The sequence below is a fragment of the Mastigoproctus giganteus genome, chromosome 14 (genome assembly GCF_048544385.1).
Source record: "Mastigoproctus giganteus isolate SK-2022 chromosome 14, ASM4854438v1, whole genome shotgun sequence".
Classification (NCBI taxonomy): domain Eukaryota; kingdom Metazoa; phylum Arthropoda; class Arachnida; order Uropygi; family Thelyphonidae; genus Mastigoproctus; species Mastigoproctus giganteus.
The window spans coordinates 105,171,483-105,243,571 of NC_143588.1; the positions used below are offsets into that span (position 1 = coordinate 105,171,483).

The 72,089-nt window shown below is 37.2% G+C and overlaps 1 long non-coding RNA gene across 1 annotated transcript; it reads left to right on the forward strand.

Moving 5' to 3' along the window:
* The first annotated feature begins 26,023 nt into the window (after positions 1–26,023).
* On the forward strand, positions 26,024–49,085 carry LOC150075488 (uncharacterized). Its single transcript, XR_016547899.1, has 2 exons — positions 26,024–26,163; positions 48,843–49,085. It is a non-coding gene; the product is annotated as an uncharacterized LOC150075488 (long non-coding RNA).
* Positions 49,086–72,089: the final 23,004 nt, after the last annotated feature.

Consider the following 72,089-nt stretch of genomic DNA (forward strand, 5'->3'; position numbering starts at 1 on the left):
TATTTTTCAGAATAATATGGGAAATGATCATATCTGTAATTTTGAAATAAACCCAGACATTAGTTGCAACTATTAGTAAATTTCCTTTGAACCATAACACCACCCTGGTTAATATTCCAATGGGTTTTTGGAGAAATTGTTATATTGTATTAAGTAAACAATTGCTACGCTTTATTAACACTATATTCAAACTGGGAATTTACCCAGTAAGGTAACTACAATTTGTCCCTTCTTTTTCACCTTTCTTATAGAAGTTGAAAAATTCAAATTTCTATAAGAAAGGCGATAAAGATAATCCTGCCTCTTTTAGTCCTATCCACAAAACTAGCCTAATGACTAAAATTGTGGAACATATTGTTTATAGACAACATAATAAATTACATTTCTCTCATCACGGTTTTATTGAAGCAAGGTCAACGATCACAAATTTACTTACAATGGAACATGACATTGGGGAAGCCCTTGACAAAAACAGACAGCTGGATACCATCTATATAGATCTTCAAAAAGCTTTTGACTTGAGTTTCCATAAAATTTTATGTAATAAACTTGCTGAACTGGGTGTAATAGGACTTGCTCTTACTTGGTTTCAGGACTATTTTCATAATCGGAAAAGTATTATTTGTTATAATGACGTTCATTCGAAGCTCATTAATATACAGAGGGGTTGTTCCCCAGGGTTCCTCTCTTGGCCCTTTACTTTTTAGTATTTTTCTTAACGATATATCTTCTTGTGTACAGAAAGCCAAATTCGGTATTCTTATCTACACTGATGACGTGAAATTGTACAAAGAAATTAATCAATTTTTGGATTGTGAGGAGCTGCAAAAAGGTATTCAATTGATATACCAATGGATTAAAAGTCATGGACTAAATGTGAATTTTGATAAATGTAATGTCATTACCCATTCAGATCCTCATACACAATCTGTCACAATTACACTTTGGAATCTTTGCATATTAAAAGAACTCATGAAATTAAAGATTTAGGGATTTTAAGAACTAGTAATGGCTCTTACACAACTCATTATTAAAGTAACTGCCAGAGCCTCTAAATTACTTGGTTTAATCAAAAGGGCTTGTTTTGACTTTGTTGGCCCTGATATTGCAAAGCTTGCTTATACATTCTGTGGGACCAGCCCATTCAGTTAACACAGTCAATTTTGCTCCTTGTTAGAGTTTGATAAACTTCTGGCATCCCCTTCCCTAAAGAATTGATTCTGCGAATGTAGATGCAAAATACCTATTTGATTTGTCCATAACCTGAGCAGTGTTATCTACAGTTAATCCATAGACGTAAATTGGCACAACGTGATTCAATCCTCTCTTAAGTTCTCAGATCTCTTACTCTTATTATCATTATGGCCAACATGCAAGAGTATCACCTTTTGTGCCCTTAAAAGATGATATCTGCTCTAAAACATCATCTACTTTTGCCCCTGGCAGACATACTCTGGTCCTATTCCACCTATCCTTCTTGCACAACATATTTCCTGTTTCCCTGACAATAGTCACCGAGAATAACTAGCTTCTGTGGGACAAGCCCATTCTGCCTTGCAGATTGCTGCTCTGTTGTCTGATGCACAAGGCTGAGCTCTGGCACTGAGATAAGTTGAGAGATTGGTGGTCAATCCATTTTAATTCCTTTGAGGGCTCCTCAAACTTTCATAAATGCCTGTCAGAATGCTGAGCTGGTGCCTAATTTCTTCACACTTTGCACCTAGCACACACAAAGCCATCCTCTTTGGCTGGATCATGTCTTGTTTTAAAAGGTTTGCAAACATTTCACAAGTTGCACATTTTTTTATGCAAGCTCTGATGTTGGAGAATCATTCCCTTTGGTTTTCCCCTGAGCCACTTCACTCCCACTACTTTGTGTCCATTGCTATCAACTTCCACAACAACAAATGGAAGTCTGTTCCAGCAATCAACCACCTGCCGGCTAAAGGCAAACTTCTGCACATCTATTCTGCAACTGTCTTTCCTCAATTTGAATCTATTCCCCCCCCCAGGTTCTGAACCCCTTCGTAATCTGAGCAAAGAGAATCTCATCAGCATTGAGCCTGCTCGAGCCATTCGAGGCCTTATACACCTCAATCAGATCACTTCACATGTGCCTAGTCTCCAGACGGTGCAACTTGCAGAACTTAAGCCTTTATTCATAAGAGCAACCCTTTTGTTCCTCTCACCAATCTTGTTGCCTTTCTTTGTACTGGTTCTAGCAACTCTACAGCTTCCTAAAATGAGGCCTCCAGACCAGTACGCAGTACTCAAGATGTGGCCTGACCATTGCCTTACACCAGTGGTTTTCAACCTTTTTTTTGATAACGGCACCCCTTAAATAATTTTTTTTTTTTTTATTAATTACAAAAAACAGCAAAAAGCCTTACATTTGTGAAAAACAGTTTGGTAAATAAAATAACATAAATATAAAAGTAAAACATAATCTTCAGTAGAGTTAACAATATAAAGAATTAATACAAAACATGAATGGGCTATAACAAGTGTGTGATATTCATTTTTAACACTGGTTTTATTAATAAAAATATAAATTTTATTTCCATTTAACAATGCAGCTGTTCTGTTGAAAAATTCAATTTAAGAAGGTTTGTCCTAAATTTGGAAATGAAATGTAAAATGATTTTATGTTCCCTCAAAGGTGCACAATTGAAGTTAATACTTGACAGTAGCAATGGAGCATCTATTTTTTCTTGAAGAATCGAATGTAGAAGGATGCAATCAAATATATTCCTTCTATCTCTTAACATGGGAAGGTTAAAAATTTTACACCAATCTTTATATTTATGCATAAAATAGTCTAAATCTGATTTATAAACTAAGAATGTGAGGAGAGATTTTTGAACTCTTTCGAGTGTATTAATATTATTTATACCAAAAGGGATCCACACTTGCATTGCATATTCCAGAATTGAACGAACAAACTGAAAGGAAAGTGGAGAAGAAATTACTTAGATTACAAAACAATAATGTAGCTGGTGTAGATGTTTGAATCAAATCCATACTTTTAATTAGTTTTAGTAGTGGTCAATCTTAATTCAGAAGAGTACTTATACCAACATGAAGCTTAGTTTAACATGTTTCATGTGAAAAACATCTGAAAAATAAGTAAATAATAAATTTAGTGTATTTTGTTTCCCAAATGAAAAAAACTTAAAAAGAAGTGGCCTGTCAAAATTGACCACAAGAATTATACTGTCACAAAATATTCATGTGTGTATTCATTTCACAAAAGAGTAATCAGAGAAGATAGTTTTGTAGATGATACAGGGAAGTTAATAATTGTTAAAAGAGATAGGGCAAAATTCAGCACTCTTGGATATTCAATAATAATAGGAGAAATTGCACCGCATTTAAGACGAGTTTACAAAAAGGCACAAATCGGCAAAAACAGGAAGAACGGCAGCTAGCTAGTGCCATTTACTTATGTTGAAAATTTCGACGCCTCAAAAATAGTTTCTCTTGTTAATATTGTATACTATCTAAAACAAAGTTATTTTTCTTTGTCACATTGTAGATAATAATGATTTAATCATAAAAATAATTAATAAAGAATATCCAAAAAATTTAACAAGATTTTCCTCCGAAAATTATCTTTTTGCTTTTAAAATGCACTTGTCATCATCCTCAACATATAAAGCAATTACAGAAACTTCACAAATGGGGATCAAATGTGATGAGTAATTACAGATTTACTAGCTTAATGTCTCTTCCTGAAAAATAATGGAGTCACTGGTTAAAAAAGTAATGCAGGACCATCCTGGCAGGAAAGCAACTATACTGCATTCAGAGCTTGGATTTGTTAAGGGGCAATCTTGTCTAGTGTGTGTGTGTGTGTGTGTTGGCGCATAAGCTACACTGGCTATAGTGCACCTCTTGTCTAACCTATCTGATTGGTTACTATGGTGCAGTGACCAAGGAACTAGGTGCAAAACAGAATTTTGATTTCATATACTGGGATTTCTGTACAGTGATATACAGGAAGCTTTTGATACTATTGAACATAATAGACTGCTCTACAAAGTGAAGCAAGGTGGCATTAAGCACAAGTTACTGCTATGGATAAAGGGATGGTTAAGTGGAAGAAAACAGGAGCAGTTGACTATGGGCACTGCTCTTCATGGACTATTGTTATTAGTGCAGTTTCCCAGGATTCAGTGCTGGATCCATTGTTGTTTTCAATATTTATCAATGATATTGATGAAGGCATATCATGTTTAATGTCTTAAGTCTGGATTATACAAAGTTTGGCAGTGTGCTTAATGACAGTTGTCAGGATGAGCTACCAAAACAGTTTCCAGGAAAACTCAATTGATGGGCTGAGAAATGGCAGGCGAAGTTTAACATTGAAACTTCGGTAACACGTGGGCAGCAGTAACCCCAGAGTACTTATCAACAGTTCTGTAGTAATCCATTCGAGGTAGTGGAAAATGAAGAAGACCTGGGATAATTGTGAAGCTAGTGCTGATGGGACAGCTCACGCAGTTTTGTCAGTGATATACAGAAACTCTGCTAGCAGGGTTAAGAAGGTGATTATCTCTTTGTATAATGCCATGGTTAGGCTGCACCTTGAGTACTGTATACAGGTACTCAAGATGCACATGTACACTATACAGGATGTACCGTATTTCCCCATGTATAAGACACCTTAATTTTGGGGCCCGAAATTTGAAAAAAAAATGTATTACATAAAGTTATTGAACTCAAGTTTTATTCATCATAAAATTCATACAACTCCCCATCACTGTCAAAACTCCCATCCATTAGCTTGTCCTCATCTGTGTCTGATTACGAATCACTGTCTTCATATGTTGCCTCGTCCTCAGTTCCATCTATGGCATTTAAAATGCCATACTTCTTAAATGACTTGACAACAATCTCAGTCTTGATATTATTCCAGGATCTTTTTACCCAGGTACAAACTTCTCCTATAGTTGGTTTCTTCACTCTTCCTGCTGGTGTCAAATTGTCCCCAGAAGACTTCATCCATTGGTTCCATTCGTCTAATGGCAGCTTTGAAGGGTTTGTTAATGCTGACATCAAGTGTTTGGAGCTGGGATGTCAAGCCTCCAGGTATGACGGCAAGTTTTGTTTTTTGCTCTGCAGCAATCTGTGTTTTTTGTTATGTGTGCCCTGAACTGATCAAGCACCAATAGGGCAGGTTTGCGTAAGAGCCCACCTGGTCTCCTGCTCCAAACTTTCTCAAACCAGATCTTCATCCCATCCAACCCTTGTCATGAACGTGGACAATCACTTCTCGAGGAATGTCTTCTTTTGGCATTGTTTTGCGTTTGAAAATCAGCATAGGAGGCAACTTGGTTCCGTCGGCACAACAAGCTAGTAAATTTATAGTTATTCTCTGAGAGAACAAGCCATTATACAGTTGTTCTCTGAGAGAATCACTGTCTTCATATGTTGCCTCGTCCTCAGTTCCATCTATGGCATTTAAAATGCCATACTTCTTAAATGACTTGTCTTCACAGTTACAGTTTTCACCCCCTTCTTATCAACAGTTCTGTTACTTGGGACATCAGATTGAAGGGGGACTTCGTCCATATTTGCAATCTGTCCCAACTCAAACTGATGTGTCTTTCGACATTGAATGACAAAACGATGAAATTCAAGGACCTTCTGCTCAAATCTTTCAGGCATCTTTTGGGCAAGTCTGGTGGGTGTATGCATGCTTAGTCCATTTCATGAACCTGAAGCACCAATTGTGTCCTTTGAAATCAGTAACTTCTTTTTCATCAGCAATTCTTCTTGCCTCATGCTGAACCATCTTTGTGGACACAGGAATTTCAATTGCCCTTTGCTCTTCAATCCCCGCCTCCGTAGCCAGGTGGGCAGGAGCAGCAGTGCGTAGCACACGCTTCTTGATTAGACCGGGATTCGAGCCCGTGACCACCAAATACGGAGAATATGGAAAGGTCAGGGAACGACCACCGCATATCCCCGGAGCAATATGGCCTTAGTTGCTAGTGCTCCTAAAAACCAAATAACAAACAAACCATACTTCAGTTCCCTCTCTAAATCAGGCCATTTTGCTGACTTGCCTCTCGTGGCCTTCTGCTGTGGCATTTTCAGTAGGGTTTCTTCTTCCCGTTGCCAGTCTCGGATTGTTTTCTCAGTTGGGGGGGCCAAACGTACGTTCAGCAGCACGATTTCCATTCACTTTTGCAAACTGGATCACTTTTAACTTGAATTCAGCACTGTACGAAAATTTTTTCTGTGCCATTTCTGGACAGAACGTGGCAAAATGTAACCTAATATACCGGTAACAAGTGCGAAACAATGAGCGCAAAGACAACAAGTGGGAAATGCAAGTAAAAAAATCAACCTCTATAAGAAGCACCCAGTTTTTAGACCCCAAATTTTTTGAAAAAAGGTGCGTCTTATACATAGGGAAATACAGTAGAACTGCTGTAATGGGTGCAGAGAAGGAAAACCAGATTCGCAAGAGAACAAAAGGGTGCCCTTACCTATAAAGCCTTCGGTTCCACAAATTGCAGCATATCAAGACCAGGCACCCGCAGGGAGATATGATTGAGGTGTTTAAAGCCTTGAGTGGATCAAGTAAGATTTCTCTTACATCACAAAATTACTCTGCAGCTGCAGAATTGGCATTGGTGACTTCACTGCATACTTTAATGTTTTGGAAACCAGTGCGATGCTTGAACCTATTAAACCACCCGTTGCTTGCCACAAACTTAGCTTGGGGTTCGCTGTACTTATCCTTAATATCTTCATAAATCTTGCTTTTGCTTGAATGGTCATTGGACTCAGGGGCACTTGCTTCTGAATCTTATTTCCAATCCTCATTATTAATAGCTTTTCCATCTGAAAGCTGTTTTGTGATCACTGTTGATCTTAATTGTGTTTATCCTTTCGCATGTTCTTTTATACGTGCACTATCCTTTAAAATAGTATTCACTATTGAAGCAGTGAGACCTAATTCCCTTGCAGATGACAAACTTTGTCATCAAGAACTTTGTCAAAAAATCAAATTTCATTTCTAAATCAATTTTGTTTCGTTTCCTAGCATTGCCAGCACTTGCACTTTCTGTTGGTTCCTTTCCCTTCATCATTGTAATACGTAAATAGGAATGAAGAGAAGTTTCTGAAAATTTGGTTTTTATATAATTGAAGATTTCAGTGAAGGGGAACTCATTTCACCATAATACTGTAACGTAAAAACCCACTGAATTCCAGTTATCGGTATTATTGCAAATTATTATTTATTATTATTATTAGCCATATGGTGCAAGTAAGCCTGAGGCTTATGCTGCACTAGCCAAAAAAAAAAAAAAAAAAAAAAAAAAAAATTGAATTACCCTGAGAGACAGAGAGAGACAGAGAAAAGTAGAAGGGAATCACCAAGAAAGAGAAGAATGATGATATTCAGCTCAGGACCCTGGGTGTGCCAAGCCCATACTCACCAGATGTGAGCCCCTGGGGGTAAATGAAATAAGATCGAGTTTACTACCCATTTATAATAGATTGTGCAAACAGAAAAGCCGAAGAATAAACCGGAAAGTGCAATTTGTTTTTTTTTTTTTTTTTTGGTTGTGACCTCCAGAAACGTGCTTAAGAAAAATATCAGAAAGGCGTTCAAAATTGATTCTTAAAATGGGAACATGATAATGATGAAGTGCAGTGCAATTTCCATTATAAATATGACCTTTTAGAGAGATAAATAACTTAGTAATATAACAAAATTTTCAATTTCCAAGGACTTGGAACGAATTACAAAAAAAAAAAAAAAAAAAACTTATTGGGTTCACATTACGATATTTTCACGATACCTCCCTTTATCCCTATAGATGAATAACACGCTTCCATATTTTTTTCAGTTTGCACCGGCCAGCAAAAACTTACATAAAGTCTAGTATTACCTAAGTTGCAGAGTTCCTGTACTGTTCTGTCTGAGAGGACAACATGACATCTGCAACGTAGAGTTACTCGAAAACTAGGAATTTATTTGATTGTGTATGCAGTGTTATGAATGTAAATAGATCTCTGGTTATTCTGCATGTTTTTATGAAAAAAAAAGGATTTTCTGGAAGAGGATCTTGTTCTCGACGACGGACTGATGAACTCAGGCAGGGAGGAAAAATAGCCATTATAAGTCCCTTGCATCATTGACAGGATTCATTAAACTATGAAAGAAAAATCTGGATGAAAGACATCTGCACTGATGACCTTGGATGATTGGAGATGGGTCTCCTGGTCCAATGATTCCAGTTATTTGGAACGGACGGGAGGGTGCGTATCTGCTGGAAACTGCACAAATCTATGTAGCCATCATGTCAACAAGGAACTGTTGAGGCAGGTGGACGTTTAGTAAAGTTCGGGTGTAATCAACTGGCACACTGGACCTCTAGGTTTAAATGAATCTCTGAACAGCCCAGTTATGGGTCTAACCCTGCAGAATATCTGCATCCCTTCATGGTCAGCGTGCACCCACAGGGCAATGGACTTCCAGCAGGACAATGCACTTCCCCACAGAGGTGCAGGACAATGGTTACGCATTGTCAGTGGTTACTAGAACATGGTTTGAAGAGCATTCCGCAGATTTTACCACCATGGAATGGCCTCCCCGTTCACCAAATATGAACCCTGTAGAGCATCTTTGGGATGCTGTGGAAAGGTCTGTTCAAGCGTTGGATCCACCACCCAAGGTCAAGGTGTATTTGTTTAATTGCGGTCTCCAGGGTTTCCCCTATATACTGCTGTAGCTTCTGAAATTCAAAATGCCAAGGCTGGCAAGTGTATATGTGCTGTGTTGAGTGCCGGCACCTGGCGACTGCAGCCAAGGGACACCAGGTTCCCCGACTCCCAACCTTGGCCCCGAGGAGGCGTGCCAGGGTCCACTATCAACCAGAGACTTACTGGGGCTATCAGGCAAGCCTGGGAGCTCCGAGTTTTCAACTGAAAGGTCCTCCACCCAAGAATGCGATGGAACTATAGACAGTGGTGCAGCAAGCTTGGATGGAAATACTGTAACGCGTTTGTGAACTAGACTTTGCCTCACCGTGCTACTGCCATTATCCCAGCGAAAGGTTGGCCTACCCATTACTAGGTTGGTATCACACGATTTCTGTCCACTCAGTGTATTTCAGGAAAACATTTATAATACCTTCCATGGAACCAAAGAAAGTGAATTTTAGGCCCGTCGTGGAAATTTCAAAACCGTACTAGAAGATGTTCATAAAAGGTTTCGATTATTTACTTATCAAGTTCAAGTGTTGCAGCAGTTATTAAAAACGAACTGAATAAGACAGTTTCTTACATAAAGCATGCTTTTTTGATGAAGCGACTTTTCATGTTTCTGTTCAAGTAAATGGACACTGCTTATGGAGTGGGAAAAACTTGCATTTTACAAAAAAATGAATGAGAATCGTTATGATCAGATTTAGTGGCCATTTTTTTTTTTTTTTAATTTGAAAAGTCAATTAATTGGACAATTTATCTTGACCTTTCAAAGAATTGTGTGCTTCCACAATGGCAGAATATCAGCCGAATGTGTTTTTTCTCTTCTTAACAGGACATGGCTCGTAGTTTTGGTATTCTGCTTTATGTAACACTGATGATGCCCTCATGAGTGAATCTCGACTGAGATTCACTCTCAACTTTCACTATAGAGAAATTGAGAGCCGTTTCTAAGCAAATTAACATTTCCAAAGCTCTGGGAATCGATTTAGTAGAGAATATCGCTGTTCTTAAAGTGATTGAACTTTATCCTAACATCTTGTTAAACTTATATAATAAATGCTTACTTCAAGGTACCTTTCCTGGGAGCTGGAAAATTGGTTTGATTAAGCTGTTAGTTAAGTCGGGTAAAAAATCGAATTTTTGAAAAATTGTTATATTTAAGACTGAACCAAGTCATGGATAAAATTGATTTGACCCTGCCTTATCAGTATAGTTTCAAGAGAGGGCATTCTACAGAGGATGCCATTAATGGTCACATGAATTTCACCAACCAGGCAGAGGATAAGTATGTGTTAGCCATCTTTATAGATTTTACTGGAGCTTTTTACATGGTGTGGCATGAGAGTATTCTGTCTGCATTAAGGGGTATGCAATATCCAGACTTATTGTATAGAACGATACAGAGTTATGTTTAGTAGGAAAATTATGCTTAAAGCTAAGCATCTACAGTTTAATAGGAATCTTTCGAGAGGTTATCCTCAAGGGTCTGTATTGGGCCCACTTTTTTGGAACTTAGTACTTAATTTATGGCTAGAACAATCAGCTGAAAATCTGCATAAGATTGCTTATGCAGATGATTTGGTTTTATGTGTTAATGGTCTGTGCTTGAAATAACAGTGGCTCAGGTGTTAGAGAGTCTAGTGTTATGGGTTGATCTGCATAAGCTATTGATATCTACAACTAAAACTGTTATGATGTTGCTTAAGGGGAAAATGAATTATGCGCGACCGCCAAAAGCTTTAATTAAGGGGAGGCAGATTCCCCTAGTATCTGAGGTGACATATCTAGGTATAATAATTGATGATAGATTATAGTTTTATCCATATTAAAATTGCTTACACAAAAAAGTTAAAAAATTTAGTGTGGCAATAATTCGATTAACTAGGTCAGATTGGGGGTTTAAAAGGAGGGTTTTAAATTTATACTACAAGGCAGTCTTCTTACCCATTGTTGCGTACGGAGCATCAGCGTGGTACTTCAGTGTTACTAAAGTTAAATTTAAACAGAAATTGTTATCGATTCAGCGCCCAATGCTTTATGTTATTTCTCGTTTGTGCAGAACAGTCTCAACGAATGCTATGCAGGGTTTGGCCGGGCATTTGCCTCTAGACTTGTATATCGTGTATCGGGCCTTTTGTTATTACATAAGAAAAAGGCATAGTTGTTTCTTTCGTGAATATTACATCTGATGTCACTATAGAGATATCTAAAGCTAAGGAAAATGTTCTAACACGATTGGTATATGGCAACAGAGATGGGATCTTAGTGTAACTGGGGAGATGACTAGATTGTTCATTTCAACATTTCCTTATGATAGTAACAACAAATGGTTTTTTTCCTTCTGTGGTAACGTCGTTTATTTTAACTGGCCATGGGTCATTGATTTTAGACTACATTACTTTGGTCTGGTCAGCTCTCTTTTATGTGCATACGGTCAACCTGAGACTTGGAGTCATTTATTATATGAGTGTAGTTTGTATGTTAAACATAAAGAAAGGCTAAAAGTGCAGATTGGTAATTTAGTTAGAGGCTGTGATAATGATCTTATTGCTAATCAGGCTAAATTTCAAGCACTACAATAGTTTTGAGTAACTGTTTTTCAACAGAGAAGACATTGGAATAATTTAATGCTTATTAAATAAGATTTTGTTGTATACACTTTGATTATCTATGGTTTTTTTTTTGCTGGCTCTCGGGTGTTGGCGGCCTGGGAGCGGGATCGCTGGCACCCACCGGTATTGCACTACTTCCTGTGGATGTGCTATTTAGGGAGAAGCTGTCCGTATGCCGGCTGCTCCCTGGTGGTGTAGAGGCCTGCCATCCAGGCTTGTTTCGCAGAGGTTCTGCACAAATTCAGTTTATCAGGTGAAGACAGACGTAAGTCTAGGTGCCACCTTAGACATAATAATAATAATAAAAAAAAATTGTACTTTTCACCTTTATGTTATTGACCATCATTTTTGAAACACCCTGTATATTATGTCTATCGAGCTCCTATTTTCAGAACGCCAAACTCGAGTTTCCAAAAGAAAAAGCCAAGACACTCGCCTGAGACCAACCAACGACGTTGTGAAAGAAGTCCATAAAAATTCCTAGTGTCATTGATGGAATTCGAACTAGGACTTATTCATCCGGTCTGTGAAGAAGGTTCTGGTAATCACTGTGCAACCTATGAGGGTTTCAAAAATAAAAAGAGATTTTTTATGAGTGTTGTGTATTGATTTTAAGGATATACAGGATGATTCTAAATTATTGTCAGGGTTTCCGTGGCCGAAAATTTTCAAACCGGAAACAATAAAATAAAACTGCTTACGGAATATTAAAGTGTAACTCAAAAAAGTTTTATTTGGCTTTGTTTGTTTTAGTTAGCGCATCGGCTTCTATGGCCATGATGCACCTCCCAAGTTTTTTGCAGTACTCTGATCCAAGCCCGAGGCGGGATTCGAATCCGCGACCTTTGGGTTGCCAGACAGGCAGTTTACCCACACGGCTAACGCGGTTGGCTTTTATTTGGCAACGCCGCATTGACGGCATTACTTCAAAATGGCGACTGTTCAAGAGAAGGCAATGTGCGCACTTTGGTTTTTCGAAACAAAGTCCGTTATCACAATGCAACGTCGTTACAGAAAATATGGAAATGATCCACCTTCAGATAATGCTATCCGACATTGGTTAAAGCAATTTCAAGATACGAGTAGTGTTTTGCACCGAAAAGGAGCGGAAAGACCGAGCACTTCTCAGAAAGATGTTGATCGAATCCACGAAGCGTTTTCTCGAAGCCCACAAAAATCAACTAGACGAGCTTCTTAGCAGGTATGTTCGTGTCAGATAGCACCTGGGATTTCTCCAATCTGTGCATTCTTTGTGAATATGGGAGAAATTTGCGGAGCTTCTTTGCAGTTAGGTATAGTACAAACGACTGTTCATAACCACTTTTGCCTCCATACTGCAGATTGTGCAGTATGGAGCCGAACGATAAACCCCGCCGTTCCCAATTTGTCCAAGACTTCGAATGTCGAAACTGATGAAAATTACCTTTGGAGATTAGTGATGAAGCAACGTTTTACGTATCGGTGAGGATAAATCGTTATAGCTGCAGAATATGGGGATCAGAAAACCCTCATGCCATTCGAGAATTCGAAAGAGATAGTCCAAAGGTCAATGTCTGGTGTGCTTTGTTATTTTCGGAAGTTTTAGGGCCCTTTTTCTTTGCCGAAAAACAGTGACAGCGGTGACCTAACTGGACATGCTACAGCTGTATCTGTTACCCCAGTTGGAAAATCATCAGCCAAATGTGGTGTTCCAGCAAGATGGTGCACCGCCACATTGGGCCCTTATTGTCCAAGAATTTTTTGACATGAATTTTCCTGGACTCTGGGTTGGGCATGGTGAACCGATTCCGTGGCCTTCGGATTCGCCCGATCTTACGCCGCTTGATTTCTTCCTGTGGTGATAAGGGAAGAAATCAAGCGATTGTTGCTGCGATCAAAATATTTACACCGCGAATGCTGGAGAACACTTGGAGGGAAATTGAATATCACTTGGACATCTTACGTGCCACGAAAGGCGCGCATGTTGAAGTTGTTTTCATTCTGCAGTATTGATTCTATAGGTAAAACGTTTTGAGTTACACTTTCATATTCCATAAGCAGTTTTATTTTGTTCTTTCCGGTTTGAAAACTATAGGCCACAAAAACCCCGACAATAATTTAGAATCACCCTATACAGGGTGTTTCAGTTAAACGTTTCAGAACTTCTAAGAGGGGTAGGGTACATCCTGACAACTCGAAATCATATAGCAATGTGGGGTCGGAAATGCTTTCCTGAAGCGGTGTTGTACACAGAAGCACCATAAAGAAAAGAGACCGTAAGTGAGAAATCGTTTTAATGATACATGAAAAGAAGCAAATGGTACATGGATTAAAGTAAGTGTTCGAAGTTTCTTCAACCTCGTATTGCTTTCGCACAGTGGTACCTTGGAAAATGTGCTACAAATCCCCTTTTTCCTGCTGAAGTGTTGTTTTCCGATGAGGCATCCTTCACAAGGGAGGGAATTTTCAACACGCATAACGACCATATCTGGGCGGTCGAGAACCTGCATGCAATACGACGTCGTGCAGCACAGATTCGATTTTCGGTCAATGTATGGGCCGGTATTATGGGAGATCACCTCATCGGACCTTACCTGTTACCGTGTCGTCTAACCGGACCTATCTACTTGATCTTTCTGCAGCAAGTATTGCCACAACTTTTGAGAGATGAACAGATTTCTGCATCGACGCAACAGACAATGTGGTTCCAACACGATGGAGCCCCTGCCCATTATAGCGGAGATGTTCGTAACTACCTGGATGTCACATTTGGTCAACAGTGGATCGGACGTGGTGGTCCCGTGCGTTGGCCTGCTCGGTCACCCGACCTATCATGTCTTGATTTTTATTTCTGGGGTCATATGAAATCACTAGTTTATGACACCCCTGTTGACAATGCTGAGGAGCTGGTTGCAAGAATCGCAGTAGCTGCCGAAGAAATTCGCCTGGAGTATTCCAGAATGTTCGGATGTCCATGCGTCGGAGATATGAGGCGTGCATTGTAGTCCGTGGAAGAAACTTCGAACACTTACTTTAATCCATGTACCTTTTGCTTCTTTTCATGTATTATTAAAACGATTTCTCACTTACGGTCTCTTTTCTTTATGGTGCTTCTGTGTACAACACCGCTTCAGGAAAGCATTTCCGACCCCACATTGCTATATGATTTCGAGTTGTCAGGATGTACCCTACCCCTCTTAGAAGTTCTGAAACGTTTAACTGAAACACCCTGTATATTCTTAGCAGTTTATAGAAATAACACAATTGCACTGAATTAATTTCAACTTTATGTCTTTTACATTTATTCTGTTTTCTAATATCAATAATAATTATGTACAGTATTTTCCTTACCATTATTGAAAATAATAAGACAGCTGCATTTTATATAGCTTTGTAGATAATATTTTCCCTCTTCCATTGTGGTTTTTAAATGTGAATCGCATTTTTGTTGCCAGCCAGAAGGATGTACAGTGTGCCAATTAAATAATGAGACTGACGCTACTACAAAAAAAATAATAATAAAAAAAAAAATAATAACACTAACGGAAAAGTAAGGTTATATATTTTCGAAGTAATTACCTCCGATGTGTACACACTGTTTACATCTTTTATACAAGTTTTGAAAACACTTCTGGTACCGCTTCCAGTTGGTCGGTCTCTCCAGCCTGGACGCCCTCTCTTGTCCCATATCGCGTTCCTTTCATGCTGTTTTGATTTTGGAGAACAAAAAGTAATCTGCGGGAGCGAAATCCGAGTAATGGGGGGGGGGGGGGTTCGATAACTGGAATCGATTTTTTTTTGCCAAAAGTTGCTTGATGTTGACGGCAGAATGTGCGGATGCATTGTCATGGCCAGGTCGGGAATCATCCTCGAACGACTTACGTCCTTTACGAAAATGAGAAAACCATTCAAACTCTTGGTCGAGACACACATTCATCAGCATAAACTTTTTATAAATCGTCAAAAGTTTCCGTAGCGCTTTTTCCCAATTTACAATAAAATTTGATAACTGCTCTTTTCTCCATTTTCAATTTTCTGACGACATGCACAAAACTACTATTACTCTTTCCATCACAAATCGCTAACTACTGACCGGACAAGTTTCAACCTGCACTCGTTGGAAAAAGCATACTCTAGCGAATATAATCATGTACTGTTTTGGTCTCTTACGTTAATACTAAATGCAGAGCGCACGCAGTCTCGTTAATTAATTGGCGCACTGTGTATACCGGCTGTTGGTTGGTTATTTGGTTTTTAGGAGCATTAGCAACTAAGGCCATATTGCTCCGGGGATAGGTGGTGGTCGTTCCCTGACCTTTCCACATCCTCCGTGTTTGGTGGTCAAGGGTTCGAACCCCGGTCTAATCAAGAAGCGTGTGCTACGCACTGCTGCTCCTGCCCACGGAGGAGCCAGGTGTATACCGGCTTATCGTATATACCAGGACACTGGTATATGGGAATTACTGGGTTTGCGTACTGTTCCTTTAGTGCCCCTGTTATCACTAAGAAAACCTGGAAACATTCCTATCTCACAGAACTTTCCAGGAACCGATAACAATGAAGTACATCTTGGGAAATGAAGCAAAAGTAGATCAATTTTTCTCCATTCTAAGAAGATAAGGATGTTCTCTCACTTCTAAAAGCTTACAAAGCTTGAAACTACAGTATTATATTAATAATTTGAAAGGCACAATATGGCTGCTGTAGCTCATGTGCCAAAATCTTCAACACACAACAACTACAACAACAGCAGCATCACCGCTGCGTTTCTCTGTGATGATTGAAAGATCTGAAAAGGGTCGGAAATGTGTTAATTGTAACATGTTTGTATTAATACATTGTATTTTGAAAATGAGTTCCATCCATTTTGTCCTCAGACGATCAAGAGGAAATCTGCTATGTGGCCTCGAAACAACTGAAATTGGGCGTTTGTGCTTTTTCCTGAGGTGGCGCTATAAGCATTAGATCAACTATAACGCGAAGCGCGAAAGTGGACAGGGGTATTGGATGCCATTTTTGATGAATTATTATTTCTTTAATTCATATTAAATGTACCTTTTTCAGACTGAACTTAACTGCTCACCCCAGGTAAGTCTTGGGGATACTTGCATTATACGGGGTATATCAATGGGCCTGATGTCATTCGCGCCAATCTATGTTTAGTGTATCGTGTCACTTATTCATAGATTGAGAAAACACTTCCGCAGTAAATCTGTTTCGGATTTAATAAAACCGCATATGAGGGGAACCGTTGTACAGTACTGTATTATGCTTGGAATCATAAAATGAAATAAAATAATAATAATAAAAAAAACTTGTATTATTCTAGTAAAAGTAAAATTGGTAAAGATTTAGTACTCGGTGCACCCTTCAAAATGGCGGCGAGGAGAAGAGGGGGGAAAGCAGTGATTGACGGATTGTGACTCCGCCCACTCACTGCGTTCCCGCTATTCTCCTCGGCAAACGGTACTAGGTGACACGCGGGTGGCACAGCAACAAATACGGCGGCTGAAAACAGGATAAATCCAATAATTTCAAAAGTTCAAGTTACAAAAATACGGTTTTCGTGGATCACAAAATATCACGTGACATTTGAATAAGTCGGATACAACCGAAAAGAAAAAAAAAGGGTGGGGAAAGGTAATTTTCGCGAAAGAAAAGGAACGGCAAATGAACAATTATTAAAAATAAAACAAACAAAAATGCACGTTTTTCTTAGCTATATTTTACAAGCATTAACAATGAGATTCGCTGAAAAGGAAAAAAAAAATAATAAAACAGTAATTTTTAAGGAAATTTAAATGGGGGGGATTATTATTTTTAGGGCAATTATTGGCTAAGATTTAGTACTCGGTGCTAAAAAAAACAAGTGTGTGCAAAGTGCACTCGGTGCATGAAAAAAAAACAAGTAATTAGTATTATTTGTAACAAAAATTAACGCCACGTGCAACACTGAAAATTGCTGATGCCCGTCAACAGAAATGCTAAAAGCAAAAAATTAATCACAAGCAATCTAATAATCACTGATCTAAAATCTAAAAAAAAATTAACACCACGTGCAACACTGAAAAAAAAATTAACACTATGGGCAACACTGAAAATTGCTGATGCCCAACAGAAATGCTAAAACGACAGAAAACCACTCACCTCATCAATCGAATTATATTTTCAAAACAACCCAACATTTTGGAACTAATATTTCGCAGGGGAAAAAAAAAAAAAAAATCACCCAATACAACAGACACCCGTCTCAACCATGGGAAACCAAAGAGTAAGTCACTAACAATCGAATACGCAAATAGAGGGGTTTTTTTTTTTTTTTTCTGGGGGGGCTCTGCCCCCCAGACCCCCCGTTTCTGTGTATTATACGTATTATTCAGCGATTATTCAACGATATACGTATTATTCAGCCTCTTCCAAAACAAACAACTTTTCTTTTTTTGCTTTATAATTACGCATCGATAAAATCAAATAATATGCTAATCAAGTATTAACACCACGTGACATTTCTAACAGCGAAATTCATAACACGGGTGACACGCACGGCGTGGCACGCGTGCCTGATGTTTCCATATGTTCAGGAGAACACGTGACACTGGGCGGAGTCAGCACCCGTCAATCACTGCCGTGTCGGCGAGTGTAAAGAGGGTGCACCGAGTACTAAATCTTAGCCGTAAAATTATGAAAATTTAAAAAAAAATAGTTTCTTTCTACTGATCGTTGAGAGTAACATTTGCATTATACGGGACACAGAGTAAGATACAAAGTGGACACTCGTGTAAATACACCATAGATAACTTAAGAAACTACGATGGTAGTGTGGGTGGCATCATTTGCTTTGCATCTCATATTGTGCACTTCCTTCACTACGAGTTTCCATGGTATTGCACTACCTCGAATAAGTAACGCTTCATTAATAGATAAGACTACTGTTACTTATTCTCAGTGAGTACCACCACCCAGACAGCACCATTTCAAAGCTATTGTCCTATCATCGGCGGTTGGGCAGGTACCCTGGTATTGCAGACCTGACAACCCAGTTGTTGAAGATAATCACACAATATGAGAGATGCCAAAAGGTTTATATGATAATATTTAAAAATAACTAAATGCACAAGGCATAATACGTTAAGAGTAAGACTTTAATATCTAAATAATATCTGTGTAGATACACCATTGAATGGAAATGTTAACGTAAGTAGAGATAACGGCAAAGATAACAATGGTTATGATAGCCGTGTGGTAGCGTTAAATGAAACCGTTTTCTCTGTTCAAATCTGCTTTGTTTTTTCCTTCTGCGTTTTCTTTTCCTCCTCTTATTAACCCTTCTTACACTTTAAATTCATTTCTAAAGTATATATATGTTAGTTTATTTTTTTTTCACATATATATAATTCAATAACTATTTTTAAATATTTTGAATGGTTTTAATAACATAATGGCCAGGCATTGACTAGAAGGAGATTTATATGACACTCGTGTACCAGTTCTACTATTATTATTATTATTAGCAGCTGTATGGTGCAAGGAAGCCTGAAGCTTATGCTGCACCAGCCAAAAAAAAAAAATTCCCGAGTTACCCTGAGAGAGAGAGTGAGTGTGTGTGTGTGTGTCAGTCAGAAGTAGAAGGGAAATCACCAAGAAAGAGAAGAATGATGATATCCATCTCTGGACCCTGGGTGTGCCAAGCCGAAACTCACCAGATGTGAGCCCCTGGGGTTCAATAAACATTAATAAATAAAGAATTTTATATACACACTACTGGGTTCAGGTGAGTAATAATAGCAGGTTTCATTACAGTAAGACCAGTGCACCTGTTTCACTGTGCTGAAACCTTTTATTATCATCCACCTGAACCCAGTAGTGTGTATATAAAATTCTTTATTTATTAATGTTTATTGTAACTGGCACAGTACTGTCATATTAATCTCCTTCTAGGCTGCATTTTAGCCAATGTCTGGCCATTATATTTAAATTATTAGTTATTTGGGGGGGGGGGACAGTTTCAGGGTATCGCTGGCAATGGTTTAAAATCTCAAAAGAGGAACACAGTAAAACTCCAATTTATGGGTACACCTCCATACTTCGGCGAGAAAGAAATTAAGAAGGCAGTGATTGGCAACTCCCACTCACTGCTTTCCCCCTCTCCTTGACCGCACGTTACAGGTGGATGGCACGTGACATCGCAATATGTTAGCTGAAATTAAGAAAAAGAAATGGCAATAGGGAGCAAAAAATAGGTGAATACAAATGCAAATTTTTAAAAACAAGTAGCAAAAATTCACACCAGACACAACCACTGATACTTCTTGCCCATACATTACTTACTAAACAATTTTGAGTGCAATAACAATGAGAATTGGTCTTGCATGTATACAAAAAATGCATTTTTTTTTTCTTCTGGGGACTAAAATGTTTTGTTTTTTTTGGTGGGACACCCACACCCAAGCTGCCACACCCAAATCCCCACTTTTGTGGCTGCACATTACTAGATGATTCCATGTGCATTAACAATGACAATTGCTTGTGCAAGTCATTATTATTTGCCATGTGGTGCAAGGAAGCCTGAGGCTTATGCTGCACCAGCCAAAAAAAAAAATTCTGAATTACTCCGAGAGAGAGAGAGGGGGTGGTCAGAAGTTTTTTTTTTTGTAGTTGTTGGCGCATAGGCTTCTGTGGCCATAATGCACCTCCCAAGGTTTTTGCAGTACTTTGATCCAAGCCCGAGGCGGGAATCGAACCTGCGACCTTTGGGTTGCCAGGCAGGCACTTTACCCACCTGGCTAGCCCGGTCGGCTGTGGTCAGAAGTAAAAGGGAATCACCAAGAAAAAGAAGAATGATGATATCCAGCTCAGGACCCTGGGTGTGCCAAGCCCATACTCACCAGATGTGAGCCCCTGCACCATATGGCTAATAATAATAATATATGGTGCAATATGGCCCAAGAAGGGTTAAAGAAGGGTGTAGTATGGCATAAGAAGGGTTAAATCTCTCACTGAACAAAAACAGATTTAGGCAGGTGGCCTGAGAAGTGTCAAATGAAGTTTAACGTTGACTGATGCACTGTGTGGTACCACACTGAGGGTAGTAGAGAATGAAAATGATCTAGGGATAATTGTGTAATCAGATATGAAGTTCTGAGCAGTGCAATGGGTTGCTAATTCAGCTCATCAGGTTTTGTCAGTGATATGCATGAATTTTGCCAGCAGGGATAAGGAGGTGATTATCCCATTGTATAAGGCACTAGGCCTCATCTTGAGTACTGCATGCCGGTCTGGAAGCTTCATTTTTGGAGGGGTGTGGATCTGTTAGAACAGGTGTAGAGAAGAGCAACTAGATTGGTGAGATGAACAAAGAAGTGCTTTTACCAAGAAAAGCATCAGTTCTGCAAACTGTAGCATTTGGAGATTAGCCATTGCAAGATGTGAATGAGGTGTTTTAGTCTTTGAATGGATTGAGTAAATTTAATGCTGTTAGCATCCTTGCTTTTGATTAAATTGAACATGGAGGGGATATAAATTCAAGTTTAAGTATCATTGCAGGATAGTTTTGTGGAAATTTGCCCTCAGGTAGTTGATCATTGGAACAAACTTCCATGTGGTGTTACACAAGTGGATAGTTTTAGTAAATTCAAGGAAGTAGATAAACAGTTAGAGCAGATGGTCAGGTGATATGGTAAGTTTTTTTTTTGCTGCTGTGGTTGTGTATGGGTGCTTTCTTGCATTCTTTGCATCTGCTAATACTAAATAATCTTGAAATTGTATCCTGGAAGAACAGGGGTTCCATGAATTTGATGGCATCTGTTGAATGCTTCCTCAAAGTCTTGTGCTGTATATGCAACTTGTCCGTCCTTAAAGAATAAAAAGTAAACTTTTCAAATTGGCTTTTACTTAGAGAAAGCAACGATGAAAGTCCCACACATCACTTGTATGAATTTGGTTTTGGTTTTCACAAACTTCTCTGTAGTGGAAAAGGTACTTAAAGTGCTTACTGTGTTGTACTGTTTAGTGTTTTGACTTTGACTTACGTATTGGTGAATGTTGTCTTGGATATGAATGTGAAACTGTAAGGTCTGAAAGCAACTTCTTAGAACAAAAGAAAACTATGTTATTATTATTAGCCACACGGTACAAGGAAGCCCGAGGCTTATGCTGCACCAGCCAAAAAAAAAAAATTCCCGAGTTACCCTGAGAGAGAGAGAGAGAGAGAGAGAGAGAAGTAGAAAGGAATCACCAAGAAAGAGAAGAATGATGATATCCAGCTCAGGACCCTGGGTTTGCCAAGCCCGTACTCACCAGATGTGAGCCCCCGGTGTGAAAGTGATGTGCTCTTTGTAACAGCATTTGTCCAGAGAATAGAACATAACACTGCTACAAGAAGGGAAAAAGCCCTTTTTGCTTTTTTCCTTCCGAGCATTGCTTGAAGCTCTTTAAAAGACATAGAAATATCAAAAAAATAAAAATAAATAAATAAAAATTTGCTGACATTAGCTTTCTTAGAATATTACAAGATTAGGGGAGGAACATTTATCACAGTAATAGATAGTGTGAAGTTTTGGGCAGAAGTCGATTAATACAGAGATTCAGTATATTGATTCTATCTCACTCAAAAGCTGATGTGACGGGGGTATTTAGTCAAGTAAATATGATGAAAACTACACTTAGGAATAGAATAACATTTTGAAACTGAACACTGAAATTTGTTTGGGTTAAAGAGGAAAGAAAAATGCTGCTTATACCTATGAAATGCTAAAAGAAGTTGTGAAAAAAATTGGATCATTGAACATTCAGTCATTCAACACGTATGACTGAAAAAGAATGAGAACAAAAGTGCAAAATTCAATTTTGCACTGCTGCTATAAAAACTTTTGCTGTCATGGATTATGTCCAGTTCATAAAAATCACAGCTGCAATTTGCAGGACTAGGCTCAGTAATGCACTAGTGTTTCTATGTAAGACAGTGAAATCATTAACTCACTAAAATCTGCATTAACATGCAGATTTTAGTGAGAATCATAGGAATTATTAAATTAGAAGTGTTGACTTTAATAAGCACCTCAAATAAAGGATAAATTTAAATTTGCATATAATGAATTATTACCCTACCATGAAAAGAAATGGTGTTGTTTTAAGTGTATGGTTCTTTGCTTATTGTGTTTTTCATTTAAAAAAATATGGTGACATTTGGTGGTTTTATTATTATTTTTTTTAACTTTTGTCTGGCACCAGGTCATGGTTATGAGGTGGCAGCCCAAAATTATGCATGTCTGACAACAAATAGCCATTGGTTTAAAACTATTGGAGAGTGAAAAATTATTTAGAAAATTAGCAAAAATATCTGCAAAAATGAAAAAGATCAAACAAGTTAAGCAGAGTAATCATCCTTTCTTTTGTCCTCATGGAATAGTTTGTTCCTAGTTTAGTAATAACAGGCATATATTTCAGTTTTCCACTAATAGCACAATAAGTACAATACTCCACATTTAACTGTTAAATAAATATGAGGAAGCATAAATAGATTTAATGCTATTATTATTGCAATTATTGTTGACAGCATTGAAAAGGAACAGTAAAGTATATTATAAAGTATAGTCGGTCTTGATTAGCTGTCAATCTGAAACCGTAAAGATTATGATGAAAAGAAACCTGTGTTTAACACTCAATCCAAATGATGCTTGAGTGAAAAATATGTGCTTAGGAATTAAGATTAATGTAAAAGATTTGTATTTGAATCAGACTGTGTATATTTGTGAAGTGAATGGGAAAGTTTTTAGGAGGTTTAGATCTTTTTGCAGATAAGTTTCTTCTGTTAGTTTGGATATTCATGATGCATTCAGTAGATAATTTAAAAGTAGGGAGGGAGATGTGACAGTGTTCTCCCCAGGACCTATCAAATGGGTGCACTGCCCAGTGACTTTTATTGACCGCTCGGCTAAAATTTAAGCGATTTTCGCAGTACTGTATTGTACTACTCATTGATCTCAATCAATATTAATTTGAACATACTATGCAATCGAGATCAATGTGACAGGAGCACATAATGTTAAATTATGCAATTAATTTTTGCTCTGGATCGCTTAATTCACATTTATAAATTACAGAACATTTTATAATATTATGAAGTATTACACTTTTCCACCCGGCTGGCAAAATTTTCTGGGGAGAACACTGTGTGATATACAAAATAATGAAGTTTTTGCTGTTGTGTACACAGAGCAAGAATATACTTAGTTTCTTTACATAATGTGGCTTTAACAATGCCCTCTGCCTACATTTATTTAGACTCCACTCACCAGAAGTTAGTTGTTGTTGTTGTTGTTATTTGGTTTTTAGCAGCATTAGTAACTAAGGCCATATTGCTCCAGTGATATGCAGTGGTCATTCCCTGACCTTTCCGCATCATCCGTATTTGGTGGTCACGGGCTTGAACCCCGGTCTAATCAAGAAGCGTGTGCTACGCACTGCTGCTCCTGCCCACCTGGCTACAGAGGCGATCTCAGAAGTTTGGCAGCAAGATTACATACTCTCTGATCCAGATGTTTGATCTGGTGGCCTATGAAAACTGTTTTAAAGCAGTTCCCTTGAAATGTATAGGAATATTGGACCTCACTTCGATGGTTATTTTAACCTCAATGGAGACATCACTTAGTATCTCAAATAGACAGAGTCATGGTATGGCACCAGATGATGAAAGTCATCTACCACTTAGCAATGCCTGGTGAAACAGAGTGGCCTGTGATGTCGATGCCACACCTTAACCCTTGCTTGCATTGATTCACTCATGGGTGGTCACTTCCACTATATTAGGTGCAGTATTTCAAAACTTACACATCTGAATGTGCCCAGGATTATTATTAACAGTCCCAGCATTACGAAGTTGCCAGCAGAGGATTTCTTTGTCCCAGAGCAATTGGAATTAATGATATTCGGTCCACTTGAATCACAAGTGACACTTCAATATCAGTTCCCTCTGCATTTTAGACTTTAAGATATCTACTCTAGCCTGTCATAAACCTGGGAGAATGTCATAGAGTTATCTCCATTGTTCAGTGTGTATATTACACCAAACTGACATATGCTACTCTTGCCATTTGAAAGATTTTTGATCGTGTTTGGCATCCAGCTTTCTATCTGACCACTCACTGTGGGTGATTGTAGATGTCTATCTTCTGTTTTCTCCACTAATGTTGGTGTTCTCCAAGGACCAGTTCTTTTCTGCCATTTGCTGTCTCCCCCTTGTATATTATTGACGTTCCATCCATTGACTGGAAATCCTATCCATAGTTTTCTAATGATAGCACATTTCATTCCACATTCCAGTTTGAGAAACTTTTCCCTGTACCAAAATTCAGTGGATATTTGAGAAGTTTCAACTTCTCAAATATCCACTATCAATTCATTAAATGCTGATTACCAGGTAATTTTTCAGTGGGATAATTCTTCTTACATCCTCCAAAAAGGATTCTTCTGCTCACAACTGAGAACTATATTCAAGTAGGAAATTTACAAAGTGAAATACTAGACCACATGCCACCAACAGATTCCCAATTATGAAGAAACATGAAAGTAGCTACATCTTTCAGAATTGCTACCATAAATACAAGAACCACTGTTTATGAAAAAGATTATTAGAATTAATTAAAAGTCAGATAAAGAATAAAACCATATTTGAAAATAAAATATACTGATAAAATAATAAATCTTTGCACTTAAGCAAAGAACAAAGTTAAATGGTATAAAAACTACACCGAAATTTCAAAGGCAGCCACTTGCTCTGTCAATGTGGGACTTTAGACACAGTACACCCTTAAAAACTACCAGCAGAATTATTACTTTTTTGTATGTGTTATTGGAGGAACATGGGAATTATCCTCCACACAGTTTGTAGAAATGGCTGCAGAGTGAAGATGAGTCTAGGAAATCTGGGTGTTGGAACAATTCACATATTCCAGTAAGACACAAGCCAAAACTCAGCATAATGTAATTAGGACCCCTTTTGGATAGGGCTTGGTCTTACTACAGCATCTCAAATGATACACTGGAGGAAGTTAAACATGTTACACTAGATTCCAACAAAGAAAGCTATTTTGAAGAATTAGTCAGTAGCCACATCAGACATTTTTAATTTTTAAATGAATCACAAAAAAAAAAAAATATATATATATACAAATATACAAATATAAATAAGTTTAAATATATACGATTTACAAAGAAGCCTAAGCAAATATTAAGGTTTATGCTTTTCTTCTGTAGGTGCCATGTCAAAATTCCGTGATCCTTAATTGCTCACAGATTACCCATTCAAAATAGAAGATTATATTCTGATTTGTATTTAAGTACATTCCTCAGTGTCCTTGCCAGTGATTAAAGTAAGTTCTCACGTATTCTTGAAAAGAGAAATTGAATACTGAAATTCTCTTATCATGAATTAAATAGCAGTGTATTAGGGGAGACTATTTGAATAAATCTGAAAAAACTTGATCAGTGGCACCTTTTAAAATACGTAAATTTACCTTTAATTTAAAAAGTATTTAATGAAACTATTAATTGCATAGAGAGAGAGACAGTGAACTTAATGACACCCTAGGCTCAATAATGCTGCAATTTGATAGAGCAAAAAGAAAATTTGCTGATTTTTTGTTTTTAGTACCTTATATCAGCATAATACATATATATATTTATTTTTTTATTTTTTTCAGGAGTACAAGTGGGGAAAGTTATTTTTTAAAGTCAACTAACAAGTGATACAGATGTCAAGAAGAGAACAGCTGCTGCTGTAACCCTGAGAGAGACTATAAGTTAAATTTGTGACTTGGTAACATAATTCATGTCTGAATTCAGCGTAAGTAATCAACAGTTTCAATACGAACCTTCATAATATAGCTGCAGTTTACCAGCCAAGAGAGTATTTTTATAGACTGTGAATCCCCGTGATTTAAAAGGAAATGGAAATAGAATAATTCTGTCAAAAATTCAGAATCAGCAGTACCATGTTATATGCATAGATACTTAAGAGAATAATAAAATTATCAGACAAAATTTAGTGTACAGATTTGACAATGAAGAAATGTAGTTCAGAAGTATGAATGGACAACAAGGAAAAACCCAGGAGAAACGGTTTTCCTGTGAAATATGTGGCAAAAGATTATCAAGATTGGATAGCCTAAAAAGACACTATTTAGTTCATACACAGGAGAAACCATTTTCTTGTGAAACATGTGGCAAGACATTTTCTCATTCTGGAAGTCTAAAAACCCACTTGTTAGTTCATACTCAGGAGAAATCCTTTAGTTGTGAAATATGTGGTAGGACATTTTCACTATCATATAAACTGAAAGAGCATCTTATAGTTCACACTGAAGAGAAACGATTTTCTTGTACAATTTGTGGCAAGGCATTTTCTCAATCTAGTAGTCTAAAAACTCATCTCTCGGTTCATACTCAGGAGAAAAACTTTTGTTGTGAAATATGTGGCAGAGCATTTTCACGATCAGACAGTCTAAAATCACACATGTTAGTTCATACTAAGGAGAAACCATTTCATTGTGAAATATGTGGTAAAAGATTTTCAAGGTCAGGTGTCTTGAAAATACACCTTTTAGTTCATACACAAGAGAAACCATTTTCTTGTGAAACGTGTGGAAGGGCATTTTCACGATCAGACAGTCTAAAATCACACATGTTAGTTCATACCAAGGAGAAACCATTTCATTGTGAAATATGTGGAAAAAGATTTTCAAGGTCCGGTGTCTTGAAAATACACCTTTTAGTTCATACACAAGAGAAACCATTTTCTTGTGAAACATGTGGCAAGCATTTTCTGTCTAGTAGTCTAAAACTCAATTGTATAAATTGAAGAGACACCAAATAGTTCATACTAAGGAAAATTAATTTTCTTGAAACATGTGGCAAGACATTTTCTGTCTAGTAGTCTAAAACTCATTAGTTAGTTCATACTGACGAGAAATGTTTTTGTTGTAAAATATGTGGTATGGCATTTTCATTATCAAATAGTCTGAAAATGCACCTTTTTTGGTTTATACACATGAGAAACCATTTTCTTTTGAAACATGTGGCAAGGCATTTTCTCAGTCTAGTACTTTAAAAACCCAACTGTTAGTTCATACTCAGGAGAAACAGTTTTGTTGTGAAATATGTGACAAGGCATTTTCAAAATCTAGTACTCTTAAAATTCGCATATCAGTGCATACTAAGGAGAAACCATTTTTTTGTGAAATATGTGGCAAGGAGTTTTCTCAATTGTATAAATTGAAGAGATACCAAATAGTTCTATACTAAGAAAAACTCATTTTCTTGTTAAATATGTGGCAGGGCATTTTCACGAGCTAGTACACTACAAACTCACCTGTTCATACTAAGAAACTATTCTTTTATGAAATGTGTAAGAAGGCATTTTCTCATTCAAGTGACAAGTATTGCTTGTCATATGAGAAGCAATACTTATGAAGTGGTCCAGAAGCCCTTATTACTTCATACTCAGAGAATCTCCCTTTCCGTTTTAACATGTAACAAATTCATTGAGCTTCTGATTTGAAGACATACTTCTTAGTTCGTGTAGTATCATTTTTTGTCTGTAATGCTGGTGCAGTTTCCGAAACAAGAGGTTCACAAACTACTGAGATTTACGGACCCCTTCAAAAAGGACCCATTCTTACATATATACATATATGTGTATATGTAAGAATGCCAGGTTTTTTGATAAAGAAAAAAGTTTTATGCATGAAACAACTCAACTTTATTCTTATTTTTATACAGATATGTAATAACTCTATTTATTGTCAATTTGCTATACATAGAATTAATAATTTGAAATACGTATACAATTATATATACTAATCGTATTGAAAATTAATGTTCTATAATTCATGATTCTATCAGTATATTTTTAAGAAAAATAAACACATATTACTTCATACATTCTGAATGTTTCATGGATCCTCAGGAACTGCTCTGTGGAACCCAGTTTGGGAAACGCTACCCTAAACGATCAAGCTCACATTTCTATTTTTGTGCCACTTTCTTTTTTTTTTTTTAATTTGTAAGGCGAATAAAATCATCCATTATACTTTTGTCCACCAATATTCTCTATTTTCATATCGATTATATTAGGAACTAAGAGACATTCATTTTTTGTGTGGCATTTAAGAGATGCCACACAAGTAAAAGTATCTGCCTTTCTTCTAGGCAATTCTCATATCCACTTGGGAGCTGTGCAACACCAGCAACAGGTGTCAGATGTTGTCAGAGAGCCTTTGATTTTACTGGCTAAACATGAACAGCTGTCAAAAATACAGAAGTTTATATTGTATCTGCCAGATACCACTTGAGTAACTGGGTGTCAGTCTGTGGGATCAGGCACTAGAAAATTCTAAAAAATATGATAAAAACTATTGGTTTTGGTTTCTCTTATTTATTTTTTGTCATGTTTTTTAAAATTGCATTTAGCAAATCATAATTAATAGATCAAAATTTTTAATGCACATTACCATTCTATTTTTATATGACAAGTTTTTGGCATTATGCGATCAGAAAGGATAGTTTATTTTCAGAAGGGTTTCTTGTAGTAGTAGTAGTAGTAGTGGAAACCAGATTGTATAGCATTAGCCAAAAAAAAAGTTCACCCATCCGTATCCATCAAGAAGTTGTCTAATTCTCCCTTGAATTTATTCAACCCATCCACTTCCACGACAACAGATGGTAGCCTCTTCCAACGATCAACCACCCACTAGTTGAAGGCAAACTTCCTTACATCTATCCTGCAACCATCCTCCCTCACCTTGAATTTATCCCCCCTCCTGCATGTAGTCTCAGCAAGTGGAAGAATACCATTAACATTCAGCTTACTCGATCCACTCAAGGCTTTAAACACCTCAATCATATCTCCCTGCAGGTGCCTGGTCTCAAGATGCTGCAATTTGCGGAACTGAAACCTTTATTGGAAAGGGCACAGTTTTGTTTTCTTGCCAATCTGGTTTTCCTTCTCTGCACCCATTACAACAGATCTACATCCTGTATAGTGTTCATGTGCATCTTGAGTACCTGTATATAGTACAGGTACCCTTCTTAACCCTGCTAGCAGTGTTTCTGTATATCACTGACAAAACTGCATGAGCTGTAGAAATTCTAACTTTAAGAATCAACAGCACTTCCACAAATCATTGGATATTCTTTATTAATTATTTTCATAATGATTAAATCATTATTATCTAAAACATGACAATGAAAAATCACTTTGTTTTAGATAGTATACAATATTAATAAGAGAAACAATTTTTGATGTGACTTTTTCAACATAAGTAATTGCACTAGCTAGCTAATGTTCTTCCTCAATTTTTGCCCAGTTTGGTCCTTTTTATAAAATTCTAATAAATGTGGTGCTATTTTTCCAATTATTATTGAATATGCAAGAGTTCGGAATTTTGCCCTGTCTCTTTTAACAATTATTAACTTACCTGTATTATCTACAAAACTATCTTCTCTGATTACTCTTTTGTGAAATGATGAATACACACATGAATATTTTGTGACAGTATAATTCTTGTGGTTAATTTTGACAAGCTACTTCTTTTTAAGTTTTTTCATTTGGGAAATGAAATACACTGTATTTATCTAATAGGTCTTATTTTAATAATAATAATTTATCTTATTATTTTATTTTATTTTTTTCAGATACAATGTTTTTCACATGAAACATTTTAAACTAAGCTTCATGTTGGTATAAGTACTCTTCCGAATTAAGATTGATTACTATTTAAACATCTACACCAGTTATATATTTTTTTTTTTATGTAAACCCCAAATACGAGAGGTATTAGAACCTATAATACTTAGTACCATGCTTGGGTTGGAGGTTGAGAAGACGAAAGAAGATATTTTTTGAAATTGGAGTTGAACTTCTGTAGACTGTAATTTTCACGAAATACATATGAAGGAAGGTTGTTCCAGAAAACGGCAGTTGAATGAATAAACGAGGAAGATGAAAAGTTGGTTCTGTGAGTTTGAAGTTGGACAGTAAATGAATGTTGGCTGGTGGCGGCATGTGTTCGGACTATTTTTAAAGAGAGAGCAGGAATTGTAGAAGCCAATTCAGAAGAACAGTGCCCATGGAAATATCTGTAGAAGAGGCATGCAGCAGAAACAGTACATCTATGAGATGTACTGTTTCTGCTGCATGCCTCTTCTACAGATATTTCCACACTTTCGAGTGGAGAGACTCTGTTAGAGATGAACCATTAATTAATCTAACTGCCCTCTTCTGAATGGAATCAAGAAGCCTGAGAGAGGTTTTGGTGGCATCGTACCAGATGTGGGAGCAATATTCCATGGCAGGGCGGATTTGCGATTTATACAGGGTGAGCAGCTGCTTGGAAAAAAAGTAACGCTGAGAGCGAAAGAGAAAACTAAGTTTTTTAGATGCAGAGGAAGCAATATTTGTAATGTGATTGTGCCAAGAGAGATTAGAAGTCAGGGTAATCCCCAAAAGAGAGGTATCATTTTGCCTAGAAATCGGAGTGTCAATAAAGATAAGCATAGGAGCAGAAGAATTCTTTTTGCGAGATATAAGACAAGACTAAGTTTTAGAAGGGTTGAAATCAATTAAGTTGTCTTTGCCCCACCGGAGAATTACCTGAAGATCGGCATTTAAGGAATTGGTAGCAGACTTTTGAGAAGTTGAAGCTGATTGAGCAGGGCAAGGTTTCTCAAAATGGAAAGTAGAATGCAATGTGCTATCATCGGCAAAACTATGGATAGGATTTCCAGTCAATGGAAGAAGGTCATTAATATATAAGAGGAAAAGAGTGGGGGAAAGAACTGAACCTTGGGGGACACCGGCATTAGTGGAGAAGTTAGAAGACAGAGAGCCATCTACTATCACCCTCAGTGAGCGATCAGAGAGGAAACTGGATAACCAATTACAAAAAACAGTTGGCAAACCATAAGATGCAAGCTTGTTTAGAAGAATTTTATGCCAAACACGATCGAAAGCCTTTGAGATGTCAAGAGCAACTACTTGTATTTCACCAAACCTTTCCATTGAATTAGTCCATAAATGGGTAACATAAGCCAGAACATCACCAGTAGATTGACACTGACGGAATCCATACTGGCAATCGTTGATCAGACAGAAGGTTTCTAGGTAGTTTAAGAGTTGACGGTTAATTGATTTCTCCATTACTTTAGAAAGAGTAGAAGTAATTGCAATTGGACGATAATTGGATAGGAAGGATTTGTCACCCTTTTTAAGAACTGGCTGGATATGAGCAAATTTCCAAGCAGAAGGAAAAACACCTTTGGAATAAGAAAGTGAAAAAAGGCGGCAAAGAATAGGAGTAAGGTCAGGAGCACAGGTTTTGAGAACAAGTGGAGAAATACCATCGGGATCTGGAGCTTTCTTAGCATCAAGATTCGTCAAAATCCTTCTGACATCCTTTTGACGGAAGACCACAGGGGGCATTGAATGGAGCATGTTGGGAATGGTGGGAGGTGTTTTACCAAGGTCATTAATACATGAGTTGGAAGAAAAATGGGATGCTAGCAGGTCAGCTTTATCCTTTGCTGAAGTGACAACAGAACCATCTGGTTTGGACAGAGGTGGGAGCAGAGATGGGCAAAAGTTGCGGCCAATAGCTTTGGCAAGAGACCAGAATGCTTCACTGCCATTAGGGCAAGAAGCAAGTTTTCTACTCTTAGCCTGTTCAAACTCTAGTTAGGACTGATTAATAACTGCTTTACAATTGTTGCGAGCTTTGGTGTAGGCAGAAAATGAAACTGAAGAATTAGAAACAAGCCAGTTACAATATGCAACATTCTTCTCTTGAACAGCCTTAGCACATTTATTGGAAAACCAAGGTTTAGATAAGGGATGAGATTTTAAAGTGGAGTGTGGGATAAAGGATTCCATTCCTGCAAGAATAATTTCACTGACACGATCTGAGCAAACGTTGACATCAGAAGTTTTGAAACAGTAATCCGACCAAGGAAAAGAAGAAAAGAAGTCTCGCAGGTCATCCCATTTTGCATTCTTGTAATGCCAAACAACACGAGGTTGGGAATAGCCATGAGATAAAGGTTCCATTGGAGAAGAGACAATCACCAAGTTGTGATCTGAAGTGCCTAAAGGGCCTCTCACTTCGACCGTGTACTTAGAAGGGTTGTTTGTGAGAAAAAGATCAAGCGTATTGGCTGTATGATTAGGATTGTCTGGTATTCTTGTAGGTAAATGAACAATCTGTGCTAGGTCATTAGTAATTGCAAAAGCCTCAGCATCTCGACCTGCTGGGTCAGCATGACTAGAAAACGGAAGCCAGCTGGAGTTGTGAACATTAAATTACCTCACTGTTAGGAAAGCTGGACTGGAGAAAGTGAAGTTGCAAAGAGAGGAAGTCAAAGAGCTCCAAGTGATTAGTGGAGTTGGGAGAACGGTAGAGACAACAGATGAATTTGACACAATGAGGTAGAGAGGTTTTAAGCCAGAGAAGATCAAAGAGAGGAGATTCCAAATTGCCAAGTCTCTGACAGGGAATATCAGAACGGACATATGCACAAGTACCACCTTTGAGGCAAAAGGAATCATACAGTGAATAATTTGGGTATCTGAGATGAGCAGGAGTTGAATCAACCAATAACTGAGATTCTGTTTAACTTCAACAATTTCTCCATCACTTTTCTCTCAGTTATTACAAATTCATTAAGCACCCTGCTACAATTTGATAACCTTCTGCCATTTTCAAACCTTAATAACTCCTTATGTGTGAATGTAGATGCAAAATACTCATTCAGTTTGTTTGCTATCTGAGCAGGATCATCAACAGTCGAACCATCGATATCAAGTGGACCAATTAGATTCATCCCCTTCCTTTTAGAGTTTATATAAGTAAAGAAATCCTTGCTGTTTTTCTTAGCATCTTTTGCCAAAGATTTCTCGTAATCTCCCTTCGCCTACCTAACCTCCTTTGTGACCTGATTACAGACTAGCTTATATCTGCCATAGGCTTCTGAGTTGCTTGATAATTTATATGCATTCCATGCATTTTTCTTCTCAGTCACGAGTCTCATTAGTTCATTTGATAACCATTTAGGCCTAAACCTTGAACAATATTTCTTAATAGGTATGAAGCTTTTAGTAGCATCCACGATTAATTCCTTCAGTGCTTCCCACTTAGAATTTACTGTTGGTAACATCATCAGTTGATCCCACTGTACAGAATTTAAAAACTGTCTGAGACCGCTGTACTCACCTTTACGGAAGCAAAAACCCTTTCCTTTACCCCTGATTGTAATTATATCTTTAAGTAAATCCCACATCAGTACACTGATCACTGCCACCTAGTGGTTCCTTTATCTGTAAATTCTTAATACACGAATGATCACTGCTGATAACCAGATCAAGAGTATTACCCTCTCTGGTTGCCATTGTTTTTACCTATTGTAACCTGTGCTGCCTCAGTGTGATATCACAGAATTGTAAATGTTAAGTTTAAAAAAAAAATTACTTTCAATCCAGAGGTCAATGCTTTTAGTTATTTTAAATGTATGCAGGACAGTTTCAACTAATGCAATGCAGGCCACTTACCATTGGACTGATACATTGTATATAGGGCACTTTGTTACTCTAACAAAAAAGGTACAATTGTTACTTTTGATAATGCTACTGATTTGACTAAGGCCAAGAAGAATATTTTAAATCAATTGGTTATGAAATGGCAACAGCGGTGGGATATAAGTGACACTGGGGAGGTGATGAGATTGTTTATCCCCAGGGTCACTTTTACTTTTGATAATAAGGATAATAAATTTTTTTTACAGTAATGGAATTGTCATATATCCTGACTGGCCATGGGTCCTTGAATTTTAAGTTATACCATTTTGGCCTCATAAATTCTCCTTTGTGTAGTTGTGGTCAGCCTGAGACATGGTACCATATTTTATATGAGTGTAATTTGTACTCTGAACAAAGAGGAAAGTTATTGTTACATATTGAATATTTTAGTTTTGGTAATGAAATTAAATATCTTGTTAATCAGCTGAGATCTTATTTATTGCAAGAGTTCTGTGTAACTGGTTTTCGGCAGCGTAGACAGTGGATAAGCCTTATGACAGATCATTAAACCTAAGGTAAATTTAGAAGGTGATTTATCCACTTTTTTTTCCTTTTCTTTTCTTTTCTTTTTTTTTTTTTTTGTTGCATCCCAGACTAAGATACTGGGGATGGGATTGCTGGCACCAATGGTGTATTTGGGCCGGAATGCACCGGAACAACATTCCGGTATTTTTTTCTAAATGTCATAATAGAAAACCATTAAATTTAATTTAATAATCATTAAATTAAATTTATACACCTAATATTATGAAACAATGGCATAATCAAAGAGGAGGGAGAAATAATATCTATTTTACCCATTGCTACTAAAAATATATATTGATAGTAATCTTTAAAATTAATATATTTCTTTAAAAAATTATTTAAAAACAAATATAAATTTTGCAATGAAACTTGAACATTTCTTACAAAAGTACAATGTGTTAGATAAAGAGGTCCAATGAATGAGATATACTGTGATGCATTTGAACACTGTATTTTGATTTGCCATGAGCTGAACACTAGAACTGGTTGTTCTATGAACCGTGAGTCTGACTCAGTTACTGTACCGTCGATGTGGCGTGAGAATATAGTCTTCTGGAGAATGATATACAGGATTTTTTTTTGTCATTCATATGTGTATTATATATATATAATATGTACATGTGAGTTTATGACCAATCTCTACTATTTACATTAATTTATTTATTACTGTTTCTTCTAAGGTAAAAATTAATTTTTACAGGATTAAATATATAAATATAAATTTACGTAATTTCAGTATTTAAAAATTAAAAGAAGAAATTTTCATTAAATCAAAGTGAGCGAAAAATGCAAGCAAACAACATTAAATAGATTTCTTGATAAAAAAAAAAAAAAAAAAAAAACTGAAAACTGTGTGCAAGAAAATGTACAAACATGTGGAAATGATAACAACGTGACCTCTTCTTTTCCATCAAGATCTAAAGATGAGAAAAACAGTGACATAATTAAAATTTAATTGGCCCCACGTTTGGAATGCTGACATTTGGACTGAGAAGAAAAAGGCATATCCTTGGCTTACATGCAACGCCAGAAAACTAGGATGTTTCACTTGTGCTGCTGTAAAATAATTAGGGCTGTCTGAAATGCAGGCAGTTAGCATTTCAAAGGAATGGAGTTTGGTAGTGGTATCATCTTATGGCAAAGATAGAGGTGCACAATTGACATCTTTGCATAAGAAAATTTATGAACATTCAAAAGGTATTTCACATATACAGTAATACCCCGAAGTTACGCGATAGGTGGGTCCGACGAAAATCGCGTAAGTCGGGGTACAACTTTGCATATAAATACATATAAATTTTGCTTAATTGGGACCAAGGACTAACAAAAACACTAGTTTTGAAGAAAAATATTAATAAAATCGCAGTTCTTTATACATATTAATACAAAATATGTATTAAAAAAACAAATGACTTACGTTAAAAAGTTATTTTGATGTCTTCATAAAATCTAACAAATTCGTCTGATGACACAGCGCGTTCTTTTTTTCACGCAGAATTTCTTCGTAGCAAGCTAATAATTTTTTTATTCCTTGCTTTGTAGCTATAACGCGTTCTTCGTTGGAGTCTATGTTTTCTAAAATTTTTAAGCCCTTTACAATTGAGCCCTTTTCAATTTTCAACCTGTCAAGTTTGCAATTGTCATGTGCTTTTCGCCGTTGCTTCATTTAGGCCTATAGCACGTGCAATATCACATGGTCTTTCATTTCGCTCAAAGCGTTTCACAATTTCATATTTTTCTCTATCGACAGAGGCGGACTGGCCATAAGCCTTACCGGGGAAACCCCGGTGGGCCAGTGTGATTTTGGCCATAAACCATAGTATGAGGCCACTGTAAATTTTCCCGGGTAAGAATTTTTGACCCAGTCCGCCTCTGTTTATCGATAATTGCTTTTCTTTTTCTCTCTGAATCTGCAGTGTCTTCACCAGGACGCTTCCTTTTCACACCTTTTAATTAAGTATTTTACTCATTTTTAGGGAATAAAGCACAATTACAAAACGAGGAGGCACGCTTGATATGCATAAACAAAGCTGCGCGCATGTAGCAACTGAATAAACAACACCATAAAGGCAGAGATACGCTATTAACACCTCACATTTCTAGGGGTTACTACCATAAAACAATAAAAATCCAGTTGCGTTTCTGCTAGTGAAATCTGTTACAAACTTGTAGTAAACTCGATCTAATTGCATTTGCGATTATACCGATAGCTGGAATTGTGTTGGTTTTTACGTTATTATGGTGAAATGTGTTTCCCCTTCACTGATATAAAAAACATAAAAGCAGCAAAGTTGAATTTTGTTCATCTTTCGCTCTCATTCTCCGCCGTCGCACCGTATATCGATAACATATGAAAAACGACCTTGAAGATAGTGGGCGGCAGCGTTGCCAAACGAAAAAATCAAGAACCACGTAACTCCGAGTTCGCATAAGTCGGGGTAGCGTAAGTCGAGGTATTACTGTACAGGCTGAAAAAATCTTGCAAGCTGCAAATGACAACATTTAGAATCGGTAATTGATCAAATGAATGACTCCAAAATTTCTAGCACCTGTAAGGTTTTTAGAACTTCGTATTATATTACGAAACATGATTGACCATATTCTGGCCATTTTGATTTATTACAACTTCAAGAATTGAATGGCACTGTTATTGCTCACGGTTTGCGTTCAAGATTAAGTGCTACTAATATATAATAGTGCATGTTGCAATTTGTTGGCACAATTAAAATTGTGCCAACAAATTGTGGACATATGTTGAAACTTATAAATTCTCATTGGTGAATCTACTGCTCTAAGCAAGAAATTTACTGTGATTATTTATTTAAAATGTGAAACGAATAAAATGAAAGATCCACTTACTTGTTTCTTAATTTAATCGAATTGCCAGATCAAACAGCTTTCACAATAACAGTGTCTCTTAAAATGTCTTAAAAAATACAGATTTCATGATAATTATTTAAAACACTATTTAATTTCTTTTACAAGCCAAACTGCTGATGGGGCAAGTGTTATGTTGCGCAGAAAATCTGGAGTTTGAAATAAATTATTAGAAAAATATCCAAATTTGATCATATGGCACTGTTTATACAATCAGCTTGAGTTATCAGTTGGAGATGCAATATCAGAAGTTCACGGAATTAACCGTTTTCAAATATTTATGGACAAGCTGTACACGTATAGTCAATCTCCAAAAAACCAGAGAGAAATAGAAGCATGCGCTACCAGCATCAGCGAAGAAATTAAAAGGATTGGACGGGTATTTAATGTAAGGTGGGTGGCTAGCTCCTTTAGGACCGTATCAGCAGTTTGGCAAAATTTTGCATCTTTATGCCATCATCTTGAAAATGCCAGTAAAGATAACAACCAAAGCAAAACTGAACAATCCATGTTCAATAGATTAGATAAAAAAATTTCATCCAAACAGTTTTGTTCTAAATTTTGCCCGGATGTACGACGTATTGTTTGAGCTATCAATTCTTTCAGAGTCATTGCAAAAAAGAGATACAACAATAGTATATGCAGACAAATTGATTCGTCGTACAAGTCATTACTTGGAATTTTTAAGTTCCTCAAAAAGGAAAAAAGTTGTTAGAAGCCTGAAATGCTATTGAAAAAATGCAATTATTTTCAGTAACATCAACGGACAATAACAAAGTAACGTTAATTCATAGAAATCAATTTCTAAACAATATTATTAATAATATGAAGCATAGGCTGAGCATTAGTATAGATTCTACTTAATTTACTGAAGGAATTTCAACTTCAGACATTATAAAAGAGTTGCAAATTCGTGAACCAAGTGAATGGCTATCTGAAATTGATCTTGGATTTGGAGAAAACGAAATAGAATCTCTCTGTAAACGTTTTAATTTATCTTTCACAAAATGTTTGAATGCCTACAGGGATTATTTAGCTAATTGTAGTGTGCCCACAGATTTGGAACATTTAAAAACTTATTCCAAAATTATAGCTTGCAGTTCTTCTGAATGTGAGCGTGGCTTCAGCAGTATGAATTTAATATTAACTGAGAAAAGATCCCATATTCTTGTCGAACACGTGGCAAGTTTGTTGTTTATTAAACTACACGGTCCACCATTAGAATTATGGAATCCGAATTTTTATGTCCGAACTTGGTTGCGATCTCATTGTTCTGCTGTTGACCAACAAACAAAAAGGGCAGTCACACAAGAATATGTAATTGATCCTGTATGGGAATTTCTATGATTTTTCTGAACAGTACTTTTTATATTATTTTGGAATTTTGTTTTCGTTTTTTTCTTTTCCGATTTTAAAAATTTTTTGTCTTTGTTCTTTACTTTTGAAATTTTTATTTAATAGTTATAAATAAATACTGAACAAATATTCTGATCTTTGACTTATTTATTTTTGCAAATGAAAAAAGCATAGGTAGCTATTTCTAGTTAATTGACGAGCGTTCTGGTATTATTTTTTTTTTAGCAATACATCTCTGGCTGGCCATAGCGGTGGGAAAACACCCACCGGTATGGTGTTTTCTCCGGTTTTTATTTTATTATTTTTTTTATTATTTTATTTTTTTATTATTTTAAATACTTTTATATTTTTTTATTTTTTTTATTTTTTTTTGCTGGCTCCCTATGATGTTACTCATTCAGTGAAAATGAATAACACTATGATGTTATTCATTTTCCTGTGGGAGCTATAGAAAAGAATTGTGATTGTGTTTTCTTCCAGTGAAAGTTTGTGGAGAAAGGAGGGAGTCAATGAACTCGTGGTTTTATAGTTTAAAAGCACCTTTATAGTCACTAAACGTTGCAGCACTCTTTCAGCCAAGGGTATGCACTAGTGGGGTCACCCACCTCAAATGCCAGATATGAGCAGCACCACATTATATCGGTGCCTCTATATCTGTGTTGTCAGCCATATGGTGACCAGTGCAGTCTGGCAACAAAAGATATAGATACTAGCGTTGATATGTGGCTAAAAGCTCAATAGTATATTCAAAGTTTCTCACCAGGAGAATTCTCTGATGAACCTTTCATGGAAGAACACAATATAGAACATAAACTGAGCTTAAAAAAACATTTTTTTAAAACAAAATGGTGGCGTGGTATAATGTGCAACCGTTTACAAAGGCAGCCATACTGGCAATCCGATGGTTGAATAAAGTGTTTAGGGTCTAATGGCACCAGAGGATTTCACCCATCTCTGCATTATGTACTCTGCTTTTGTGTTATAGAACTCTGTTAAGGACAGAGATTTTTCAAAAAGTATGGGGGTATTATTCTGTGTGCAATGTGGTATGTTGTATCTCTGACCTTTTAGCCATTGGGACCCCCCCCACCCCTGATTGCCCACACTTTGCCACGAGGAGGCAGGTCAAAAAAATTAATGTTGATGTTGAAATCAAGGTGAAGTTGAGTTTGAACAGTAGTGAAATTAGCTGGTTAAATTAGGGGCGTGTACTGTGAGAATAGTTAGAGTGAGGCAGACGAAGGCTGGGGGATAAAGATAGGAATATGGAGATGATAGGGAAGCAACCCGAGAGAGGACAGTGGGGGAAGACCCCATCAGGAGAAAGAGGAGGTGACAGAAGACTGTCCCCTCCTCACCCAGAGAAGGGGATGTGAGAGGGCCCAGTTCGGGTCACCAATGGTGGAACACTGACGAGAATAGAGAGTCCAGTTCGAAGAATCAAGTCCAGGCAGGGTATTCATGGGATATGGTCCCGCCCATGGCAAGTAGTCTAGTTTGCTAAGTCATGTGCTGTCTTGTCATTCCTGGTGGTATCTAGCTGTGGGAGGAGTTTGTAGATGTCAAATTCCGGCCTGAATAGGTGTCACTACCACAGCTGAGATCTCTGCTTTGAGGGAAGTAGGGTTTAATCATCCAAAGGAGAGTCACCGAGAGTCCAGAGGACAGAACTATCCAGTCTGTACCTGCGATTGAAGAGTTCTCGTGCATATTCCGAGAAGGCATTGTAGTGATGTTCATTTTCCAGGATGTGGAATTCCTGATCCTGGGGAAGGTAGTGAATTTTCGTTATGAGAATCAGATGAAGGTCTTCATAAAGTGGGGAGTAAACATTAAATGGTCCCAGGATTCCTGAGACCCACAGTGACAGAGTGGATTATCAGTGATGTTGAAGGTGGTTAGTGTCACTCGGATGGAGACGTGGCCTGTCAATAAATAGGTAGTATATAGTTCTGGGGAGAACCAAGGAGGACTTACTGGATAGACTGCTTAATCTGTTGTAGTGAAGGTCAACAACTTAAATAAGTTCAAGGCTGAAATAGACAAACATTTGGAGTGGATGGATGGGTGAAATGGGGTGTTTTTTTCCCCTTAGCTATTGCTTGTCTTGCATCATATGCCTCTACTAATGCTAAAGTGTAAGACTTTGTTTAGCAACATTAAAACATTGTCACTTCTCTGACCATCTTTGAATTCTGTTCAAGTCTTCCTGAAGGAGTGCTGCTTGGCACTCAACATTAATGACTGTTACAAATGTTTATGCCAACTGCAAATTTTGACATCACATCTTCCATCCCTTTGTTGATGTTACTTATGAAAATGAGAAACAAGAATGGTCGAAGAACTGATTCTTGATTATTCATTTGTGCATGGGAAGAAGGAATTTTTACAAGTTAGCATTAGCATTAGCAGAGGCATATGATGCAAGAAAGCAAGCTTACTCAGCATCAGCCAAAAAAAAAAAAAAAAAAAAAAAAAAAACACCCACTCCCATTTCACCCCTCCGTTCGTTCGAAATACCTGTCCAGTTGAGCTTTAAATTTGTTTAGGCTATCAACTTCAACAACAAGTGATGGAAGTCGGTTCCACCAACCAACCACCCGCTGGCCAAAGGCAAATTTCCGCACATCTATCCGACATCCGTCCTTCCTCAATTTGAATTTATGCCCTCTGAGGTGATTATTCTGAGAAAGATGAAGAATCCCATTGGCATTGAGCATGCTCAAACCATTCAAAGCCTTATACACCTCTATCAGATCACCTCGCCGGTGCCTAGTCTCCAGACTCTGTAATTTGCAAAACTTAAGCCTTTCTTCGTAAGAGCAACCCTTTGTTCCATTTACTAATCTTGTTGCCCTTCTCTGTACCCGTTCCAGCAGCTCTACATCCTTCTTGAAATGAGGCCTCCAGACCTGTATACAGTACTCAAGATGTGGCCTTACCATTGCCTTATACAAGGGAATAATCACCTCCTTATCCCTGCTAGAAAAATTCCTGTATATCATTGACAAGACACCATGCGCTACTCTTGCAGCTCGTCTGCACTGCTCAGAGAACTTCATATCTGCCTGCACAATTACCCCCAGGTCCTTTTCATTCTCCACCACTGTCAGTGTAGTACCGCAGAGTTGATACGTTGCTCTGGGGTTACTGTTTCCCATATGCAGCACTTTACATTTGTCGATGTTAAACCTCATTTGCCACCTCTCAGCCCATCTGTTCAACCTTTCCAGATCCTGTTGCAGCAGCATAGCGTCAGTATTGTCCTTAACGACCCTGCCAACCTTTGTATCATCTGCAAACTTGGACATTAAACTTGATATCCCATCATCAATATCATTCATAAACACCGAAAACAACAACGGACCCAACACTGAACCTTGAGGAACTCCACTAATAACATTAGTCCACGTTGAGCAGTGTCCATTGATTACCACTCTCTGTCTTCTGCCACTCAACCATCCCCTTATCCATAGCAGCAATTTGCCTCCAATGCCACACTGCTCCAATTTGTGCAGCAGTCTTCCATGTGCAACAGTATCAAAAGCCTTTCTAAGATCCAAATATATAATATCAAAGTTATTCCCTGCATCCAGTTCTTTTGTGACTACATCATAGTATCCAATCAAATTGGTCAGGCAAGACCTGCCCTTAACAAAACCATGCTGCGTCTGAGCTATAACTGAATTCTTGTCTAGATGATCCTGCAGTGCTTCTTTAACCAGTGCCTCCATTAATTTACCTGGAACAGAAGTTAAACTAACAGGTCTATAATTACTTGTGTCAGCCTTTGATCCTCCTTTGTGAATTGGGGTTACATTTGCACATCTCCAGTCTATGGGCACCTCCCCTGAGTCCAAAGAAGCTCTCATAATTATGGCTAGGGGTTTGCATACTTCCTTTGCTGCCTCCTTTAATATAACTGGATAGATCCCATCCACCCCAGGTGCCTTTTTTATGTTTATAATCAACAATCTCTCCTCCACTTTCCTCTCAGTTATTACAAAATCATCCAGCTCACTGCCAATGTTTACTTTACCTACATCATTCTCCTTCCTGAATAACTCCTCATGCGTGAATGTAGATGCAAAATACTCGTTTAGATTGTTAGCCACCTGAGCAGGATCCTCAACTGTTGAACCATCAATATCCAGTGGACCAATCTGATTCATCCCTTTCCTTTTCGAGTTCAAGTATGTAAAAAACTCTTTTCTGTTTTTCTTTGCATCCTTTGCCAAGGATTTTTCATAGTCTGCCTTTGCCTGCCTAATCTCCTTTGTGACTTGGTTACAGACCAACTTATATCTATCATAGGCTTCCATGTCACCCATTAATTTGTATGTATCCCATGCATTTTTCTTCTCTGCCACATGTCTCATTAGCTCATCTGACAACCATTTAGGCCTAAACCTTGAACAATATTTCTTAGTTGGTATGTAAAGCCTGGTAGCCTCCAAGATTAGTTCCTTGAATGCTTCCCATTTTGAGTTTGCTGTTGGTAACATCATCAGTTGGTCCCACTGTATAGAATTTAAATACTGTCTCAGACCATCATAGTCGCCTTTACGAAAACAAAAACCCTTCCCTTTACCTCTGATGGTAGTTACCTCCTTGAGTAAATCCCACTTCAACACACTGTGATCACTGCCACCTAGTGGTTCATTTATCTGCAGGTTCTTAATGCATGAAGAATCACTACTGATAATCAGATCAAGAGTATTGCTCCCTCTTGTTGCCTCACGAACATGCTGATGTAGAAAACAATCATCCAATAAATCCACAAAAGCCTTGCTAGTGTGCGAGTGACCAACCCACAAATTCCAGTCAATATCTGGGAAATTAAAGTCCCCCATTATAAGACTCTCAGATTTACTGGCCCACTCTATTTCCCTGTACAATATCTTATTATACTCATCAGAGTCATTAGGCCTATAGCACACTCCTACTCTCAATTTTGATTTCCCTATGCTTATGTCGCACCAAACTGACTCGACACTGCCCTGTCCATCGATGTCGACTGGCTTCACTTCCTTGGACTTTATGTGTTTCTTAATTAATAGCATAACCCCTCCTCCCCTCCTGTCCTGTCTATCCTTTCTATACACATTGTATTCCCCAAATTCCAGTTCCGCATTACTTATATCTGTGTGACACCACGTCTCTGATATCCCAACAATATCTGCCTTTGATGTTTTGAGCAATACCTCAAATTCATCAAATTTATTTACCAAACTCCTAGCATTGGTGTACACGCAGGTATACATGCACCTGTTTCTATTCTTAGCTACCCTAACACAACCCATGTGTTTACTTGTACCGCAATGACTACCAGCAGTCTCTGAAATATCCTGCATCTTGTTTTTCAGACTTCTGCTCATTTGAATAGAAGCAGTGCAAGAATCACTTCCACCTCTGCCAGTGGCTACTGTTAATCTATTAGTCCTTGTATCCCCCCCAACTAGCAGTTTTCCGACCCACCTAACACTGCCTCGACAGCATCAGCAAAAATTCTTGCACCCTTTCTATTTAAGTGTATCCCATCCCTGTAGAAGCAATCTCTCCTGTTAACAAGTACAGTCCAGGCTGAAAAAAATTCTACCCCTTGAGCCTTGCACAATCCCTCCAGGGCCGAATTGATCGACAAGGCTCTCATCATATACTCCCTCCTATCGTGTCTGGGCAGAATTGCAGACACTTTCAAGTTCAACCCTAATTCACGGCTTTTTTTCAACAGTGACCTGTACTTGCTAAGTAATTCCGCCGGTCTCCTACTCTTAATATCATTAGTGCCAACGTGTACAACTATATCACCTTTTGTGCCCTTAAAAGATGATATCCGCTCTACAACGTCATCAACCTTTGCCCCTGGCAGACATACCCTGGTCCTATTCCACCTATCGTTTTTACAAAGTATGTTCCCCGTTTCCCTGACAATAGAGTCACCAACAACTACTAGTTCCTGTGGGACCAGCGCATTCTGCCTAGGGGGCTGCTTCTGTGTTGCCTGATGACCAAGTGCAAGCTCTGGCGTTGATGTGGGCAGCTGAGAGCTTGATGGGCCCCTCAATTTATTTCCTTCGAGGGCATCCACCCTGTCCTTCAAGCTCTCATAAAGGCCCATAACAACGCTGAGTTGTCGCCTGATTTCCTTGCACTCCTTACATCGTGCACACACAAAGACATCCCCCTTGGCAGTATCATGTCCCGTACCCGACTGCTCCGCAAACATCAAGCAAACAGTGCATTTTAATAGACTGTGATTCAGAGGGCAACTGCCCCCCTCAGTTCTCCCCTGAACCACAGCACTCCCATTAGCTTGAGCCTTTTGCTTTGCTGCTCTGGTCAGAGTCATGATTCCGATTTAATTCAATAAAATTCAAAACAAAAATTAAATCCTTAAGTTATATCCCAAAACAGTTATGTTATATATATATTTTTTTCGGTATCTAGTGTTTTCTACGAGTTCCCTTTATACAACTTCCGTATCACGTGTACCACTATAGTTATGTATTAATTATTTGTTACGATTAAGTCGTTATATATATATATATATATATAGAGTTAAAAGTACAATTTAATTGACAGTAAAGTTTATCAAGATTAATAGATTTACTGATTAATTGACAATATTATATTATGCACTATACGACACTAAGCTTATGCTATCGTGTAAAAATGGCGGGAATCACGAACGGTATTTCTACGGACTCGTAAGTATTGATTAGCTTCCAAATCTCGCTATCTCAATTTAGAATAAACTAAGGATCCTGACTAGGTCTATAATCTACTTATAGATGATAATTTGATATAACAGTTGGTTAATAAATCGACTAAATTTGGTTAAAAAAAAATTTGGTTTGTGACACGTGGATTTGATACCGTTACCGATACTAAGTAATATCTACGAAATCTCTGTCTAAGTTAAACTTTAAACTAAGTATCGTAACTAGGAATATAAAGCTACTCTAGAAAATAAGTTAATATGACAATTTAAACTAATAAAGCAGAAAATAAATCAGGAAAAACTTCTCTGTTTGAAGAGCTTTAAGGAGCAATGTCCGCACAGGCTAACCTCGCACCCAAGTTTTATAATGTATCAATACACAATAAATAAATTAACCATGTTGTGTCGTTGATTACTGTAATAAGATATTTAGATTAAAAATACCCAGAATGGATATGATTCGATGTCAACTGTAGTCATATTACAACTATTTTAGAGCCACCTCATTTGACTGTCTTGAAATATGTCCACAAATTGCCTGTGTTCTCTGATTGGTCTGTTTTTGCTGGAAGAAAGACCAGATTTTCTGGGGAGTGGGGGAAACCTTGCTAACCATACCTGACAATGATTAACTTAGCCTAACTTAGTGAAAAAAGCTTATAAAACTTTCTTGCGTCATTGACAGGATTTGAACCTAGCCTTTTCCACCCTGTGTGGAGAGGAGGGCAATTATAATCACTGTGCTACCAACAGATCAGCTATGCTCATTTAAAAAAGAAGATGAAATGAACCCAGGGGCTCACATCTGGTGAGTATGGGCTTGGCACACCCAGGGTCCTGAGCTGAATATCATCATTCTTCTCTTTCTTAGTGATTCTTTTCTCTCTCTCTCTCTCTCTGGGTAACTCGGGAATTTTTTTTTTTTTTTGGCTGGTGCCGCATAAGCCTCAGGCTTCCTTGCACCATATGGCTAATAATAATAATGATAATAATATATATTAGGCCTGACGTAGCCCAGTGGTCAGGAGCGAGAGTGCAAAGCATGCGTTCCTTCAGTAGACCGGGGTTCAAGCCAGTGACTACTAAATACGATAAATATTTGTATTGACGATTTATTGTAAACTTTACTGACGTGGTTGTCGTGCCGGAGTATAAACAGAAAATTTCTTTATTTTATTTTATTTATCTTTGCTTCCCTTGTACCTCTACCATGCTAATCAGCTTTTTCTGCTACTAAATCATTTGGTGAGACCTTTCAGATCTATACCTCTATCGATGGTATTAATAAAGATTGCTCCTTTTTTTAAAATTACTTAGATTAATCACTCCGGTACCTTTGAGACCTAATGCATGTGGTTCGGAATTATTTTCTTAATTCATATACACATCTTTCCACAATCGTGCCCTTACTTTTATCATTTGATGATGGTTTTCCATCATTCGAGTTTATCATACTGTTTATCGTTCCAGTAGAAAGAGCTGGCGGGGACTTGCGGGCTGACCGTGACTCATGACACTAAAGTGAAGGATTACTGAAAATTGTGCTAACATTATATAATATGTTACTCTTAGTGGTTGTTTTTTTATTTGGTTTTTAGGAGCATTAGCAACTAAGGCCATATTGCTCCGGGGATATGCGGTGGTCATTCCTTGACCTTTCCGCATCCTCCGTATTTGGTAGTCATGAGCTCGAACCCCGTTCTAATCAATGAGTGTGTGCTACACACTCCTGCTCTTAGTGGAAAACTGAAATAAATGCCTGTTATTACTAAACTGAAAATGAACTATTCCAGTGGCATGAAGACAAAATAATGAAAGGATGATTACTGCGCTTAACTTTTTTGTTTTTTTAATCTTTTTCACTTTCATAAATAATACTTTCAAATTTTCTAAATCAATGGCCACTTTCCAATCGTGTGAAATCCACTGCATCCTTTATTGTGGCATATGCACTTAGGGTGTCACCTTGTAATAATGAAATGGCACAACAAAACGGGAAAAAACCCACCAGAAATCATATTTTATAAAACAACCACATGGCATTTTCTTGATCTAGTAAAAATCCACTAGTTAATTCATATTAAGGAGAACCCATTTTCATATTAGATTTGCAGCAGGACATTTTCATAAACTATTACTTTAAAAAAATCACTTGTTAGTTCTTGTGAGAAAACTTTTCTTTTGAAATGTGTGACAAGGCATTTTTTTCAATCAACTAACTTGAAAGATCACATGTCATTTCACGTGAACAATTAATCTTCTTAAGAAGTATGTGACAAACCGTTGTCCCTGTGAAGTAGTCTGCAAACACTTTACTTTATACTCAGAGGTTACCTTCTATATGACATTCACAAAGGGATTTTTGAAGTCATTATTTGAAAAAAACTTTTCTTAATTCACGTTGGGTAGAATCCTTTGTTGTCTGTCATATATCAGTACATTTTTATAAGCAGATGAATGTAGCTGTCTTGCTAGTAAGGTGTCTAACCAATTATTTAAATGTTTCCTTTTTTTTTTCTTTTTCTTTTTTTTAATTTCTAAAGGAAATTAAATCATCCAAAGTACTTTTTTGTCCACCAGTATTCTCCAACTGGCTATAACGTTTTTTCTGTTTTCATTTCGATATATCATAAATTAAGGAGACATGAATTTTTTGTATGGCATTGAACAGATGCCATGTGAGCAAAAGGATATATCTTTCTTATGAATAATTTCCATTCTAATGTGATATCTATGAGATGCCAGTGACAGGTATCTAATTTTACCATAGAGCATTGATTTCACCACTAAATACAAATAGTTGACAACAATACAGTTGTTTGTTTATTCTGCAACTGCCAGGCACCGTGTGAGCGTCTGAATTTCATTCTTGGTGATTAGTTGATAAGAAAATTCTAAAAATATGATAAAAAAAACAATTTTTATTGATTTCTTCTGTTTATATTTTTTAAATGAGTTTGACAAGTCATAATTAATATCACCATTTTCAATTTAGTACAGTATAACTAAAAATTATTTTTTTATAATTAATTACAAAAAGGGTATAACACAGATGCCAGACGAGTGTCTTTGTGAAATTGAAGGCATGAGTGACAGAAGGTAAAAGTTTCCATATAATTCTTGATAAGCAAAACTGAGTACTCAAGTTCTCTTTTCAAAAATGAAAGATATTTAAGAAAAACTATTTTTAAAAATTTGAAAGAATGTGAACGGTGTCACTTTTGAAATGTACTAAAATTTACCAGTAATTTAAAAATTGCTTAATGTAATTCAGTTAATTACACACATGTGAATTTTAACAATTAATTAGTTGTGTTAATTGGTGCAAACATTATAAAACCTGAGGCTTCGTTAACACTGAAATTTGATATTGCAAAAGAAGAATATTTGCTGAAAATTATATTTCATTTTTTTCCAGGAGCAGGGAGAAGATGTTAAGAAGAGAAAAAGTGTTCCCTTGAGAATGTGTGTTTGTGTTTTAAATAGCGACAACAAAAGAAAGCTCTTAATTGAGAGTGTTTATTCAACAGTCAGTATTAATCATCAAAATGTAGTACTGCAGATTAGTTCTCCCAAGAAAGTATTTTTACACTCTGTGTATCCTCAACTTATACAAGAAACTGAAATTTTCAACGTCAGGTATTCTGAAATAATTCTATAATATTGATATTTAAAACAGTAATAAAGAGTATAGCATTACCAGGAAAAAAAAGTTGACAATAGTGGCAAGTATGAATTGACAACACGGCAAAAGAGCAATGGCATATCACAGAACTATTCCTACCCAGGAGAAACAGTTTTCATGTGAAACATGTGGCAAGGCATTTTCAAAATCAAGGATTCTGAAAAGACATCTGTTAGTTCATACTCAGAAACAAACATTTTCTTGTGAAATATGCGGCAAGACATTTTTACAATCAAGTCAACTGAAAAGACACCTGTTAGTTCATACAAAAGAGAAACGATTTCATTGTGAAATATGTAGCAAAACATTTTCAACATCAGGTGTTCTAAAAAACCACCATTTAGTACATACACGTGAAAAACCATTTTTTTGTGACAAATGTGGAAAGACATTTTCACAAGCAGGCAATCTTAAAAGGCACTTGTTAATTCATGCACAGGAGAAACGATTTTCTTGTGAAACATGTGGCAAGGCATTTTCACAACCAAAATATCTGAAAGAACACATGTTAGTTCATACTCAGGAGAAACCATTTTATTGTGAAATATGTGGCAAAGAATTTTCGCAATCAAATCATCTGAAAACACACCTGTTAGTTCATACAAAAGAGAAGCCGTTTCATTGTGAAATATGTGAAAAAAAATTTTCAACATCACGTATCCTAAAAAACCATCATTTGGTTCATACACACGTGAAACCATTTTTGTGTGCCACATGTGGCAAGGCATTTTCTCGATCTGGTAATCTAAAAACTCACTTGTTAGTTCATACTAATGAGAAACCATTTCATTGTGCAGTATGTGGAAAAAAATTTTCAACGTCAGGTATTCTGAAAGCACATCTTTTAGTTCATACACAGGAGAAACCATTTTCTTGTGGAACATGTGGCAAGGCATTTTCTAAATCCAGTAATCTAAAAACCCACCTGTCATTGCATGCTCAAGAGAAACGATTTTCTTGTGAAATATGTGGAAAAAAATTTTCAACGTCAGGTATTCTGAAAACACACCTTTTAGTTCATACACAGGAGAAACTGTTTTCTTGTGAAACATGTGGCAAAGCATTTTCTCAGTCTGGTAGTCTTAAAACTCATCAGTTAGTTCATACTCAGGAGAAACGATTTTGTTGTGAAATATGTGGAAAAGCATTTTCATATTCTCATACTCTAAAAACTCACATATTAGTTCATACTAAGGAAAAACCATTTTCTTGTGAAATGTGTGGCAAAGCATTTACTCAATCACATAAATTGATGATGCACCAAACAGTTCACACTAATGAAAATTAATTTTCTTCTTAAATATATGGCAGAGCATTTTTGCAAGCTGGTACATTAAAAACTCAACTATTCATACTAAGAAGCTATTCTTTTGTCAGTCATCTAACTTGTAAAATCACCTCTTTCTTCACACAAACAATAAACCACCTTAAGCATATGACAAGCCATTCCTGCCAAGTGATCTGAAAACACTTATTACCTAATATTCAGAGAATCTTCCATCTGTTTTAACATGCGATAACAAATTTATTGAGGTTTTGATTTGAAGAAACACTTCTTAGTTCATGTACATTCCTTTATTGTTTGTAATGTTGGGGCAGTTTCCTAAATAATTAAGCTTAGCCTTCTATTGTTGCTAACATTACCATTTTTTTTTTTTTTTTTTTTTTTCATTTGTAAAGGAAATAAAATCATCTGATGTATGATAAAAACTATTGATTTGTCTTATTGATTTTTGTCAATTTTTTAAATTCGGTTTAGCAAATCATAATTAATAGATTTAAAATTAAAAAATTAGTTAAGTTTAGATGAGAACCGAAAATTATAGTGTGGTATAGCCATTATCATTCGTTCAGCAAATTAACCATTCTATTCTCATATGACAAATTTTTGGCATTAAGCGATTAGAAAGGACAATTTATTTTCAGGAGTAGCATTCCTAGACGTAGCAGTACTGGATGCAAGAAAGCATGTGCCTCCATAGCCAGGTGGGCAGGAGCAGCAGTGCGTAGCACACGCTTCTTGATTAGACCGGTGTTCGAGCCCGTGACCACCAAATATGGAGGATGTGGAAAGGTCAGGGAGTGACCACCGCATGTCCCCGGAGCAATATGGCCTTAGTTGCTAATGCTCCTAAAACCCAAAATAACAACAAGAAAGCAGGCTTATATAATATAAGCCAAAAAAAAAAAAGTTCACCCATCTGTATCTGTCAATAAGTTGTCTAATTTTCCCTTGAATTTATTCAATCCATCCCCTTCCACAACAACAGATGGAAGCCTCTTCCAACAGTGGAGACCCCTGGCAGCGTGCCGTGATGGGTATATTGTATGGTATCTTTATGTATAATAAAGATTGTTATTAATCAACCACCCGCTGGCCGAAGGCAAACTTCCTCACATCTATTCTGCAATCATCCTCCCTCAACTTGAATTTATGCCCCCTCATATGTGTACTCTCATCAAGTGGCAGAATACTATTAACATTCAACTTACTCGATCCATTTAAGGCTGTAATCACCTCAATTATATTTCCCTGCAGGTGCCTAGTCTGGATTTTCAGCAGTTTTCAGCCTAGTCTCTGCAATTTTCAGAACTGAAGCCTTTCTAGGTAAGTGCACCCTTTTGATTTCTTCTCCAAACTGGTTGTTCTGCACCCTAACAGCAGATCTACATCCTTTATACAGTACACATATACATATTGAGTTCCTGAATACAGTACTCAAGATGCAGCCTAACCATGGCATTATACAAAGGGATAATCACTTTATCCCTGGTAGCAAAAGGGATACCAACCTGGGGTATTGTCAATGATATACAAAGGTTTTTGTATATCATTGACAAAACCCCATGAGCTGTCCCATCAGCATGCCAGTCTTCAAAGTTATCCTCAGATCTTTTTCATTTTTCACTACCCTAAAAGTATTACTACACAACTGTTGTTACTCTGGGGTTAATGCTACCCATGTTTAGTACCTTGCATTTGTCAATGTTAAGCTTCAGCTGCAATTTCTCAGTATTCAGAAGATATTGTTTTGGTCGCTCATCCTAATGATTGTTGTCAAGCACACTGCCAACCTTTGTATCATTCATACTTAAATGTTAAACATGATATGCCTTCATGAAGGTATATCATGTTTAACATTTAAGTATGAAATCATGTTTAATATTTAATAATGAAATCATGTTTAAAGTTTAATTTAATAATGAAAATAACAAGGGATCCAGCAGTGAATCCTGAGAAACTCCACCTTTCCATGAAGAGCAGTGCCCACTGACAACCACTCCTGTTTTCTTCCACTTATCCATCCCTTTATCAATAGCAATAACTTGCCCTTAAGCAATAGCAATATTGCTCCACTTTGTACAGCAGTCTATTATGTTCAATAGTATCAAAAGCTTACAGAAATCCCAGTATATGAAATCAAAATTCTGTTTTGCCTCTAGTTCCTTGGTCAGTGCATCATAGTTGCCTATCAGTTTTGTTAGCTGCATTACTTTTTTAACCAGGGATTTCATTTTTTTTTTCTGGAACAGACATTAAGCTAATAGATCTGTATTTACTGATGTCACCTTTTGAACCCCATTTGTGAAGTTTCTGTAATTACTTTTTATGTTGAGGTTGATGAGAAGTGCATTTTAAAAGCAAAGGAAAATCTTGATAAATTTTTTGGTGTTTTTATAATCAAAATTTATTCCAGAAGAAATTCTAAGTTGGAGAGTCAACAGTACTTCCACAAATCATTGTATATTCCATATTAATTATTTTCATAATTATTAAATCATTATTATCAAAAACATGATAGAAAGAAAAATCACTTTTTTGTAGATAGTATACAATATCACTAAGATAAACAATTTTTGATACATCGACTTGTTCAACATAACTAATAATCCTTGAGGATGTTGCAGACTTTCTCTCTTATACCCCAAGCTGTAATAAGCCTGGGAGTCTAAAACGTTGATGGAACTGATATTCGGGTGACACTCAAGTCAAGTGTTCCTAATTTTGGTGAAGTCCAATTGGTCTGTGACAACCAAACTCTGTCTACACCTTCATGGTTCTAGTACCATTAGTAATCCTGGGTATAATGCCAAAGTGCAAGTTCTGAAATATGGCAACATAGCACGCTGTGGCACAGTGTGCTATGTTCGCCCCTGGGTGCAAACCAACTGAAGCAGGGGTCAAGTGGCACCCACACCAGGAGGAATGCCCCCCCCCCCCCGTGTTACCAGGCAATTCTAGGTGGTAGTGATGCTCATCAACCAATGCAATACCAGCACTTTGCTTATTGGAGGCTTGGTGTGTTGGAACCCATGTTTAGTCTCCAGTACACCCACCCTATCTCTTCCACTATGCAGTGTGATTGATGTCTTTGGACATCAATCCAAAGATGGCATCAAGGCAAGTTATAATCATCCTTACATTTCGAGTGTACAGCTCTAAAATGATGCTCGCAGGCTGGCCACTAATTAGTACAGCGAACCTAACCTGATAACTCTAGGAAGCTTTCAGATCTGCTAGTGTATAACTTGCTGCCTTTACTCAGCCAGATGGTGGCTGGAGGGAGTCCGTATGAGGGCATTTTCGAGATCACATTATGTTAAGGATCTGGGTATATTCTTGCCATGTGTACGCCACATCCAAAAATTTCATTATTTCATACAGCATTCCCCCCCCCCTTTTTCTTACTACTGAATACACTATGAATTGTCAAACTAATAGAGCAAACTTATCTGCGAAAAGAAATAAAACTCTCAAACACTTCCTCATTCATTTCACAAATATACATGGTCACAGTTCTAATCTCAGTGATGTCTATTTCTACTTACAGTGTGCCAAACCCCATGTACTTTTCCTGACAGAATCTCAGTTATCGGTTGATTCCCCCACTGCTCATCTCAGTTGTCCGAATTATTCGCTGTATGATTCTTTCACTTCAAAGGTGGTACGTGTAAACATGTAAGAGTGCCAAATTTCCCCCTATCTCAATAATTATTAACTTACCTGTATTATCTATAAAACTGATTACTCTTTTGTGAACTGATGAATGCACACACATGAATATTTTGTGACAGTATAATTCTTGTTTTTAAGTTCTTCATTTGGGAAATGAAATATCCTATGTTTATGATTACTTTTCTTTCCAGATGCTGTGCTACTCACATGAAACACGTGTTAAACTATGCTTCCCCACTAAAACCAATTAATAATATAAATCTGATTGTAAAGCACTATTCAAACATCTGCACCAACTACATTATCGTTTTGCAATCCAAGCAATTTCTCCACTTTCCTTTCAGTTATCACAAAGTCATTTAGCTCCTCGTTAGAGTTTGATAAACTTCTGGCATCCCCTTCCTTAAAGAATTCCTCACGTGTGAATGTAGATGCAAAACACCTATTCAATTTGCCCATAACCCGAGCATGGTTGTTAACAGTTAACCCATAGACATCAATTTGATCATTGCTATTCAACTCATTCCTTCTACTGCAAATATAAGCATGGAAGTCTTTGCCAGAGACTTCACATAATCTGTCTTATCTTGCCTAACCTCAGTTATGACTTGATTACAGGCTAATTTATATATGCCATTGGCGAACCTCGACTTCTCTGTCCATAGGACTGTTTTCTACTGCTCCACAGTTCAGGATTCTCGCTCTCTTATGCCATGTTAATCAGCATCTAGCATTTGTTGGGGTAATTCTGTTGAACATGTCATCTTGTGTGCCCACTTTTGCAATTGTCTGTTCAAAGCCCAGCGTGCTTATTTATAGCAGGTTCTGTGACGTGTTGCATGCATAAGACCTGTTTCCCCATGTGGATATTAATGGTAGGGCAGTTTATAGTGGGATTAGGATCTCCCTATCTCTGCAGGTTAATGTTCAATAAACCATCTTTGGACAACATAGACTTGCCTAAATGCCTTTTTATACTGTTTTCGAAACATTATAAACAGGCATTTATCTGCCTGTATTGTAACTCTCAGATCCCTTTTCTTCTCCACTCTTTTTAATTCAACCCCACCGAGTTTATAATTTATTTTGGGGTTCATATTCTCAAAGTGTAAGACCTTGCATTTAGCAGCATTAAAACATTGTCACTTCTCTGACCATCTTTGAATTCTGTTCAAGTCATCCTGAAGGAGTGCTTGGCACTAATCATTAACGACTTACAAATCTTTGTCAGCTGCAAATTTTGACATCACACTTTTGGTGTTATTTAGGAAAATGAGAAACAACAGTGATTCAAGAACTGATTTTTTGAGGGACCTGGCTCTTGATATTCCACTAAGCTGAACAATATCCCATAATCACAACTTTCTGCCCTTTAGCCACCCAGCAATCCAAATTAGAATCTTACCAGTAATCCCAACATATGCTCTCTTATACAGTAACCTCTCGTGAGGGACTGAGTCAAATGACTGCCACTGCTACAGAGAAGTGAACAAACCAAAATAATTTATAGTCGGAAAAAAAAAAGTCAATTCCTCCCTCATTGTAATTTTTTTTTCAACCAATAAAATTCTTTTTCTTGCTCTTTGCAAATATTGTCTGTGTGATTCTTTAGTATTAGAGAGAAAAAAACGAGGTAAAAATAAACTGTTGACGATAGAAATATGTATTCTGTATAGGTTTTTCAAGGGGAAAATATCCATTTCAATTCCAAAGAACAATATAACCAGAATAAAATCGAATTGTCTAGTTCTCAATATTCACAAATTACAATTTTTGAGAAAATAACAATCATTGCAGATAAAACTTGATAAGTGTGCGTGCATGCACAGATCTAACCCCAATCTAAATTGAACCTGCACAGTCGAGAGGCAAGATTGCTGCTCACCAATCATAATAACGACGGTTCAGGCCTCAGACCCTATAATTAAATTCTGAAATTAAAACTAACGCCATCTGTCGAGAAAACAACTTTTTATTCCCAAATACCATTTCCCGCCAAATCGGGACCCACCTCCTGGGGGGAAACATGTGTCCCTCTCGCAAAGGATTCTGGGTCAATTTCGTTCGTGCCGACCTCCAATACTACTGATGACTGAACATTTTTAAACAATATTGCTGATTAATGTATTATATATTCGTATTTAAATTTTTTTTTCAGTATAATATAAAATTATTTAATTTTTTCTTAGTTACTATAAAATTTTAAAAAATTAAAAAATCACTATAACAAAAACACCCTGTGTTGCACAAGAACCCAGAGCCCGCAAAGAATTCCATAAAGTGATATAATCACTGCACACCATCAGGTGTGCAGTGATTGCAACACCAGGGTATCTGCCCACCCGCCGAGGAAAAGCCAACAAGCTTTGAAACAGCGCCATCTGGGTGGTGGTATCCACTGAGAATAAATAACAGTAGTCTTCTTCACTGGTGAAGTATTACTTATTCGAGGTAGTACAATACCATGGCAAATCGTCTTGAAGGCATTCACAATATGAGATATAACTAAAACGGTGCCAATTTAATTAATTTAACTACTTTGGTAGATGGCTAAATTAAAATGATGCTTTTGCACTAACCTATATGTTAGTCAGGTGATTAAGACTGGATGTTTTTAAATTTTTTGTTCAAAATTTAGTTGAAAATTTGTGATGCTAATTCTCAATACGGAATGAAGATGCTCATCTGTTATTCTGTTTCTTTTTAAATATTTATTTAAAACTAGACAACCATTTGTGAAAAAAAAATCTTGCAAACATACCTTGATCCAAACAAAGAAGCCATTTTCGTGGCATTTTCTTTTATTAGCAAAAAATCTTCCGATGGGACAGCCTTGTAGAATTCAAGTAGTTCATATACTTATTCTATAGAACCATGTTTTGGCTTGAAGATCAATAATTTAAAGTTGCAAGCTGCGATTGTAGTTTCAGCCATAGAGGTAAATGGATTTTGAAACAATCATGTCTTTGTCATGGGATTTTATATCAGCAAATCGACTTTAAAACTCGTCAAAAAGTAATTGTAATAACAGCAGGTGTCGATTCTTTGGAAATGTGTGTTTCTCTTTTAACTCTGTGCAACATTCAAAGTGAACTGAATTTTATTGCTCAATTTGGGATTTAAATAATAACTTATTCTGAAATGATATGATGTAACTACAAATCAGAGACCAATTTTTCTTTCCCTTATAGTTTTAAATAAAGAGCATTAAATGACTATAAATGTCTGTAAGAATTGCAAGAACAAACAGCCATTCATTAAAAAGGTCTCTGGAGTCAAAAACTCGATAATTCATTTTCAATGCCACTAAACACTGACTCAAGACTGCTGCCACTCTATATTTTATAGTTCTTTAATTGGTTCTTTTTCTGTCATAAAAATATCAATTTCAGGACAGTTTAAAGAAACAATATAACACTTCCACGACCAAGCCATCTTCCTCTGACAGTGTACATTGAGACATGTACACTGTGTCAGATTATATCTTCGTATTCAGCTTCAGTTTCTGAAAGAAACTGTTGAAACCGAGTGATTAAGTCCATGTGATCTTATGAAATATGCAATTGAAATAATCACATTCTTAACGTGTTGGAAATACAATACTTTCCCCACAGAGAGCTTCCTAATGCACAATGCGGCGAATTCCAATCAGAGGTTCAGCTCCGAAATGTATCATTTTCTTGGTAATTATACAGGAATTTTTCTAGCAGGGATAAGGAGGTGATTATCCCCTTGTATAAGGCAATGGTCAGGCCACACCTTGAGTACTGTATACAGGTCTGGAGGCCTCACTTTAAGAAGAATGTAGAGCTGTTGGAAATGAGTACAGAGAAGGGCAACAAGATTAGTAAATGGAACAAAGGGTTGCTCTTACGAAGAAAGATTTAAGTTTTGCAAATTACAGTGTCTGGAGACTAGGCACCTGCGAGGTGATATGATTGAGGTGTATAAAGCCTTGAATGGTTCGCGCATGCTCAATGCTGATGGGATTCTTCTTCTTGCTCAGAATAATCACCTGAGAGGGCATAAATTCAAATTGAGGAAAGACAGATGTAGGATAGATGTGCGGAAGTTTGTGTTTAGCCAGCGGGTAGTTGATTGGTGGAACAGACTTCCATCCTTTGTTGTGGGAGTTGATAGCCTAAATAAATTTAAGGCTGAGCTGGACAGGTATTTGGAACGAACAGAGGGGTGAAATGGGAGCATTGTTTTTTTTTTTTTTTTTTTTGGCTGATGCTGCACTTGCTTTCTTGCATCATATGCCTCTACTAATGCTATACCCATAAGCCCGATGTGTTTACCAATCATACTTTTTTCCACTGTCAGTTGTGACTCCTACCAGGTTTTTAATATATAATCCTAACTTCAATAGATTGGCAAATATTTTCCAAAACGTTTTCACCTCTAGCTGTTCTCTGCATGCTCAATAGCTCAGCGAAATCTTCAACTGGTGCAAAATTATTGATTCCACGTATGAAGATAACGAGTTGCGCCGTGTCATTTACATCAGTACTGGTATCCACTGCCACACTAAAATATTTCATTTGTTTTATGTTTTCCAAAGGTTGCTGGAACAAATTCTTTTCAATATCTTCTATTCTTCGCATAATAATAGTTGTTCTCGAGAAAAATTAAAGTCTTGTATCATTGTTCGTTTCTCTGGACAGATTTCTTCTAAAACTCTTATGAATTCACCATCACTGAACGGTTTACTTTCAAAACCGATCAAATGTGCTACTTGATACCTAGCACTTAGAGCAGAAAAATATCTTGACTGATACATATTTGTTATATTTTGTTGTTTTCTTAATTCGTTTTGCTTTGAACACTTTTATTTTTGCAACACTCCATTATATTGATCATCAGATGTAGTCTTCAGTCCACCTTTGATTTCAATGAATAAATAGGCTTCAGTCCACCTTTGATTAAAAACACGACACTCCAAACCTACTTTCCTCTTTCGAACTTTTTAGGGATGATGTTTTAATTCTATACAAATTAAAAATAATTCAAAACGATGAACAAGTTATATCAAAATAGTAGAATTTGACAATATAAAAATATTGATACGCACATAACTGCATGAAAGTGACTTGACATCTTGAAGCGCGGTCCGGGCAGAATGAATTTTCGGCGACCATTACTAAGGAAATTGATATTTTTGCCTCGTTGTTCTTCTGTTTTTGCCCTCTTAGAGAATGGTGCCGAGGGCAAGGGCCCTTCTAGTAGTCTGTACCTTAATCTGGCACTGACCATTGGACATACCCTTATATCCTAATTTGATAAAAAAAAAAAAAAGCGCATGTGCCTAGCACGCGCGGTAGATGGTTTTTGTATAACATCCTTCCAGTAGCGTAGTCAGGATTTTTTGTCAACAGGTACATTCACAAAAAAGGCACCAATTACCTAATGCTAAAAGGTGCCACAATACCAAATTTTGGCATCAGGAGGTACAATATACCTGCTGACCCTACCCTGGCTGTGCCACTGCATCCTTTGTTACTTTTAGGTATTTTGACTGCAACACTACATTTATTTGTCAAAAGAAAAATACTTGTAATGTTGCAAGTAACTGCCATAAAAAACCACCAAGTAACTGCCATAAAAGAAACCCCACCAAAGCAGTAACTGCAGGAAGTATGATTGTGGGGTCATGCTATTCAACAAATATCTACAATCAAATGGCAAATTAAGCTACTGGCTTGGATTTCTCTAACCTCTTCCTAAGGATATTATGTCGATCCCGAAAAATTCGTCATACACTGTAATCACACTACTATTGAGTACTCCGCACAGACTAGTGGTGGCAGAAGCCACGGGTAACGTCATTTTAGTGAAACTATTCTTGGCCACCAGAAACAACTATTCTGGTGGCTAAGAATAGTTTCATTACTCGGTTTATGTGCCACAAGGATCTTTCCCATCAAAAAGTTATCAGACACCATTCAAATTGTTGAAGAAATATCTCATTTCAGCTGATGCTACCATTCCCTCCTCCAAACAGCGTAGTCACTTACCAACTAAACAAAAATTTTCGCTGTTTACAAGAATAGAAGGAGAAAAAAGAAGAGATAAAAGCAAAAAGATAAGATAAAATAAACATACGACGACACAAGATGGCTTTACTGTTCCACTAATCAAAAACAGATGTCTGGTGCCAGTAATTTAGCATTAGCATTAGGAGAGGCATACGATGCAAGAAAGCAAGCTTATGCAGCATCAGCCAAAAAAAAAAAACCCTCCCATTTCATCCCTCCCTTCGTTCCAAATGCCTGCCCAGTTCAGCCTTAAATTTATTTAGGCTTTTAGCTTTCACAACAAAAGATGGAAGCCTGTTCCACCGATCAACTACCCGCTGGCTAAAGGTAAGTTTCCGCACATCTATTCTGCAACTATCTTTCCTCAATTTGAAACTGTGCCCCCTCAGGTTATTAGTCTGAGAAAGACGAAGAATCCTGCATTCAGCTTGCGCAACGTATTCAAGGCCTTATACACCTCAATCAGATCACCTCGCAGGTGCCTACTCTCCAGGTGCTGCAATTTTCAGGACTTAAGCCTTTCTTGGTAAAAAAAAAATCAAATTACTATATTAGGGTTACCCGTAAATGATTACATTAACCCGTATTCGTGTCTGTAAATTGCGTGTGTTCTCTGGTCGATTTGCCTGTTTTGCTGGACGAAAAAACCTCAGTTTCTGAGGGAAAAAGCCTTGCTATCTACACCTGAGACCGACTAACTCAGCCACGGAGTGAAAAAAGCCCACTAAAGTTCCTCGCGTTATCGACGGGATTCGAACCCGCGCCTTTTCCACCCGGTGTGGGGAGGACGGTGACGATACCACTGTGCTACCCGCGTAGACAAGTAGCGTCTACATCGGAATTAACTCCGTTTTACTTTCACTTTGGCATGTGCAACCAGTCGCCACCCCAGGGGATGCGGCCGGTGAAACAATATACCGCCGTTAAGTGCCTAGTCAATTGATGACGTCAGTCCCCTCTCCCGTCGGCAACGGGCAGGCAGCGAACTTCTAATTGCCCCAGGAATGAAAAGAGGAGAATGCGACTTTTGACAGAGAAGGGTGAGTAATCTGAACAAGAGACATAATTTCTTACGCAATCAAATCTGATAAACATTGACTGTCATTTCAAAATTCCGTTCGTAAAAGTGTATCGATTTATGTTCGTTGACCGCGGTTGTAAAACAAAAGAAACTGCCCTACAGAACTATGAGATTTCCTTTCTCCATATAACATATCATTTTTAGTAGTGTCTAATCTAAAGTTGACAGTCTCCAAGTGTAATTCTTTGCCCCACATTATTGACCCATGAGATCAGAACAGGTCATGGGAAACTCAGTATATATATGAAAAGGGGATAGAAAACGGGAGCTTTTGGCAGTCTTAATGTAGATTTCTTAGTTGTAAGAGTCAGAGAGCGGATCGAAGAAACTTAGAGAGCAGTTGAAGATATCCAAGAGGTTTTCCAGTATTTGTAGAGTTTTTCTACAGCCGAAAGTAGTGAAGAGAGAAGTAAAGATCAGCAGATAAAGAAAATCGAGGAAGATAGCGATACTGTTGACTGAACAGATACCCTGCCCATAGTCGTATTTATGAATCAAGGAGTAGAATCAAGAAGTGGCGAGGAAGAACGAAAATTTGTCGGTAAGTTGACTAGCCTTTTCTAAAACAACTCAAACCCAACTATTCAAAGTTAATCATACTTTCCCACTTTAATTGATCCATACCCACTGACCTCTCTTCTAGAGCAACTGAAATATCTTTGCATAGTACTAGATAGAAAACTCTCCTTCCAAGCTCATCTCAAATACATCAGAACCAAAGTGAGAAACTATACTGCCATGGTTGCTAGGATATCCCGTCGGGACTGGGGTCTCAGCAAGCGAACCCTCTCGTTGTATTACAAGGCTATCTTCATCCCTGTGATTACGTATGCAGCAGGAATTTGGTTTGGCAAGGCTACGACTGCAGTAAACAGACGAATCCTGGATTCCACTCAACGCACGGTCCTGCTCTCCATCTCTCGTGCCTGCTGCACTGTGAGTACTCACGCCCTCCAGGTCCTGGTGGGGGCCCTCCCCCTCGACCTGGAGGTGGTGAGAAATGGAATGTTGTATCATCTGTCTAAGGGCGTGTCTCAGACCTGCTTGGGATTCGAGCTGAATCTTACCAACAACCAAAAATTTGAGAAGAGGAGACTTCAAGCACACATGCAGTGGGTGTGGCAGGACCGCTGGACAAATTCAACCAAGGGGGAAATCACCAGGAGATTCATCCCAGATGTTAGCAGAATCTATCCAAAATCCCCATTGTGGTTTTCTCCAGGCCTGTATGCCACGTATTTGCTTACTGGCCATGGTTCAATAAAAGGCAAAACTAACAACCATTGGCCTAGAAGAGGACCCAACATGCGCCTGTGGAGGAATTGAGGACTGGGATCACCTCATGCACGAGTGCCCCCTCTACGATGACCTCCGCTGCCAGCTTATCACAAAGCTGACTTATATACCAAAAGGCAAAGAAAACCACTTACTGGATACTAAGGAAGAGTATCAAGCTCTCACCAACTATGTACAGCAGCTTTTCTTGAGGAGAAGACAACTAATTGCAGCAACATGATAACCTTCTACTAAATGAACCCAGGGACCCTGATGGTACTGGAACCAGGCAGCTAAACTTGACCAGCATTACCATCATTGGTGTGAACTACTATACATTCTCCAAAATGTCACCCACCAAAGATAACTACCAAATAACTACCTTTGAATAGAGACAACCCACAAATTAAGGCAATCTAAGAAAGACAAAAGGTTCTTATACTTTCGGACTTGTCTCTCATGGATGTGACCAATAAGACAATCTCCTAGATAAAGACTGACAACGCCACTGGCATGCCATTAGATGTCAACTTCTTTTCTTGGCCAACTAGCATTCCGAACCATGTACCCTAACTTGGTTCACTTTAATTCCCCCTCCCCTGGTAGGGAGGGGATATTAAAGTGAACCTTTAATTAAAGTGAACTGACCTTTCTGGGGTTGCCTTCCCTATCATCCCCATATTTCTATCTGTCTCCCCCTTCCTCAGTCTTCACCCCTACTCTAACTAAATATGCATTTTATTCTATTTTATTTTTTCTTTTATTATAATTATTTTAGTTTTTTTATTTATTTATTTTTTATTTATTTATTTTTTATTTATTTATTATTATTTTTTTATTTATTTTATTTATTTATTTATTATTATTATTTTTTTTTTTTTAGGCCCTTGCCACTGAAATCTTAGAAAATTAGGTGGCAGGGCCTGCCAGAGGAATTACTTCTAATGCGATCCCTCTATGCCTGACCTACCTCCTCGGGGTTAAGTGTGGGCAATGGGGGGTCCCACTAGGGTCCCAACGGCTAAAAGGGCAGAGGAACCACACAACATGACACTACACAACATAAACATGTACCTTACACTTTTTAAAATCTCTGGCCTTCACAGTGTTCTGTGTTTCACAAACAGAGTACACAACACGGAGATGGGGGAAACCCCTTGGGCCGTTAGACAATGAACAATTTACACTTTATACTTTGACCTCTCTTCTCATAAAACCATTCTGACGATTGTGTATCTACTTTTCATAATTAGAATTTAACAGTTAACGCGACCTGTCGAGTTAGTTGTTATAATACTCATTGTAATTGTATTTGTAAATTGACATATATCCCTATTCTAATAGTAGAACAATTGTATGGCATGACTGCTACCAGTGATTGTGAATTCTCGCGAGAAAAAAATAGTGGAAGAGCCCACATGAAGAACACTCTAAAATTGTAATACTATTAGCAGCAAGATTACACCTGCTATTCAGTTAGTTTTTTTTTTTTTTTTTTTTTTTTGTAGTTGTGGCGCATAGGTTTCTGTGGCTATAATGCACCTCCCAAGGTTTTTGCAGCTTTGATCCAAGCCCGAGGCAGGAATCGAACCCGCGACCTTTGGGTTGCCAGGCAGGTACTTTACCCACCCGGCTAGCCCGGTCGGCCAGTTAGTTTACCAAGCAACCATATACCAATTAACCTAAAGCTTTGACCAGTTCTATTGTACTCATTTGTATGACTCATATGTTTAATAAACCTTGTTTTGTTGATCATTTTGCCTCGTGACAATCCTCTGTTACACATAATTCACTGAGTAGATTATGAACCATAGTTAAGCGGGGCTCAAAGGTCGAATTAAGAAGGACTTTTGAGTTTAATCACAACGCGATCTTTGATGCCGCGAGCTTGCTCTTAGATAAATTTTGAGTGAGTCTTGAGGGCGCAAGATTTTGTCCTAATCCAAACTACTGGACTCTCATATGAAACTCAGTTCTTTCTGGATATGCATATTAGCGTGCAGCCTTGCTGGAAACCGAGTAATTCACAGAGAACGTTGTTAGGCAAGCACACGCTACAACAGAAACACCTGCGAAACAGCTTCTTTAACCAGTGATTCCATTATTTTCCCCGGAACACAAGTTAAACTAACAGGTCTGTAGTTACTTGTGTCACCTTTTGAAACTCCTTTGTGAATTGGTGATACATTTGCACATCTCCAGTCGATGGGGACCTCCCCTGAGTCCAAGGAAGCTCTCATAATTATGGCTAAAGGTTTGCTTATTTCTTTTCTGCCTCCTTTAATATAACTGGATAGATCCCATCCACCTTTTGACACTGTTGCGCATGGAAGACTACTGTACAAATTGGAGCAGAATGGTATTAAGGGTAAGTTGCTACAATGGATAAAAGGATGGTTAAGTGGGAGAAGACAGAGGGTGGTAATCAATGGGTGCTGCTCTTCGTGGACTAATGTTATTAGTGGAGTCCCACAGGGTTCGGTGTTGGGTCCACTGTTGTTTTGTATATTTATCAATGATATTGATGAAGGTATATCAGGCTTAATGTCGAAGTTTGCAGATGACACGAAGGTTGGCAGGGTTGTTAATGACAGTAATGGCAGTGTGCTACTGCAACAGGATCTAGATAATTTGGGCAGATGGGCTAAGAAGTGGCAACTGAAGTTCAACCTTGACAAATGCAAAGTACTGCATATGGGTAGAAGTAACCCCAGAGAAACGTACCAACTGTGTGGTACTACACTTAAGGTGGTAGAAAATGAAAAAGACCTGGGAGTAATTGTGCAGTCAGATATGAAGTTTTCTGAGCAATGTAGACAGGCTGCTAGGGCAGGTCATGGGGTTTTGTCAATGATATACAGGAATTTTGCTAGCAGGGAAAAGGAGGTGATTGTCCCTCTGTACAAGGCAATGGTCAGGCCACGCCTTGAGTACTGCGTACAGGTCTGGAGGCCTCATTTTAGGAAGGATGTAGATTTGCTTGAGCGTGTACAGAGAAGAGCAACACGATTGGTGAGGGGAATGAAGGGATCCTCTTACCAAGAGAGGCTTAAGTTCTGCAAATTGCAGTGGCTGGAGACTAGGCACCTGCGCGGTGATCTGATTGAGGTGTATAAGGCCTTGAATGGGTTGAGCACGCTGAATTCTGATGGGATCCTCCCACTTGTTCAGAATACGAACCTACGGGGACATAAGTTCAAATTAAGAAAGGATAGATGTAGAATAGATGTGCGGAAATTTGCCTTTAGCCAGCGGGTGGTTAATTGCTGGAACAAACTTCCATCTGTCGTTGTGGAAGTTGATAGGTTAAATAAATTTAAGGAGGAACTGGACAGGCATTTGGAGGGTATGGTGTGATTTTTTTATTTTTTTTATTTATTTTTTTATTTTTTGGCTGATGCTGCATAAGCTCCTACACTTGCTTTCTTGCATCAAGTGCCACTACTACTACTACTACTACTACTACTACTACTACTACTACTACTACTACCCCAAGTGCCTTCCTTATGTTTAACTTCAACAATTTTTCCTCCACTTTGCTCTCAGTATTACAAAATCACTTAGCTCCCTGTTAGCGTTTGATAAACTTCTGGCACTCCCCTAATTGAATAACTCCTCATGTGTGAATGTAGATGCAAAGCACCCTTCCAGTAGCGTTGCCAGGATTTTTTGTCAGCGGGTACATTAACCATGAAAATTCCCAGCGACATTATTGGATTCGAACTCGCGTATTTGCCATCTGCTATGGGCAGTAATAGTAATAGAAGCATGTGATGCAAGGAAAACAATTTTGGAATAGATGTGCGCAAATTCGCCTTTAGCCAGTGGGTGTTTGATAGTTGGAACAAACTTCCATTTGTTGTGGTGTAGTAACTTAAACAAGTTGAAAGCCGAACCAAGCATCCATTTGGTTGAATGGATGGGTGAAATGGGAATTTTTTAAAATTTTATTTTATTATTTTATTTTTTTTTGGCGGGTGCTATATAAGCTTGCTTTCTTGCATCATATGCCTCTACTAATGCTAATGCTATTCTTGAACCCTTTCTATTTAAGCGTATTCCATCCCTGTAGATGCAGTCTCTCCTGTTAGCAAGCACAGACAACGCTGAAGAAAAAAAAACTCTATTCCATGAGCCTTTCACAATCTCTCCATAGCTGAACTGATTGACAAGACACTCATCAGATCCTCCTCCCATCATGTCTGTGCAGAATTGCAGAAAGTTTCAAATTTAATCTTAGCACTGTAATGAAGAGAAGCTCTGTTGGGGAAAAGGTCTATGTCTCTTTATTTTTTATATTAAAAAAATATGGTGATCTGGTGTTTTTTTATATTGATTGCCATTATTATTTTATCAATAGGAGTTGGCAACCCTAAAGGCACAGAGTAGTCACTTACTCAATTACTCCCAGCGCCATCATTGTATAAACATCGAACTTACGCAGCCATGAAAACCCAGAGAATACTAACGCACATGTATTTGAATTTGATTAGTATTAATACAGCGTAGCAAGTTCGATTTACATTGCTTTTATCGTTATTATAATTATTTGTGTGGTTGTCTACTGACATCGTGGACAGAAAGAAGTATTTCGATTGTAACAAAGCTGGAGTGCGATTTCACCGATTTCCGAAAGAACATTTAAGGTAATTTATCGTAATAATTGATACAACTAGGAAATATATAATGAAATGTTTAAAAAAAAACATACTGTTAATAGCTAATTAATAACTTATTAATAACATTACATTAATTAATATGAATAATGCATTGATATTAATCGAAGTGATGGTTTATCGAATAGTTAAATAATTTAAATCTGGACATTTCTAGATGACAGCTCCCACTTGTTTTAGTCTAGTGAACTGTCCACAAGAAAGTCATAAGCATGTTTCAGTCTTTATCTATATCAGTATCTTTCTTAAAACTCCAATATCAAAATTATTTGAATTTTGATGCTAGAGTTGTAAGAAAGATACTTTTTGTATTAGCAAAGGAAGCAAAGCTTATCTCTCAGTAACAGCATGGAACGTATGTTATAGAATCTTTACAGTTTATGAAATCAAGCATTGTATTAAAGACTGTGACACACTGCTTTATTATTACTATTATTAATTTATTTAGTTTTGTTTCTTGTACTGGACATATGTCTTTAGGCCTACTTTTAATTTTATGACTTAAATAAATATGCCATTTTATATATATATATATATATATACACATCTACCCCAGGGGCTCACATCTGGTGAGTATGGGCTTGGCACACCCAGGGTCCCGAGCTGGATATCATCATTCTTCTCTTTCTTGGTGATTCCTTTCTACTTCTCTCTCTCTCTCACTCTCTCTCTCTCTCTCAGGGTAACTCGGGAATTTTTTGGCTGGTGCAGTATAAGCCGCGGGCTTCCTTGCACTATATGCCTATTAATAATAATAATAATATATATATTCGAATCGGTAAAAATATCCCCGGTAAAAATATAAGTACACGTGCATTGAGTGACCGGCCCATGACTGCTGAATATGGTGTTGTTTCTTGTATTCTGTGTATCTTGTAAACCCCTCTGATCGCTTGGTCGTCCCGGAGTATAAACAGAAAATTTATTTTTTTATTTTTATTACCGGTAAAAATGGATTAATTGTACAGTCGAATTTTGTGATTCAGTGAAGGCAAGAGCGTTTTCTTTCAGATTGATTTGTGTCGTCGAGGGGCATCTTAGCTGAGGTAGGGCATTTTCCCCCTATCCAGCTGTTTTAAAATCGGTAAAAGAGTTGGTGATTTAAAAACATCGTCAAGTGGGGAGAAACACCCCATTCACAGATAAAGCATGGCATTTTAGTTTATCCACCCTGTTGCCCCAACAATATACATAACACTTTTAAGTCTCCACATAGTTGCCATTAGTGATCTTGATATTTAATTTTCTCCAGAAGCAACTTTAGATTGTCATAAGTTTCTTTTAAGTACACTGAATGAGCAACTGGCACAGATGTGTACTTATTTCCATTATACAAGAGAACACACCTTTTAAACTAGTCTTAGAAGAGTCTATAAATAGTCTCCATTCACTAGGAACGTATGATGGAGCTCCTAAGGCACTTATTAAATCAGCGATATCACTGCAATATATGAGAGGGCCTTGTGAAAAATACTGTATAAACTCCCTTTCACGATTTCTGTTACCAGGAAAATGATTACCTGGAGCAAGTAAGTTCTTCGCTTGAAGTCTGGATCCCAGAATTTCAGCAGCATACTTTGGAAGACCTAAGTCCCTTACTAAATCGTTCAGTTCGACTTGCGTGAATTTCTGTGGCGTTAAAATATTTTCTGGTTGATAACATTCCTCTTCACTAACCTCTTCTGCTTCAGTGGGAGATGTGGACTCCAAAGTTTCTGGTGGAGGTTTACAGGCAGATCAGGTCTATGCGGAACTAGTCTTATGGTAGATCTGGATATTTTATGTCCTTTTTATTTTTTGAATTGTAACCTTTCTGGTGGAGGTTTTACAGGCAGACCATAGGAATAGCAAATGGCAAGCACACCTTTTTTTTCCCTTGACTCCATTTTCTAAGATGTTCGACACATGTATGGCATACTTTATGCTGTGCCCACGATTTATGCTGATCGCCTAGTTTCATGTCAAAGTATGCATAATACGATTTTTTTTAAAAAATCTGTAATATTTCGCCTCTGCTTTACAGGAACAAAACAACCACATATGTAACAAAATATGTTGGGACTGTTTATACACTTTCTGGTTGCCATACTAAAATAAAACTAACACACAATGAGAGCTCATGACTGTTTTTACAGGAGTACTGTGACCACATAAGGGATGTACCACTTATATAGCTCTGTTGTTGAGTGGACTGTACAAACAAGTGAGTGCATGCTCAGACAAGTTTAACCTTTTGTCTGAGCATGCTGAGAATATATAGAATAATGTCTGAGAATATAAGAAATATAAAACTTGTAAACCATTGCAGAAACTATAGTTATGTACACATTTGCGTATAATACCTAGGTAATATTTTGTTAATGAATTGTGAAAAATATTTACATGATAGAAACAAATGGACTTTGGTTTAGTAATCAGTAAACATGCATAAATAACTGCCACATACTTTTACTCAAACCCCATATTCACTCTAAACCAGTGTAATTAATGATATAGTATCGATATAGTATCCATCACAACTACAAAACTGTAGAAAATTCTCCAGAACTCTTTGCAATTTTATAGCCTGTTTTCATGTTCATACAATGATGGCTCCACTCTCTATGTGCTTTACCATGTAAAAGAAATTAACACCTTATTCCTATGAGAGTGTCCACTCTGTATCTTCTACTCCGTGCTGTACAGCACAGAGAAGTAAGATATGTTACTATTCTGTGCCTCGAGGCGGGGCACAACAAAATACACGTTTGATTTCACGCAATGAGTAAATGATTTCAAAAATTAGCAAATATCTATGAAAGTAAAAGATTAAAAAGAGTTAAGCACTGTAATCTTCGTTTAATTATTTTGACTTCATGCCAATGAAATAGTTGGGTTTCAGTTTAGTAATAACATTAATTTATTTCATTTTTCACTAAGAGTACAATGTAATGTCATGTAAGTACAACATTCTACTTTTAACAGTGAAACTAATAAATATGAGGATTGATAATGTTATTAAATGCTGTTAATGCAATTATTGTGAATGGTACTGAAAAAATAAAGTGTAGTTCGATTTGTGTTAATGATAACAGTAAAGAAAAGATGAAAGAGACAAAGAAACCGATGTTTAACACCAATCCAGAGCATGCCCGACTAAAGGCATGTGAATAAGAATTAAATCATTCCTAAGCATCATTGGGTCTGAAAGATATCTGGGTGATTAATTTTAATTACTTAGATTTAGCTAAGACACTGCAGGACAGGGGATCATCACTATTATGTCCTGAAGTGCCTAGAAGACCACTACAAAATGTTATTAAAAAAAAAAAAAAAAACAGCAAATTTATTAATACCATTGATGAGGGGTATAGATCACAAAGAACCCACCAAATGTTTTAGTAGCAGAAAAAGCTGATAAGCATGCTAGAGATACTGTATAAGGGAAGCAGAGATGTATATTGTTCATTTCATTTTCTTTTTCAAATGACCAGAGTGCTCTGCAGGTAGCGCAGTGATTATAATTATCATTCTTCACACCACCCAGGCTGGGTTCAAATCCTGTCAATAATGCAAGAAACTTTTATGAGCATTTTTCACTTGGTGGCTAAGTTAGTCAGTCTCAGATATGGTAAGCAAGATTTCTCCACCACCCAGAAACTCTGGTCGTTCATCCAGCAAAAACAGAAAAATCGATCAGAGCACACAGACATATTTCAAGACAAGTAAATTAGTTGGTTCTAAAATAGTCATAATATAAATTAAAAAAAAAAAAAAAAAAAAAAAGACTCAATCTGACATAGAATCATTTCCATTCTGGGTTTTTGTAATCTAAATATCTTATTACAGTAATTAGCTACACTCCAGGGTTAATTTATTTAAAGTGTCTTAGTATGGTATAGAACTTGTAAAAGTTCCTTATTCCATGCACCTTATTCCATCCATGCAATAAATCTGGAGTTATGCTAATATGTGCTTGTGAATAAGGAATTGGTGTAGGTGCTGTAATATGATACCAAGACTGAACAATTTTATTGAGTGCTATTATTTTAACTTAAAGATTTCTAAACCAGAACTGAATTTCATTGAGATGCTCCACTTATGTAATCAACAAGGCAGAGATTTTTACCAGTTATAGGAACTGCCAGGCCTGCAAGGGCTTTTCTTAATGTGAAAAGAATAATAAGAATGTGAAACACTGTAGAGGTTCCATATTTGAAAATCTTGTTTGGTATTGTGGAGATTGTGGCATTGCATAATTCGAACAATTTGAAAAATTTTATCGTGTATTGCAATGTAAGTCAGATTATTACCGGAAAAATAACAATTTATATCTATTGCTTTTTGTCTTACATGTCACTATTATCTTTTGAAATAAACTTTAAATTGAAATGTATGGCAGCAATTCATTCATCAGTTGTGTAGTAATATTGAAATGCTATATATGTGATTTAAGTAATAAAAGACACATGCCATGATTATATTTTTGGGGGGGGGGGGAAATATGCATCTATCTGAAACAGAAATTCCCAAGTTCTTACTGAACAAGACGGTGTGCAAAATAATCTCATTGAATCCCAAAAACCTGCTCCCAAAAACTCTAGTCATTACTGATGTTAGGATATTAACTTTTACTTTCTTCAAGAGGGTGTTATCATCTGCCTTTAAGGACATTGTTGATCTCACATTTCTTGAAAGAGTTAGTTTTCTAAAAGAAATAGGGTTTCATTGATCATTTTGCTTGGAAATAAATGGGGAGTTTTAGCGATACATCCATAATTACTTGGATAGGTTTCCAATAGCCATATAGACTTATCTGGAGGGGAGGCTATTGGTACTCCTTCTGACTAGAAAATTGTCTAAGAAATTTAGACATTCTTCAGGGAAAAATTCATCTTTTTTTTTGTCTGAAAAATATGCTAATACACGGTGCTTGAATAAAAATGTAGAGCCCACAGCCATTATGCTCTTAAT